Consider the following 72089-nt stretch of genomic DNA (forward strand, 5'->3'; position numbering starts at 1 on the left):
TAAACAGCTATGAAACAATTCCCGTTTCTTTTGGGTACCCCCTCGTATCTTCACCCTTGCAGCTACAACTTTATCTATTGACGTCTTCTATTCAATCAGTCCGCATTTAAAAATCGTCGGTCAAAGCCATCCGTTGAAATTGGTAAAACCGCACATTACTTTAGCGGTGGGCTGTACCTACTGGCTAGAACATCTCGCCACCCACTACTCGTTGCAGGAGGAGGGGGGAGAGGGGATGGCGACTGACATCAAAGGCCTCAGTCAATAAATTCCGGACCACTAGTCTCAGCGAGGCGCGAGACATGTCACATTTCAATCCTTGGACTATGCTGGCTAATGTAATGGACCGCCGTCCACGAACGCTCTGCTACTTACCCCTACATGTATTGTACAGGGTGTCCACGTCAAAAGTGTACCCACACTTTTCTCCGTATTTTACCTTAAAAACATCACACTCACAAACAATTGCCGTCATTTGAGAGTCTAGACAATGGCAAAACATTTGCTATGCTTTTTAACTGTGCTTGGAACTCTGCTGACCACTGCGTGCCGTCTAGAGCAACTGCTCTTTATGAGCCCCTTTGCGTTGTATGTACATGTTACGATTCACCCTACTCTCCCCTACCTTTAGTTCACTTCAAATGTTGAGACACTATCCTAAAAAAATATGTACCCACCTATGCCGGCAGGAGTCCAGGATTACCCATTTCGAAGATCGCGGCTTCAAGATGGAGGAGGCACAGTGCTGCCGCCAGGCGGCCAATTGCACAACTGATAACTCCACCTGCCTGCCGACGGTGGCGTTGCCGGCGCTCTGCGAGACTGTGACATGTCTCGGGGCGACGGCCGAACCCATCGCCATGGCTTGGCTTCCGTGGCTGGTGTGGACTGTGGCTTTCTGTCTCATGTTGGCTGTCGCCATCGGCGGCAACAGTGTCGTCTGCTGGATCATTCTAGGTGAGAACCCGACGCGGATGTGGTGTCTTAGGACTTAGGTGTCGCCCAAATAAGGCAATCGAACTGTTGGAGGTCAATGATATTCGAGGCAGCCGTATGAGAACTGCTGTTTCAATTAAAAATGTAAGGCAATGGCCGGAGTTTATAAGGTATCCGAACCGGATGAAGCCAAACATTCGTCTGACTGAGCTGCTGTTTCACCTAGAAATGTAATAACAACGGACGTCTAGGCATAACATTGGTTCAACAGTCACAAGCACTACAGACTACTGTGTAGTCCAGGAAGCAAATTTTATATGCATTTATATTTAGTTGAACGTTGGAACCAATCATGGGAAACCTCAAACTCCATTGCGTCAGCCAGCTTCAATTTGATTCAGCAACAAAAGCCCGCATAGAGTAAGCAAGGCAATTTTAAATCGAAATCAGGATCAATCGGTTTCACATCACCCAAGCGTGTGTTGTCGGCTACATGCTCTTTTCAGGTTTCTTATTTGAGGTATGCCAGAGCTGGGCCTTTTCGACTGAGCTGCAGTTAGCTACGACACGAAAGGCAATATTGTTCAGTCTATTGTTAGACGGCAGGAGTTGACTTACGTCCTCTCTCCTCTCTCTCTCTCCCTCCCTCTCTCTCTCTCTCTCTCTCTCTCTCTCTCTCTCTCTCTCTCTCTCTCTCTCTCTCTCTCTCTCTCTCTCCGCAGCCCACCGGCACATGCGAACCGTGACCAACTACTTCTTAGTCAACCTGAGCGTGGCAAATCTGCTCATGTCCTGTCTCAACTGCTCCTTCAACTTCATCTACATGCTGAACACGGACTGGCCATTCGGCAACACCTATTGCATCATCAGCAACTTCATGGCCAACCTGACGGTGGCGGCCAGCGTCCTGACACTGATGGCTATCGCCCTGGAAAGGTGAGGAGAGAGAGAGAGAGAGAGAGAGAGAGAGAGAGAGAGAGAGAGAGAGAGAGAGAGAGAGAGAGAGAGAGGGAGAGAGAGAGAGGGAGGGAGGGAGGGAGGGAGGGAGGGAGGGAGGGAGGGAGGGAGGGAGGGAGAGAGGGGGAGGGAGGGAGAGAGTGAGGGAGGGTTAAAGGGAGGGAGTGAGGGGGAGGGAAGGAAAGAGGGGAGGGCAAGGAAGGGACGATAGATAATAGCCGTTTTCACGACGGCCATCTGGTACACATTTGGTGCACACCTGGTGCAGACAGGTGCAGATTTGGTCAAATCAGGTTCAGTGTGTCTCTTAGTAACTATCAGCTAGGGTTGCACTATTTGCTTATATGCCTGCTTTGTCATATTATCAGAGAGTATCATCGATTAGAACACTGAAATAAATTAATAAAATGAAGATATTTGCTGTAAAAGAAATTAGGTGCAGATTTGGTCAAATCAGGTGCACTCGCCGGATAGGCCGTCGTGAAAACGGTTAATAAGATAGATAGATTGATAAATTGATAAATAGATGCATTGCATGGATAGATACAAAAAGACAGATGGAAACGAAATACGACCATTTATAATTCAAACCTTTCTAGTTTCTACTAGAGCGTATCGCGTTTAGCCAGTCATTATAATTACAATGGATTCAACAAATGATGAAAACGTGTTCAAATGGTCGCACAGCAAACGTTTAAGTACCTTGCTAATCAGGAAGAATTGAAAAGGCCTTTGTCTGAACCTGTCTTTCATTTTATTTCTATAAAAAGACGGGACATTTTTCATATCCAGGTACGCGAACTTACCTAGTACAATGGTCGTAGAAGAGGTCAGGTATTGTCCTTCTTGATTTCCGGCGGCAGCAATCTGCTATTTTTGCAGCCAACATGGTAAAAAGTTCTCATCGCATCCATCCGGGCTGTTATTGCCGGCATTGTGCGCATATGCAGTCAGCACATCCGAGAACAATTAGTCCAGGATTTCTAGAGAAATTATTATGCTTCAGCTACGCTTATAAGGCGGGTACCTAATCTCTGCATAATAACGGTAGGTTTTTGCCTCTGGTAGCGGCGTGAGTCGTATCAACTGTCATCATCTCCGTGGCCTTTAAGGTGTAATTACGTCGGAAATATCTTTTATCATTCAGCCTGCGCAATATAACGCATTTATACTAAACGCTCTAGCTATTAGATAAATATTTGCAAATAGTCTAAGATAAAGCGATGAAGATGTCAGGTAGAATTGATGCTGGAACTGCACGATGATCATTTCAGGTAGGTGCTAGATTGACATGTTCCAAGCAGAATGCATTGGCAAGGAATACCTATATCCTTGATTTAGGAAAGAGGCATGGGAGGAATATGATAAAAATTAGTTAGAAAAACCCAGCAACGATATTTTTGTACATTGAAGCTATAGTATCCTAAACCAGTTAGTTTCGATATGTCTAAGAATCATTTAACCTTCAGCTAATGAAATGAAGGACGAAAACGCTTTGGCAGTAATTGGGCAATGGGCATATCGCCTGTTGTAGAAATACCTAAATAAATGAATTGAATAAAATAAAATTAGTAAGTGCAGTTGCCGATGTCTATTGACAGAGGTATTAATGATAAAAGTACTCATATCCATCACGTCTAGATAAAGGCGTAAGTTGTGATAGGCAAAACCACCCGTTTGGGGAACTCAGACAACGGCTGCCTGCCTGTATTTTTCACAGAAGCTGTTTTTAAGGAGCTAAACAATGTTCGAACGATGCCTCTTGGCAACATTTCCTCTTTTTTCTCGCGAGTGCACCAGCCAATTTAATAAAAAGGACGTTATCCCCAGCGCCGCCCGCATGTAAACATCGAAGAAGCCGAGACAACTTTACAGGGAGAAGAGAAGAAAGAGGGCTAACATTAGCGTCGACGGGAGCGACGAGTTGTCTCCAGTCTCGGAAAAAATCAACATCCGATGCCTGATTTGGATAGAAGCTTCAGACGAACAGTGACGTCAACTGGCAGTGTCTTCCTGATTTACTTCGACACCTGCTCACTGATCAGGCTGTGTTGTTCGAGTGTGCGCTGTCAAAGGTCCGTAGACAATATGTCGCCTGGGGCACGTACAGCCGTCAGATTCAATGAGACAATGGGCCACGAAGGTCTGTAGCCACGGCTATTTATAATTCCCACCAGGGACCTGCTGTCGCGGGGACCATACAAACATAATCACGAGGTGCAACACAGACAATGTCAACAGCCAACACAGCAGTCGCAGCAAATATAGCGGCATCAGCACCAAACTTGTTTAATATCACGACGCTGCAGACGGCTGACAAATAGAACTCTTGCACAACGCCTTTTTACGGTGTCAGCTTAAACATGCACACGAGAAAAAAAAAAAACGAATAAACCGGTCGTAATCACGGTGCTTGTTTTATCCAAAAAAGTGTTTGTCCGATTCCCGCCGTCAGTCCTTCTTCGCATTGCTATTTCTCATCCATTCTTCGGGCAATACGCCGTGGAATAGCGTTGTTTTATGGATGAAGTAAAAACATTCGCAAAGAGGCATTGCATAAGATATTGAAAACGACATGCTTAGCCCGGCAGTTGCTGGGGTGGCGAGAGGCGCCCAAAAAGGCAATGGGCGCCTCTCGCCATAAACTCTGTCAAAACGGTGCACAATCCATCTTATAAGGCCTACAAGAGTGTCAGCTCCATATAGGGGTCAGTCAAGCATAGGTCAGGGTCAAGGTCAGGTCAACCGGGTAGGCACATATCCCCAAAAATCAAAACTGATATTCGCAGCCTGTGACACATGTTTTATAGGTAATTGGGGGCGTAGAACACGATGGTGACATTCATTTTATCATATATGTACGTGTTTGACTCAAAAAGTTCAATTTAAGAAATTCATGTATGTATCATGGTCGTGAAGTAGTCACGAAAAATTGCCAAGATTCAGTTCAAGATTTTGGAAAATGCGGAACGATAATCAATAATCGAAGATAGCCATTTGATTGATCATGGTATTGGCAGTCTAATGGCGTTTACGGCATGTCTGTATGTCTATTCTGTGATTTTATATGCTTTTTTGAACATATGCCGTTTTTGGTCGAAAACTCAGAAATCATGACGTCCCTAAAACCTCGATATCTCAAAAATTTCCAACCGATTTTTTTTTTTAACTTTGTCACAGTAAACTTCAATCAATTCCCTACAGGTACCCAAAATTTGATGGCCCGGCGAAAAAAGTGGGGGCGTTTAACGCCCCCCCCCCCCCCAGCAACTCGCGGGTTAATTGCGATCAATTTTACATCGATTGGTTGGCATGTCGGTCGTGCACGTCATGCCATCTAAATATACTGCTTTATGATTTAATCTTAGTTTCGCCTTCCGTGTCCGATGGAATTCCGAAAAAAAAACTAGATAGAAAACATCTCAATAGAAGATTAAACAAAAACAAACTTTCGATGTGTTCCAGCCTTGTAGGATCTCGCTTGATGTGAACAGGACCCTTACGTCGAATAACTAGCCTCTTTTCCCAAATAAAGTTAAAATAAGGCGGGAAAACGAAAATGTATGGTCATCTAAGGGTAAACACCACCTTTTGTTCGATATCGACATCTCACATCGGTAGGGCCGCTAGCGACTGCAGCGCGGCGTGTGCCACTACCACCAAACCTGTACTGGTAGACTGTACCGCAGTGTCTGCCGGTGTTGCGGCACAGTCTACCAGGCTGCAGCGCTGCTGCGCGGCGGTGCCGGCGAGGATAATATTGAATGGCAGAGGCTGGCGGGATTGTTTTTGACTGTAGGGATATGGAGAGGGAGGGAGGGAGAGAGGGAGAGAGAAAAAGAAAGAGAAAAAGAAAGAGAGAGAGAGAGAGAGAGAAAGAGAAAGAGAGAGGGAAAGAAAGAGAGGGATGCATGTAGGACGGGTAGAAACAAAGACAGATAGACAGACAGACAGACAGACAGACAGACAGACAGACAGACAGACAGACAGACAAACAAACAGACAGACAGACATAACGCACTACGCAGCTTGATGGAGATGGCAAACAAATCGAGGGGTCCTCTGTAGCATCTTTCCAGTGACTACCACCCATTTATTTCAACTTAAATAATTTCACCGCACCCGTAGACAAAGACTTATCGAATCCAACCCCTCACATAATTCCTCCTGTCAGACAAATACCATGTAATGCCTTAAGCGTATCACCAGCAGGCCTCCCGCAGCCCAAACATGACAGAAAGTAGCAATTATGGGCCGAAACAGCCTTATCACTATACCTGGAAACAGTTCCAGACATCAGACCCGCCGGCCGCCACCATGGCAACCTCATCTCAAACCATCTGCGCAATAAAACTAAAAAATGTAGCAAATGCGGGCTGTCGGGCTGCTGGCTTGTGAATCGCGGCCTGTCACAGCCCACGTAGAGATGGAAATGACATAAAAATGAAAACATGCCCACGTGATTTCTGCTCACGGTCACACCTTCGCGTTCTGGACAAACACGAGATTTAGACAACTACGGGTACACGCCAGGCTTACACAAAGAAGCGTGATCAAAACATTGTTTTCCTGCTCACTGCATTTATCATGCATAAGCTGCAAATGTCACTGAAGACTCTGTGATGGGTCTGATACAACGAAACCATCACCACACTCCCGAATCAATTCATGTTCAAATCTCCCACGGCAATGGCTTCGGAGAAAAGCTCACGGAGAAAATCGAGTTAGAGTGTTGCTAAGGCAGCCGCTCCTCCGTCTCACTTGAAAAGTGCTGCCGCGCCGTCGCTTCGCCCACCTATGGTCGTTCCCCGGTCGCTGATATTCATACGGACTGTACCTGGTCGAAGCCAGGTCACCGGGGACGAGCGAGTCGACCTAAGGAGCCCACGGAACGAGCCCGCCAGAAAACTTGTCCGACATTCACTGCCACGTCGAATGGAACGCTTTGTGAAGTCCCACCGGGACCCGCGGGTCGACAAGTTAGCGGCTGTTGCAGGCAAAGCGCACGTGGCTATGTTGTTGCACCACTTTTTCGTTGGCTTGTGATCATTGATTAACGACGTTGTGGGGTGTCTTATAAAGTTTGATGTAAGCATGGTAGGAGGTAAGTTATTCAACAGGCACTTTGCCATGAAGTTTTCACGCTGGCAAGCGCTGATCCGTGTGCACACTGCACAGTCGCCGAAATTGAGCCGTGAGGTTTGGGACATGAGTTACAGGAACCAATACAGCTGTTGAAAAACACGGAACAAATAGTGCATGGACGCGTTTCGATTATTAAATCTTCATCAGCATGACATAATCACAGAGAAAACAAGATATAGCACACAAACATTCGAGCTCGTCACAGTGCAATCGTCTTGATTTTCTGAAATTTTTGATTTGAAATCAAAATCTTGATTTTTTGAAATCAAGACGATTGCACTGTGACGAGCTCGAATGTTTGTGTGCTATATCTTGTTTTCTCTGTGATTATGTCATGCTGATGAAGATTTAATAATCGAAACGCGTCCATGCACTATTTGTTCCGTGTTTTTCTACTTGTCTCCATCAATATACAAATACAGCTGTTGTTTTATTCAGCTTTGAAGTACCCCTCACCGGAATACCAACCCTAATGTGAAATGCCAACACATCGCGTTAGCATGTATGCCAGGCACGATGTGCGCTTTGTCCTGTCACTTACGTAAGCCTCAAGTTAAGGCCAGCGAAAGATGCCTGATCTTCAGTTTCAGCTACAGCTAATAAACCCATAAACTACCCACTTAGGCCACTTTCGCAATCCGTTATTATGGTTCAATAACACAAGGCAACTTCCTCATAGCTCCCAAACGTCATGCTTACTGCAATTACAATTACTGTAGGCTGTTCAACGTATTTTTGCCGTTGACTCTGTTTGAAACCGATCGAAACTTAGCCGCACATGTTCCCATCGTTCGTAGTGTAAAACATGACAAAAGAAAGGCCCTGCTTGTGGATTTGGCCGCCGCAATCTGGCCAAACAAGCTCAGTCATAACTCATAACCTACCCTGCCTCCCTCAGATACGTCGTGATCCTCCACCCGCTTCGGAGACGTCTGAGCAAACGAGGTGCTGTCGGCGGAATGATTGGAATTTGGACGGCCAGCGCTCTGCTGTCGGCCCCTTGCCTGCTCTACTCACATGTCGTCACGCATGTGTAAGTATCGACGCGGTCGTGCGGTGGAACACGTGTTGGAAACACACACATCAACACGATCGTGGGCTGGGACACGTGAGGAAACACATATATCGACACGATCGTGCGGTGAAACACGTAGGGAAACACATATCGACACGATCTTGCGGTCATACAGTTGGGAAACAGTAAACACACATATTGAAACGATGGTGGGGTGAAACGTAGGGGGAGGGTGGAAGACAAACACGAGCACTCCACACGATCGTGGGACACAGGGATTATCGACAAGCTCTCGTGGGAAAACCGGTGTGTCGGTTCAAGTAAGAAAACCCGCCGGGCATTGATTAGGTGGTCAGTCAGGCACAGGCGTGGGAGCGAGACGGTCAGCTCATCTATGAGTAACTACACTTCCTTGACATCAAGCACGCATGGAGTACCGACCTAAATACCGACCCATGTCGTCAAAAAATGCATAGACAGCTATGCAAGTATGCATATTCCAATACCATCGGACATCAGGGTGTGACGACTGACAAATGGTTTCGCTAAGCACTGATGTGACACTTGTCGTCACTTAGCATTGATGTGACGACTGGCTTCGCTAAGCATACATTGCTCTGACGATTGAAGCCACCAGACATTGACGTGACATCACTGGTCGTTACCGCAGGTTCAGCGGCGGTGAGATCAAGCGGGGCTGTCTGGTGGAGTGGCCCGGCGACCCAGAGGTCAAATCATTCTCCGACTACGTGTGAGTACCTAGTACCTAACAGTAGTACTCGTAGTAGTAGTCCCCGGGGATACCGTAGAGAAGGGGAGAAAATAGAAGCGGGAAGAAGTGTCGCAGGATAGATAGGTGAAATTAGGGTGCGTAGTGCTTTTTGTTACAGGAATAGCGAGGGGTTTATTGAGTTTGAATGTCTGTTTCACTTCATACTGGCCGGTGTTGGGCTGTAATTTAGGCCCCGTAATTTGTTCAGCATTCAAGGGCTGATAAACCGTGGTCATATCGAATTAAATACTAAACATAGGTGGTCTTTTGCTAGTGGCAATCGCCCACCCGAGCTTGCTGACAAATTGATAGCGAACTAGGTTATTTACAGTGCTTTTTTGGAACGGTCTCAAGCGAAAACTCCCACAATGTTACTATGAATCTTCTTCGGTATTCATTTTTATCATGTATCATATAGTGTTTATCTTCTTTCCATGGTCGTTACATTCGTTAGGTACTACTCAAACTTGATTTCATTTTGAGTGTGTAGTTGATAAAACTGTTCTGACTGGATCGGATGTCACGTGCAGGTACAACATGGTATTCCTGATAACCACTTACGTGCTGCCGATGCTGGCCATGGCTGTATCCTACGTCATCATCGGTAAGTGGAAGAACCAGGAGAATGTAGAACCAGTGAACTAGTAGAAAATAGAACCAGTGAAATAGTAGAATAGTAGAACCAGTGAACCAGTAGAATAGGAGCCAGTGGAAGAATCAGTAGACCGTAGAACCAGTAGAACGTACAACCAGTGTGAGTGAGCCATTAGAATAGTAGAAAAGTAGATGGACCAGTATAATGTAGAACCAGTGAACCAGTAGAATAGTAGAACCAGTGGAAGAACCGGTAGAATGGGAAATCCATAAAACCAGTAGAATAGCAGAACAAGTGGAAGAATCGATAGAATGTAGAACCAGTGGAAGAACTAGTAGAATTTAGAACCAGTGAAACAGTATAGTGTAGAATCAGTGAACAAGTAGAATGCTGAAAACGGTTGGAGAACCAATAGAATCAGAAATACACCGAGCCAGTAGAATAGTAGAACCAGTTTAAGAACCAGTACAATCGGAAATCCAGCGAGCCAGTGCCAGCGGAAACCAGTGCAAACTGGTTACCTTGCATGTGATTGAAGAGCACCGAAGGGAGCTCAAAGTTGGAGTGCAGTTCCGTACAAACTTTGAGTGACTGGGATATCGTTTCGGCCCGCCGGTCAGTGCGGTATTTCCCACCGGGCAGCACAGTCCCATGACTAGTCAAGACCCATTCTTGACGTCAAGGTCAAGTCTTTTATACTGCGCACACCGAACAGTCTATATGTAAAATATGCGGCATGTGCAGAGCTTAATAAGTAGCGAACTACGCGGATGAATAACGTTATTTGAGAGAAAAACAGCTGCATGACCAAATAAAAAGTTGAACGCTACACCTGTGCGAGCACGAAAGTCTGTGATGAACGGCTACCGCTCCATCTGGAGTCATCAATATAAAATCTAACCATATGAATTCATTAAGGTAAATAAATCTGAGTTTTTCTCATATAAAGCGCAGGGCGCGCTTGGTAAGTTCAGATTTACATAGGCATGCTGCATATCGTTGCAATTCAGATATAAGATTACCGAATGCTAACGTGCGACAGACTGAATGATGCAAGTTTGTTTTGTATTGAAAGGTATTTAGTAATGATGGACTTGCTTTCTTTGCGTGGAATCGGTGGAAACGACTAAGTTTCTCGTCAATTTCGAACGCCACGAGAGAGTTAACCGGCAACTGCTTCAAACGTTTCCTCTGGATCCGCCGGTGGTGGCAGTTATTTTCACTCTCGAGCACTTCAACTGTAAGCAAAACAGCTATTTTGGGAACAATCTAGCGCCTGATGTGATCCACTAAGCTTAAATTTCAACTTCCAAGGCTAAGAATAGTCACCGTTCACCCCAATTTCGCATAGCAACGTCCAAAGTCAGCACAACTTCACTAATCACCAATATAATTGAGCCCCCAATCAATACCGGCATTTAGCCTGAACACACACAAACAAGGTAGTCCAATTTAATCGCACGCAATGGTAATGAAGGACAATGATAAACGATAGCCACTTTGTGACGCAACCAGCTACATTATTTCTGGCTTTATCGCGGCATTCAAACTTCACAACGCAGCTTCTCTTCAACCTCCCAATCCTCCGCCTCTCATGCTCCAGTGCAGTGTTCGCCATTACATTCCACCCACCTTGCGCATATAAGCATCCCCTGTGCCCCTGTATCCTGTATCCGTCTGGTCTAAAACAGCCCTACCTCGCTCCCTCGGAGCCATCGACACACCCGGTCAGGCCACATTGGTAAACGTTCACCGAATAGCAATGGGGTATTGTGAGCCCGCCGATGCGGTGCATTGCGAGCACGCTGTAGACCGGTCGCTAGGTGGATGAAGACTGAAAAGGCAGTCTCTGGTGGTATGAGGGACTTTGGATGGCCTAGCGAGGGCTTAGTGGGGCTTAGGAGGGCTCACAGGAGCTCAATATGCTGGCTGGGTTTGAAGCTTCGATCATAGCAGCTACAAATCAAAATTGTAAATTGGGTGTTTGCTCTGTTTTAGGGAAATTTAGTCACATACATCTTGCATGCATATATGTAGGTACCTAGACCAGCCATAACTGACATTTATTTAAAATGAAATAAGTAGGTATATAGGAGCATGTCACGCGTTACTTACGTACAAATATATCAAATCACAAACCAATCACAACAGAGCTAAATAAAGATCACTGCTGCCTAATATGCTTGTTACATGATATCAAAAGATCATCAAACATTGATTACATAATCAAGATAGAAAATAACTGAAGATATCAGATGTGGGTATGCAATTTACAAATAATAAATGTGATGATAGTAAAACTGTTGCGTGTCTTATTGCCAATTAGCCATTGTGACTAAGTACCAGTTTTTTAACGCATGCGTTATCTTAATATACCACATACATGTACATGAATGTTAATATGAAATTGAATCCCTCTCCTAAATGTAGGTCCTCATTAGTTGTTAACGAGTTGATGCCGGCAAAACGTGTGGCCTTTGTGATAAGACGGCGATTTGGCCTTAATAAAGTGTAGGAACTAAATAAGTTCCTGCTCAATTAAGTGGCCGCTAAACAAATAGCCAACAGATGAATGAAGCATAGATCACCCTATTACCGCCAGCTGCCAACTACACGTTATCTAGCGGCCTCAGCAACGAGCTGACTTGTCATTTGACGAAGCCTTGGTGGCGCATTTGGCAAGGTGTCAGTTCCAGGGACTGGAGGACCCGGGTTCGATTCCTGGTGCCGCCCATTCCCCTCTCGAGATGCCAGCAAAGCCAAACCTCGCTCCCGTTGTGTGATCTACCGTTATTATGATTGTCTAAATAAGGTCGGCATGGTAAAGAATAGATCTCCAACGCAAATAATGTTGCGTGCAAGTCAAGTAAATTCCACTTGCGGGGCGAGAATGCCATCGCCCCTGGCTGACTGAAGGGTAAATGAATAGTTAACGGTGCCCCTGGGTGTGCCTTAAATCCAACCACCTTGGTTCAGTATCCAGTTAGCGGAAGCGGTTGAGTAGCATTTTACTAAGCAGTTTAAAGTATTTAGATCTGTTTAACGCTAACATTGCATGGCACAATGCTTATGGAATATGTATACACTTGTCCGCAGGTCGGGAGCTGTGGGGCAGCAGAAGTATCGGTATTCAGACAGAGCGACAGCTGGCCTGCGTCAAATCCAAACGGAAGGTGAGCAACGATCGCGGGAAGGTACTCATACGCTAACAAACGATCGCCAGTCGAAGATCGATTCCCCCCACCCCCACCCCAGCCCATTTGGGGCTAAATTAAGTTTAACATACTGCGGCAAGCATGTTCTAGTGAAGTGTGTTTGGCTGCTAAAGAACAACGAACAAATACTCTACCAATGGTCACCAGGTGACCATTCGTAGTGGAAATTCCACACTAATAGAGTCCAGGGCCATTCTTAATTTGACATCATTCCTCAATTTGCCGGTTTTGCATGGCTGGTGGCAGACGATCATGGCAAATACATATAGAGAAACGTTATAATCGTTGCACTCGATTATGCAAAATGGATGTCGTTTCAGCCTCATTATTGTACAATGATCAGTTTCAAACGATCGGTCAATCAAAATTACCGTGCTGTCAGCTGCGCGATTGGTAATGATTAACGATTATGGATTTTTAACTATGCACAAAACGAGGAAGGAAATTGCAATGAGAACACATAGAACAGAGAACACCATTCCAACATAATTTCATTCATATTCTACGAAATATCATATTTTGGTGTGACATAGGTAATATCGTGATTAATAACAGATAAACACGGAATTGAATAATGCATTTTTTATTGTGCGAAAAAATGGTGTTTAACTGTTAAGCAAATAATACCATTTTACTTTTAATTTCACCCCCCCCCCCCCACCACCACCACCACCACTGCTACCGCATGCCAAACATTTTCTCACCCGTAAAATAGATGTTTCCTTGAAGCACAGGAGGCTCATTTCAAACATAATCAAACAACCACAAACACACCATCATACTTCACTGCTAAGTACATGGATCCAATCCTCTTCGAGCTGGTTCCGCAAACTAAGGGCTCTCTTCAGTTCTGCATCGTGTTGTGGGAAGGAGGATCACTTGTATCCGGTACGCGTGGTGCGTAATTGAATTTGTGCAAACAGGTAGAGAGTGAATACATGGAGGATTGAAAGTGAGAGGGAAAGTTGAGAGTGAGAGGAAGAGAGTGAGTGAGTGAGTGAGTGAGTGAGTGAGTGAGTGAGTGAGTGAGTGAGTGAGTGAGTGAGTGAGTGAGTGAGAGAGAGAGAGAGAGAGAGAGAGAGAGAGAGAGAGAGAGAGAGAGAGAGAGAGAGAGAGAGGAGTTGACACTCGTTCCGTATTTTCAGATCGTGAGGATGTTTATGATCGTGGTGGCCACGTTTGCGATATTCTGGCTACCCTACCAAGTCTACTTTGTCTACATCTACCACGACAGCTCGCTGAAGAGCAAGCCCTACGTTCAGGTGAGTCTGGGAAGGAAACACGGTGATATGCATTACCCGTAGTCCTTAGAATTTAGATCCTGTGCATGAATGGTAGTGTCAAATTGTAATTGGGGTGGAATGTAGTTTAGTGATAGTGTGGCATTGCGGATAGTCTGCCGGGGTATAGCCAAGCCCGTCTAGCCTCGCCTGAAATGGGAAGACCGGTAATAAGGCATACATCAAGCTGAAAAAGGCACAAAATAAGAAAAAGCAATAGGTATTTGTGTTATGAGGTTATCGTTGGGTGGAGCCAACAAATACATAAATGAAAATATTTTTATTTTTATTAATAATTTGGCTCCACCGATAACCTCATAACACAACTATGCCCTTTACATAAAAGCAATATTTTTAGTCATGCCAAGTCTCTTGAAGGTGTAGCGGGGTGTCGGGCTGCTACTGGTCAGTGTTTGTGCGAGGCTGGTCATTCACTGGCGGCCACATAGACTGCTACACACAGTACAGCGGCATGGGTCACAGGGTTGGTGGGCATTCACGGTGGGATATTAAAAGGTTGCCTGATGTTTCTCTCTGCCTACGCTCCCTTCTGTTATATTCTAACGAAATCTCAAAAATGTCTATCAATCAATGTTCCAGCGAAATCTCACAATTGTGCGTCTATTGTTCTTAAGTTATCCCCTGAGTTGAGGGTGCCTCCTCCCACTGGATATAACTCATTCACGCTCTCACCATTAATTCTCCATTCACACGGCCACTCATTCATTCTTCCATGCATCGTAAAAATATTTCAGGTGGCAAACCTGTCCCTCCCCCGTTTTCCTACAATCCCCCAGTGGTACCCAGGTTCAGACTAATCACTATACGCGTAATTATAAAAAAAGGTTTGAAGACAGGAACTTCCGTTTACGTATCAGTGCATACAATGGGTTTCAAAATGGGTCATTGTTTTAATTTTGTAAGCTTTGTTCCTTTACTATGCTCCGTAAATCAGCCGAACGCTTCGTTATACTCGTAACACACGAATAGAATATTACGAACCACCTCATGCTTCGGCACTCGAGTTGAGTTGACCATGCCCAATGCCTACACAAAGAAAGGGAAAACGTCTCCGGCCCGCAGCCCCGAGACCAGGGCTCGCAGGAGACTCCTTAGTCCGGCTTTCCACGGGGGACTCATTAAATTTTGAAACCGGGTTGGGTTACTAAGGTCCGTCCGTGATACTAATGACCGCATCTCGCACCAGCCATAGTTCAGGGTTTCCGGGCCAAACCGGCGATCTAAACGGGTTAGCCTACGTCGGCTATCTATCAAGACGACACTCGTCTTCCACGCACGCAGGTCCTCTCGGGGACATCCTGCACTCGGCATCCATCATCGACTACCAGCACATAGGTGCCCAGAGCCCTATCTATCCGTGGCTGGTAGTTAAACTGTCGTCACAGACCTATTCGAAAGGACCAGAGCATGGCCGGAGCTACTCGACTGACTGCGGGTGGCCAGCACCGTCTGACTGCGATCACCCGACTCGAATACTCGGTATCTAATGTTTACCCCCGTCCTGCGGCATTACACGTTTCTTCGCGGGGCATTACTCATCCGGCGGCATACGATCCCTCGCTAGAACGCCTGGGGTCCTAACCACCTCCGAAACTATCTACGTCGCTCTTCAAATGACGTCCTGCGCCGCTCACTTGAGGGACCGATAGCGGACCTACCTAACGTTTTGAAACCGGGCTGGGTAACTAAGGTCCGTCCGTGATACTAATGACCGCATCTCGCTCCAGCCATAGCTCAGGGGTTCCGGGCCAACCCGGCGGCCTAAAATTTGCCCAGCCTCCGAGGCTGTCAATCCGAGACGAAACACCATCATCTCGCGGCGACCAACTCGCCGATACACATTCCAAGCGACGGCTCGCGTGACCTTATCACCACCCAGGGCTAACTCAATCGAGGCCTAACATTTAGTGGGGTCGATCCCTATTGATCATCATTTAGGAAATCAATTTTTCTATTGCATATTTTCCCTCCTCTTTCATCCCCTTCTCATCCCTTCCTTAACCCGCGCTTGGGCATTCGCTAGAGCCATGTACGCCTTCAAGGAACAAACTGATAATAAGGGCAATTATCTCACCTGCCCGTCATTCAATCAAAAACCCACAACTAGCACGACTGACTTCAAATACGGTATCCCAACAAAATAAGGCAAATATTTCAATCAGCAATGTTTCCCTTCCAATAAAAATTATCAGTAGGCAACTGCAACCCATGCCCTGTTCCCAATACCTAAAGTAAGTGCGAGAGTCGCGTTGGCAGGCATATCACTCACAGGGGAGCGACATGCATAGACTTACGGCCTCGCTATCTGAGTCAAAGTCGGGTATTCTAGTCTCAATGGGAAGATGTGGAGTGCTACTATCCTTACGGCTTACAAGCTGAAATCAGGCTAGCATTTGACCTTGAGTACGAAATATAATGAAAATATAAAATGTATGGGTGCAAATTGGTTAATAATTAAGATTTAATTTTCATTTAATATTCACCATCGAACACATGTCGCTGAACATATTAACGCTAAATAATCTATATTATGATTTATAAGTTGTCTGTGCGTGCGTAATCCGTCATGACTTATGTGTCTTATTGCGCCTGAAAGGCGCCGCGTATCGGCGTGAAATTTGGCATGCCAAATCTGTGGGCGTGGGCGGCCTTTGTATTAAAATTTGGGCGTGATCGGACCAGGGGTGCGCCGTCAGCACGCGCTCGCGTGCGCCATAGGGTTAACACGGGAAACGGTCAAATCGAAGATCGGGCGAAAACCGGCCTGCGGCGCCCACTTCCCGGGCCCAAAACTTGGCGACAGATTGCCGTAGCGAGGTGGGGTTGCCACCACTGGATAGAGGAGAGATGGACCTAGCGTATTGACATGGTTTCATAGTATAGCACGCGCCACGTGCAAGACAGCACCCCCGGTTGTGAAAAAATGACCGATTTCGTGCACTGTGACGGGAAAATCGATGCCGCTGGGAAACGGCTTGACATATTGAAATCGGTGTGGTGCCATTTTGCAGGCAAATGTACGTGTAATCAGAGGATAGCAGATAAAAAGTGATGATCCGTACCATTTCCTTAATAATGAAAAATTAATTTGAAAATTTGATTCGCGTGGAGCGCGTCGTCCTTTACAACATCAAAACGTATTGAAAACGATGATCAATCGTTATGGAACCTACATATTCGGAAAGAGCATTCTTTTCTGACCAATATCCACCCAAAATATTATCGAAAAGTCAATAAACTTTTGTGAAAATGACTCAAGCATGTGACCGTGTTTTGTTAACGTTACCAGTATTTTTCGACAAAATCCGATCGATGGCTTATGGCCGTCAGGTCATTTCACTTTTCACAATAGCTATCAAAGCATGGGCTGCAATGCACCGCCCGCAAAGGAGAATTCCAAACACTGCAAATAAGCGCCTACCAGTAAACAGCACATTATTGTACTAGGAATAACTCAGCTGCTACTAGGCCGATTGCGCTGAAACTTGGACTGTGGTTGGAGGGGGCACTAACCTGGTGATGTATGGTCATTTGTGACAGGTAGGGTGGATCGATTGCACGTGCGCACGTGAGGGGTCCGCTTCTGCATATCAAGAAGGGCTGGGCCGATTTCGCTCAAATTTTGTACACTGTTGAGTGTTGGGGACAATTTAGATTTTAGAAAGGTTGCTGGCACAAGTCATCTGGAGTCTCAGCGCGTGCGCACGTGCAGCGGGCCAACTTTATATCTCAAGAACGGCTGGGCCGATTGCGCTCAAATTTGGTATGTTACTTTGATCGAGTATGAGAAGGGTAACTTTGTGTAGGTTATGAGTAAAGTAGGGTATGCGTAGGTTAGGGTAGGGTAGGGTGGGTTTGAGTTCGATAAAGGAAAACCATGAGAAAGGCTCTAACAACCCGCAACCAGCACCAGCATAACATGCCGTTCAAACAAATATCCAACTCCGACAAAATAAGACAAATAAATATCATAAGTTCTCACACCCAAACTAATGCCCCCTCAAACGCATCTATCAAAACGCACAGTTATAGCGCAAAACATGCCATCTAGTTAATTTTAAACTAGCCTTTCTATTTAACTCAGGTGCTAATCATGATCCTCTGTCGGTGGGATAACACCTTCTCGTGTGACGTCATCCACTTTCCACCATAAATTGCCGCACGGTAGCGTTCGGTATAGCATGCGCAGTATTCATAATAATCCAATTCCGGCCTACCGCCGCTCACTCGGAGCCGGAATCAGCCCGACCCCGTCTCTCCCCTTTGTTGACGGCGCGAGGGATACCAGCGGATCATTAGTGAGCCAGGTCCGGCCGCTGCCGGCGGCCTCCGAGACTGTCCACCGGCCCGCGACACTGTCCGCTGACCCCAGTTCATGGGCGCACCTCCGCTTGGTTGCTATAAATATCTTCCTCCGATCGCTCGTTGTTATCGGTGCTGAGAAGCCAAAGAGCGAGAGAGAGGAAGAGAGAGAGAGAGAGAGAGAGAGAGAGAGAGAGAGAGAGAGAGAGAGAGAGAGAGAGAAAGAGAGAAAGAGAGAGAGAGAGAGAGAGAGAGAGAGAGAGAGAGAGAGAGAGAGAGAGAGAGAGAGAGAGAGAGAGAGAGAGAGAGAGAGAGAGAGAGAGAGAGAGAAACTATAGCTAGTAGACCAGCACTCAACAGATCATAAACCAATAGGGCTTCATACCGATTGACCGACGCGACGGACCGGTTTATAAATCGCCGTGTTTTATTTGCAACATGACCAAATGTCACTGATTAACTGCTAACAAATTTAAGAGATGAGATCGTTATTAACATTTCCAACCGAGTTTATAATTTCACTTAAAATTTGATCAAACCTACTCGTACCAATTACCTACCCATGACATTGGATAAAATGGGTTCATTGCGATACTAGAATGAGCTAATTGACCACAAATCTAATATTGTTTTCAATGTGTTGATCGTACATTAAATGCTGCATCGGAACCTGTTTCGCTACTCTGTATCTTACATAAATCCACCCGTAGTTAGGGTGGTGACGTCATCAATCCGGCTCGGTGTCCAGCGGCCCGCACTCCCTTCACACCGCGCCGGCCGCCATTTGCGGGCGCCCCCGCGTCGAGCGGGCCGGCCGGCGACTGTGCGTCGCCGCCTGGCCGGAGCGTCCCCTCCCCCCTGCGTGTCCTTCCCCCACTACGCATTCCGAGGGGTGAATCGGCGCGGCGGCTGGCCGTCGAAACATGGGACCGGCAGCGCGGCCGCCGAGCGAGAGACGGTCACTGGGACGCTGGAGCTCATCACTTGTCAGTGAGAAGCAATATCCTTTGTGTGCTGTCGGTGATCGCATTTACTATCAGTGACCTAATTAAGTAATGCGTCATAATCATTCGTGATATGAAAAGATAATTTAAATCGTACACAGGAACAGCAACACGATGAATATGAATTATACGCTAGCCGAAGTAAATAATTTAACATTTATACTCCTGTAACATTTATACTCCTGTACCGATGTTCATTGTAACAGACAAAGAGTCGTTTCCAATTTAATTAGATTCTACTTATTTCTACATACAAAATTACACCAGCAGTTAACGTGAATATAAAGAAAAAAAAGCATTTATGCTTTCGGAAGCGGAGAATAATCACACTTTGGCGCGTTTAATTATTAAGCAACCCTTCAAGGACAAAATAATGAGTTTATCAGCCTGCGTGCCCAATTCTATGGTCGATTGCTAAGGATAAGAAATAAACAAAGATCTCATGCGTACAAAAAGCCGATGAATTGGTTTCGCTCTCAGTTACATTATCGGGAATAGCTCGACCAAATGCTGAAAATTTCCTACTGAATATCGTCGTAAATGCTTACCAAAACTAGTGGAAACCTTAAATTCCTAACAAATGTTTCTCGATGAAGAAGCATTTAATAAAACAGTGCAAAGATATACCACCTAAATATGCAGTGTCAGATCCTTGTTTCGCTGTCGTACTCGCGGCTTCCCCGTGACATTCCTGGGTTTCCCGTCATATTGATCCGTCATCAACACATCCTCATCAAAAATGTGTTTACATTTTACTACGCTATGTATTTACAATTAAAGGAACCAGACAGATTCAACGTTAAAAAATGTAATTCCTACGCGATAACCAGGACAGCTTGTCGTTAAAAGATATGTTCAGCGCGAAAAGCCAGACAGTTTCGCCGATTAAATTACCAACCTTTCCTTCATGATTCACAATATCCAAACATGGCTAGTGGCTACCCAATTATAAGCATTTATGAAAATTATTGTGGTCGACAATTTACAGAATCAGACAGCAGATAGCGCAGCTTCCGTTGAATACACCCCCCCCCCTTTTTGTTTAACATTTTAAACATCCTAAATAAATCCCCTAACTGTGCCCAGACCAATTATTAGAAGGAACCTTTTTTTTAGAGAGAAACATCAGTGGGTCGGAACTGGGCAAAAGGACAGAAAGGTTAGCAGCCCAGCGCCCGACCAGATCCTGTCCAAACCTTGATCTGATGGTGAGGTTGCAGCTAGCCGGCTGGTGTTGGCTGCTGAAGCTGTTGGTGACTCAAGGTTGCCGGCCATCGGGTCCTGCTGTCGCCGCTCGGTCCTCCTCTAGCCGCTGTTCTGACTCGTCCCCGGGTAGAACTGTGCTGTAGCGCCGTCCGGCCGACGGGCCGTGCGGCCGGTTAGGGCCGCCCGGGCCCAGCCGACGCCTTGCCCGTCTCTGCTGAATCCTCAACCCTGACTGTACTGCAGGGCCGTCCGGCCACACGGGCCGACCGGCCCAGCCGGCCTCCTGCCGTCGATCGTCAACTCTCCGCTCCGACTCTGACTCCCAACTCCCGACTGTCCTCTTCTCTCCCCCTGGCCTCGTTCTCCCTCGGCTCCCCAGTGCAGCTGCTCATGGCTGACAGAGGCGTCTTCAGGTACTGGTGTTCGTCCTGGTCTTCGCGTGGTCTCCTCCTTCTCCTCCTTCCTCCGCCTCTGCGCCCGGGTTGTTTTGACGGCCGGGTCCCCTCTCGCCCCGGCCGTACCCTTTTGGTCCGGCGTGGCCCGGGGGCTGTTTGCCAGCGCGGCGGTACGGTGACGCCAGCGCCGGCGCCCAAACCCCGGTGCACACGCCGTCGTCGTCGTGGGAGGGGTGATAGAAAATATGCTAAAATGTAACGCCTGCGTTACATTTTATTGGCCTCTTTTTTTAGTCGCGCCCCCGCGACTACGAGATGTTGATTCGTCGAGGGGAACGACAGGCCAGTGGTCTTGCAATGCTGGCAGCTGGATGGCACTTGCTGCTGCACTTTGATGACCTGGATGACGCTGGTTCCCTTCTTGTATTGGCTGCTACAGAGATGACGTTGGCTGCTCGGTAAGGTAGACGGTGACTGAAGGTGTACAAAGGTGAAGGATCAAGGAACTTGACGAAAGAAAGGACATTGGTCTGGGCACCTTTCCCTAAAACACTTGATTTCTAATTACCTGCTGTCCTGGATGAACCTAGAGACCTGAAGCTACACAAGATACATACACGTTACACACAAACATTCAAAACGACACACACATTTGCACCCGTAATCATACAATTTGTTCCTGAACATTAAGAATCCGAAGTGTTCAAATGAAACAGTGAAAACTCGCCCACTAGCACTTAACCAGCTCAATGTTTAGCCATTTAGGCACCGCAAAATAATGTTCACGTGAAGTCCGGTTACAAATGAAGTCCACGGTGGAAGTCCCACCGCCGGAACACACCATGGAGCAGTCCTGTTTCACTCCGCCCGACGGAGGGTTTCCCCTCCGGTCATCACGAGAAGTTGTGCCGGGCCACCCTGGCCAGTCCGGCTCCGGCTGCGCCTCGGCGCCTGGTGTTCCTTCGTCTCCAGTTGGCGTCTGGCGAGCGTGCCAACTGAGCGGCTTGCTCGGAGAGAGGGCCCGGCACCGCCGTCAGAGCTGACCGGCACCGGCTTCCTCTTCCTCTCCTTCGGCCGGCACGGCCACCAGCTCCGAATTTCTTCTGATGATGACTGCCCGGTCCGGACCTGGAAACGAATAAACGGGGAGGGGTGTACCGGAACGAAGACTGCCGATGACGGTGCAGCTCTCCGACGTCGCTCTGCTGCGTTTCCTTCCCCCTATTGATCTCGTCTTGTGTTTTCTCCTTCCTCCGACCTCCTTCCAGTATTGGTTTGAGGTGATGTAGTCCGACGGGTCTCCCGTTGTCAGAGCCGAACCATGTCAGCTTCGGCTCCGTGGCCAACGTCAGCGGGCCACTGAATTGACCAGCGACCCGTCTCCGAGAGCCAGAGGTCGTTCCGCGTCTTCAATGCATCTCCGTCACACCCAGGTAGTGGTTTCAACAATTTCTTCCTTCTTCCTCGAGTTCTTGTTTTTCTCTTGCTCTCCTTGGACGTTACATCTAGCCTCTTTCAAAACTTCATTCATTTATAACCAGTAAATTATTATTAGTCCACTCAACAACCTCAGCCGGCCATCAAAAGAATAGAACCGATACTTCAATGACGTAAGCAAAACGACCTCCATTCTCACACCGCTGTAAAACTGACTTTAAACACCTCATGTCAAAGTACCAACATTTTCCTGGACACATGCTCAATCCTTCAACATCTTCAGACGTCAAGTAGCAGTTCATACCAATATCTGTGCACTACATTCACGAGCAAAAGCAGCCACCATCGATTCTCATGCCGTTGCAAAATGTCCCTTTTTCCTATTTTAAGGTTTTCAACATCTTCCTGGACAACAAATGTTCGATCCTTCAACATCTTCAGACCTGAAAGAGCTGTGAGCATCCGCATGCCGCGGGATACACACATGTCATGCCTGAAACTCCTCTGGAACTCTTCTCCAGTGATTTTCTACGACACGACTTCATCGGTTCGGCTATGCATGCCAGCCTGCCAACTTCATGCCCCCAGGATATGGCCATCCCCCACGTTGGGCGCCAAATTGTGTAGCGGGGTGTCGGGCTGCTACTGGTCAGTGTTTGTGCGAGGCTGGTCATTCACTGGCGGCCACATAGACTGCTACACACAGTACAGCGGCATGGGTCACAGGGTTGGTGGGCATTCACGGTGGGATATTAAAAGGTTGCCTGATGTTTCTCTCTGCCTACGCTCCCTTCTGTTATATTCTAACGAAATCTCAAAAATGTCTATCAATCAATGTTCCAGCGAAATCTCACAATTGTGCGTCTATTGTTCTTAAGTTATCCCCTGAGTTGAGGGTGCCTCCTCCCACTGGATATAACTCATTCACGCTCTCACCATTAATTCTCCATTCACACGGCCACTCATTCATTCTTCCATGCATCGTAAAAATATTTCAGGTGGCAAACCTGTCCCTCCCCCGTTTTCCTACAATCCCCCAGTGGTACCCAGGTTCAGACTAATCACTATACGCGTAATTATAAAAAAAAAGTTTGAAGACAGGAACTTCCGTTTACGTATCAGTGCATACAATGGGTTTCAAAATGGGTCATTGTTTTAATTTTGTAAGCTTTGTTCCTTTACTATGCTCCGTAAATCAGCCGAACGCTTCGTTATACTCGTAACACACGAATAGAATATTACGAACCACCTCATGCTTCGGCACTCGAGTTGAGTTGACCATGCCCAATGCCTACACAAAGAAAGGGAAAACGTCTCCGGCCCGCAGCCCCGAGACCAGGGCTCGCAGGAGACTCCTTAGTCCGGCTTTCCACGGGGGACTCATTAAATTTTGAAACCGGGTTGGGTTACTAAGGTCCGTCCGTGATACTAATGACCGCATCTCGCACCAGCCATAGTTCAGGGTTTCCGGGCCAAACCGGCGATCTAAACGGGTTAGCCTACGTCGGCTATCTATCAAGACGACACTCGTCTTCCACGCACGCAGGTCCTCTCGGGGACATCCTGCACTCGGCATCCATAATCGACTACCAGCACATAGGTGCCCAGAGCCCTATCTATCCGTGGCTGGTAGTTAAACTGTCGTCACAGACCTATTCGAAAGGACCAGAGCATGGCCGGAGCTACTCGACTGACTGCGGGTGGCCAGCACCGTCTGACTGCGATCACCCGACTCGAATACTCGGTATCTAATGTTTACCCCCGTCCTGCGGCATTACACGTTTCTTCGCGGGGCATTACTCATCCGGCGGCATACGATCCCTCGCTAGAACGCCTGGGGTCCTAACCACCTCCGAAACTATCTACGTCGCTCTTCAAATGACGTCCTGCGCCGCTCACTTGAGGGACCGATAGCGGACCTACCTAACGTTTTGAAACCGGGCTGGGTAACTAAGGTCCGTCCGTGATACTAATGACCGCATCTCGCTCCAGCCATAGCTCAGGGGTTCCGGGCCAACCCGGCGGCCTAAAATTTGCCCAGCCTCCGAGGCTGTCAATCCGAGACGAAACACCATCATCTCGCGGCGACCAACTCGCCGATACACATTCCAAGCGACGGCTCGCGTGACCTTATCACCACCCAGGGCTAACTCAATCGAGGCCTAACATTTAGTGGGGTCGATCCCTATTGATCATCATTTAGGAAATCAATTTTTCTATTGCATATTTTCCCTCCTCTTTCATCCCCTTCTCATCCCTTCCTTAACCCGCGCTTGGGCATTCGCTAGAGCCATGTACGCCTTCAAGGAACAAACTGATAATAAGGGCAATTATCTCACCTGCCCGTCATTCAATCAAAAACCCACAACTAGCACGACTGACTTCAAATACGGTATCCCAACAAAATAAGGCAAATATTTCAATCAGCAATGTTTCCCTTCCAATAAAAATTATCAGTAGGCAACTGCAACCCATGCCCTGTTCCCAATACCTAAAGTAAGTGCGAGAGTCGCGTTGGCAGGCATATCACTCACAGGGGAGCGACATGCATAGACTTACGGCCTCGCTATCTGAGTCAAAGTCGGGTATTCTAGTCTCAATGGGAAGATGTGGAGTGCTACTATCCTTACGGCTTACAAGCTGAAATCAGGCTAGCATTTGACCTTGAGTACGAAATATAATGAAAATGTAAAATGTATGGGTGCAAATTGGTTAATAATTAAGATTTAATTTTCATTTAATATTCACCATCGAACACATGTCGCTGAACATATTAACGCTAAATAATTAATTTTAAACTAGCCTTTCTATTTAACTCAGGTGCTAATCATGATCCTCTGTCGGTGGGATAACACCTTCTCGTGTGACGTCATCCACTTTCCACCATGAGGTGCCGCACTGTAGCGTTCGGTATAGCATGCGCAGTATTCATAATAATCCAATTCCGGCCTACCGCCGCTCACTCGGAGCCGGAATCAGCCCGACCCCGTCTCTCCCCTTTGTTGACGGCGCGAGGGATACCAGCGGATCATTAGTGAGCCAGGTCCGGCCGCTGCCGGCGGCCTCCGAGACTGTCCACCGGCCCGCGACACTGTCCGCTGACCCCAGTTCATGGGCGCACCTCCGCTTGGTTGCTATAAATATCTTCCTCCGATCGCTCGTTGTTATCGGTGCTGAGAAGCCAAAGAGCGAGAGAGAGGAAGAGAGAGAGAGAGAGAGAGAGAGAGAGAGAGAGAGAGAGAGAGAGAGAGAGAGAGAGAGAGAAAGAGAGAAAGAGAGAGAGAGAGAGAGAGAGAGAGAGAGAGAGAGAGAGAGAGAGAGAGAGAGAGAGAGAGAGAGAGAGAGAGAGAGAGAGAGAAACTATAGCTAGTAGACCAGCACTCAACAGATCATAAACCAATAGGGCTTCATACCGATTGACCGACGCGACGGACCGGTTTATAAATCGCCGTGTTTTATTTGCAACATGACCAAATGTCACTGATTAACTGCTAACAAATTTAAGAGATGAGATCGTTATTAACATTTCCAACCGAGTTTATAATTTCACTTAAAATTTGATCAAACCTACTCGTACCAATTACCTACCCATGACATTGGATAAAATGGGTTCATTGCGATACTAGAATGAGCTAATTGACCACAAATCTAATATTGTTTTCAATGTGTTGATCGTACATTAAATGCTGCATCGGAACCTGTTTCGCTACTCTGTATCTTACATAAATCCACCCGTAGTTAGGGTGGTGACGTCATCAATCCGGCTCGGTGTCCAGCGGCCCGCACTCCCTTCACACCGCGCCGGCCGCCATTTGCGGGCGCCCCCGCGTCGAGCGGGCCGGCCGGCGACTGTGCGTCGCCGCCTGGCCGGAGCGTCCCCTCCCCCCTGCGTGTCCTTCCCCCACTACGCATTCCGAGGGGTGAATCGGCGCGGCGGCTGGCCGTCGAAACATGGGACCGGCAGCGCGGCCGCCGAGCGAGAGACGGTCACTGGGACGCTGGAGCTCATCACTTGTCAGTGAGAAGCAATATCCTTTGTGTGCTGTCGGTGATCGCATTTACTATCAGTGACCTAATTAAGTAATGCGTCATAATCATTCGTGATATGAAAAGATAATTTAAATCGTACACAGGAACAGCAACACGATGAATATGAATTATACGCTAGCCGAAGTAAATAATTTAACATTTATACTCCTGTAACATTTATACTCCTGTACCGATGTTCATTGTAACAGACAAAGAGTCGTTTCCAATTTAATTAGATTCTACTTATTTCTACATACAAAATTACACCAGCAGTTAACGTGAATATAAAGAAAAAAAAGCATTTATGCTTTCGGAAGCGGAGAATAATCACACTTTGGCGCGTTTAATTATTAAGCAACCCTTCAAGGACAAAATAATGAGTTTATCAGCCTGCGTGCCCAATTCTATGGTCGATTGCTAAGGATAAGAAATAAACAAAGATCTCATGCGTACAAAAAGCCGATGAATTGGTTTCGCTCTCAGTTACATTATCGGGAATAGCTCGACCAAATGCTGAAAATTTCCTACTGAATATCGTCGTAAATGCTTACCAAAACTAGTGGAAACCTTAAATTCCTAACAAATGTTTCTCGATGAAGAAGCATTTAATAAAACAGTGCAAAGATATACCACCTAAATATGCAGTGTCAGATCCGTGTTTCGCTGTCGTACTCGCGGCTTCCCCGTGACATTCCTGGGTTTCCCGTCATATTGATCCGTCATCAACACATCCTCATCAAAAATGTGTTTACATTTTACTACGCTATGTATTTACAATTAAAGGAACCAGACAGATTCAACGTTAAAAAATGTAATTCCTACGCGATAACCAGGACAGCTTGTCGTTAAAAGATATGTTCAGCGCGAAAAGCCAGACAGTTTCGCCGATTAAATTACCAACCTTTCCTTCATGATTCACAATATCCAAACATGGCTAGTGGCTACCCAATTATAAGCATTTATGAAAATTATTGTGGTCGACAATTTACAGAATCAGACAGCAGATAGCGCAGCTTCCGTTGAATACACCCCCCCTTTTTGTTTAACATTTTAAACATCCTAAATAAATCCCCTAACTGTGCCCAGACCAATTATTAGAAGGAACCTTTTTTTTAGAGAGAAACATCAGTGGGTCGGAACTGGGCAAAAGGACAGAAAGGTTAGCAGCCCAGCGCCCGACCAGATCCTGTCCAAACCTTGATCTGATGGTGAGGTTGCAGCTAGCCGGCTGGTGTTGGCTGCTGAAGCTGTTGGTGACTCAAGGTTGCCGGCCATCGGGTCCTGCTGTCGCCGCTCGGTCCTCCTCTAGCCGCTGTTCTGACTCGTCCCCGGGTAGAACTGTGCTGTAGCGCCGTCCGGCCGACGGGCCGTGCGGCCGGTTAGGGCCGCCCGGGCCCAGCCGACGCCTTGCCCGTCTCTGCTGAATCCTCAACCCTGACTGTACTGCAGGGCCGTCCGGCCACACGGGCCGACCGGCCCAGCCGGCCTCCTGCCGTCGATCGTCAACTCTCCGCTCCGACTCTGACTCCCAACTCCCGACTGTCCTCTTCTCTCCCCCTGGCCTCGTTCTCCCTCGGCTCCCCAGTGCAGCTGCTCATGGCTGACAGAGGCGTCTTCAGGTACTGGTGTTCGTCCTGGTCTTCGCGTGGTCTCCTCCTTCTCCTCCTTCCTCCGCCTCTGCGCCCGGGTTGTTTTGACGGCCGGGTCCCCTCTCGCCCCGGCCGTACCCTTTTGGTCCGGCGTGGCCCGGGGGCTGTTTGCCAGCGCGGCGGTACGGTGACGCCAGCGCCGGCGCCCAAACCCCGGTGCACACGCCGTCGTCGTCGTGGGAGGGGTGATAGAAAATATGCTAAAATGTAACGCCTGCGTTACAAAGGCTCTATGTGAAGATGAAGCGGAGTAAAAGTAAAAAAAAAAAATGGTGCCGTTACCACGCACACAACGCGGGTGTGCGAGGAGTCTGTGCAGCAGAGCTTAGTTCAATGGCCGGGTCTCGCAACTAAATGAAAAATAGCGACACCAGCAACAGTACAAAACAAAGCAATGTACACGTGCGCCTATCTCCAATATCCTAGCAAGCCTGTTTGTGAACTGTCTCAGAATGGTAACCAAGGCTGGCCGACCAAAATGAGAAAACGCAGCGTGTGGCCAATTCACATGTGGTCAACTGTAAAACTTAGCTCTGACCTAGCCGACCCGAATGAACACTGAGACGGCAGCAGCTGAAGAGGAGGAGCGGATAGACGATATGTGGTCCATCCCCCTTCAGCCTACAACGGGACGAGTGATGGTTGACCTGATCTGACCCGAAAAGTACCCCCAAATATAAAAATGCATCATTTTTTATAACAAAACAAAATGCGAAATTTGAAGTATGGATCTCGAAATACCACAGAAAACCCTCACTTCATGAAGTGCTAGTAAATCCCGAAGTTCCCAGCATTTGGTTCATTGATCTGACTTAGAAGGTCAACGGGTAAGATCACTTGGCCCTGCAGAGCAACGTCACTTCCACAGCGACACAGCAACACCGCTTTGCTCCGCACGGCAACATCATTTGGCGTCTGTGGCTTTGACTGGCACGGCCATTAATAAAATCCCGAGAGCAGAGGCGTGATCAAAGAAGGCAGCTCAGCAACTGCCGATTGAGTGGTTCGGAAAATAGGGCAATCAACTCATTTCAAAGCAGCTCTATACGGCGTGAGGACCATATCATTTGAGGGTTAAATGCCACAATCCACATGTTATTTAATTGTCATGCACCTTGCACATTTGCGAGTTGGGTTCATATGTGGACCTATCATTAACACCACTGTATAGATCAGCTCAACCGAAAGGTCAAGATGCATTGATTTTGCAACGAGCAGCTAAGGGCTGTGCACCGAATTTCAAATCACATCGGCATTTTCCAGAGAATCTGCGGCCCTCACGCTGCAAAACAAGATTGTCGTTTATTCTTTGACCATTTATTCGATTTGACGAAATTCAAGCAAACAGCTAGCTCACTGTACTCAACTAGCAGCCAGTAAAGTTATGGCACGAGAGTGGACCAGTTGGATTAACTAATAAAGTCAAGAGCAGGACCAACAGGGCTTATTAGTCCTCTTTACCTGCACATCAAGTACATCAAGTACATACATGATGTAGATATTTTGTCGCATCGTCGTTTTCTGTTCACAACATCTGTTCACTGTTCATGGTGTTCTGACGTTAACATGCTGACGGTATTTATTTAGTTCCCTGTTCACTACGGTGTTCACTGTGTTCTGCCGTTCACACGCTGACTGCATTTCGTTTCTTTTCCGCAGCACCTGTTTATGGTTTTCTACTGGCTGGCAATGTCGTATGCCATGGTCAACCCTCTCATCTACTTCTGGATGAACAAACGGTGAGGACTCCAATCCCTTTCAGATATACATAAACGGTGATGTATCTGCCTATATCGTCCTCATTCCTAACACACACACGATAACATCAAATGAGTCATTAGCACGTGTTATCAAACGGTTTGGGAGTTGTGGGGATCCAGGAAAACCGGTCCAACGCTTCAAACCATCAGCCGGGAAGGGTATCTGGGCACGTGTTACTACGTGTAGATCACCATCCGCTAATGCAGTTAGCGATTAGTTGGAAATGACATTAATGTTCAGCTAGATCACACACGGTCTGCCTGGAATTTCAGCAAACGCATTTCACCGTGGCTCCTAAAATAGGCGGACATAATGTTACAATTTAAGTAAGGAATAACTTAAACCGGAATCTCATCCAGAATTACGATGGTACAATTTTCCCAATTTTCCTCTAACGCTATGCAGTTAACACACTATTTTAGGTTGCAGTCATCGCACAGAACCACAACTGTGGAATTTCCGGATGCAAAAGCATGCTATCGCATGCTTTTGATCCTCCAATTCTGGATTATCACTCACCCTCACTGCACTAATGTTTCTCGAGCTCAGACCCACAATTTCACTCTCCCTTCTCTGCTATTTCGACAGGTTCCGGGCCTACCTGTGTCGCCTGTTTCGCTGCTGCGTGCCCCAGAACACACTCGAGTGTTTTGTTCCAGAGCCACAACAGTACTACGGCAACGGACTCAGAAGTGAGTACAGAGATGCCGGCAGGTCGTATGGTAAACACTTTCAAGAACACCTGGGAATTCAGGTGTGGGGGCATTTGAGACATTTTTACCCCTCTCGCAGCATTCGAGACTGACGAAATTTCGCTTTTTTATCGTATGGAAAGACAACTGAACAACTTTTGCCAGGAAAAGTTTGCTATAAACTGCACAGCGAGGCAACAGGAAGAGAAATTCGAGAAGCTGTCGAAAACTTGAGAGCATTTTTTGAGTGCGTAGCCCTCGCAACGTCTAAAACTTTTTTTCTAGAACCGCCAACCTGAGTGCTCACCGTTTCTTGTAGCACAGCTGTCAATTGTCATCTCAAACTCAATCACAGCGAATTCACGCACTTAACTTAGTCAGTACTAGGCTTTACCACCAGAGGGGGAGGGGCGATCGCGGTTTTCGAATGTGATTTCACACCACTTTTCGAATGTATTTTCACCTACCTCTCTTATCTACTCTCAACTTTACCGCAGTCTTGCGGATGCGGATGCGGAGCACATGCGGATGCTGGAGTTTTTATTGCCCACATGCACTGCCGCACATTGCGTAACACTAGGCCAAATACTCATAATCTCCTGATCATATCACGCCTCCACTCACAGCCGAGGTACTTTCTGCCTAATTAGCCGAGCATGATGAGCTCATCTGCGTCGCTTGGAAACAGCTGAGCCTGAGGGAGCCCAGCTGCCGTACCGTAAAAGCTCGCTAAGTAAAAGCTAGCTTTCATTATTGCTTCTTGCGTAACGATGATGTAACATGCCCTTTTACGTAGGATTTTTTTTTTAGACTCGGGAGGAAACGCATGCCACCTAACCACTTACATGTTGAATACATAGGACGTGAAATATGACTAAGGTATGTACTGCTGATATGAGATTTGTACCAAATCTACCATAGCAGTCAATAGTAAACTGATCGCATCACAGTGGCTCAGAAAATTCTCCCAAAATTGATCAAAACTGATCTTCTATTACAAAAAAAAATCCTGATACCGTCTTGGTCTATTGCTACCAACGAGGGATCGGGTGCATGTTCTATACAAAGAATTTCTGAATGAGTTTCGACGCTCTAGTGAGCTTCATTTATTGGATACTCGGCTCAACGAACAGACATGTGTAACCGCTCCCGTCGTATCCAGAGCATGTTCAGGATCGGTCAGATCACATCTCACCGAAATGATCGGTATTCAGTGAGTCGATTAGGCAGATGCTTTCTAAGAGCTACATATACGGGCTTGAGGGTCCGCCCACACAAAATTGTGTTCGGCAAGGTCCGAGCTGATTTGTACGGGTTACTCCCATAACTGGGCGCTAAGCTAACATCGGAGGCATATTTATCAGCTCAATCGCCCTAGCAATTGAGACATGTAGAGACGGTCTCCAATAGCATTCAACTTGATACATCAAACTGCATTTTCCGATCATTGTGCAACGATATAGTTTCAGCGTAATCGACGAACAGCCTTAATCGCAATCATTCATTACAGATATCGCCGCAAACTACGGAAGACTAATATCGTGGTTCACGCTAGCTCGTAGCAAATCATTAATCGTGTCCTGGAATTGTTACCTACCGAGAACAGTTAAAACATCATTACCGAACCAATGGCGCTTATTTGATGAAGCTGATTTGTTAATGAACTTTGCTCGAATTCGAGTCACTCCGATAGGCATTCGATATGCGACCCCGGCTGGAATGGTCTGCGGTTGGTGAGAGCAGCCGCAGCCAGCTAGTCAGTTGAGTGAGACAGGCCGTGTCCGGCTTTGACGGGCGCGCCAAACTAGTTCACGTTTTACTGAAACGCATTGTGCATACCTAGGCTATAGAGTGACATTTGGGTAGCATTACCTTTGTTAACTAAGTTAGACTGAGTGCCAATCTATCTTCCATTGGGGGTTACGTTTCACTGAATAGCTTAATATCCCAGTGGGGCTCGTGTTACGACCGGCGCAATATTGCATTGTAAATCCTTTTATGACCCGACTATAATTCGCAGCTTCAATCCAAGTCTGTCTTCATCCACATTTCATTTGATACAATATCATTAAAACCAGTAAGCTGAGCCTGATTACGCTTCCGAAATTGGTCCGCCAAATCAGTGTAAATGACACGATAGGGAATATTTATAGACTGTGGACTAAATAGGATAACTGTAACTTGAGCACGGATTATCAGGCAACAGCAACGGGTGATGACATATTTCACGGATGCCATTATCATAGTGAAATGGAGCCTATAGGCTGCTTGTGTTAGATACAGCCACGTATAATATACCTAACTGTGTTCTTCCATGATTGACACCGAAACCAGATTGATACCCAAACCAGACACCCAGCAGAGTCCATTTCGTGAGGACCAATTCTATTGAACACGGAGCGATACACAATCACCTATTGGATATTGGCTGTCTACGGACGTTAGCGAGACACAGAAATACGTTGTCCTGCGGTGTGATGCAGTGTTCTGGGTGTGTCTGTTACCTTCATTGCTTCATTGTCTTAACCCGCGCCCCGTAGGACTATCGGCGGACCCTACCACCCGTAGGGATGGGGGGGGGCGTTTCGGCCCCCTAATATCTCGGAAATTTACCGGCCGATTTTCAAAATTCAAACGGCGTTCGATAGCCCCACCCGGGAACTACCTTGTGACCAAATTTCATTGACCTAGGTCAAACCGATGACGTCACAGGTCAGGTCAAAGGTCAGATTTTCACCGTTCACAGGCATTTATTTCAAGAATTGTGTTGTGAAATCGAGTAAATTGGTAATTTATTGAAAACCATCGATGGTACATTGTTCGTCAAACACATATTTTGCTATCTGAGGTCACTGATATCAGGTCAGGTCACAGCGAGGTCAGGTCACCGGGGGTCACAATATGAAAGTGTCGTGTGATACATGTTTTATGGTCCATTTTACAAGACAAATGCGATTATGTGGGTTAGGCAGCCTTTGGGGCCAGCCTAGGTCACGTTTTGGTGAAGGTCAGGTCAAGGTCAGGTCAAATTAGGTCAAATTTCAAAGTTGATATTTTTGCATAAAATGGGTATCGATTCGATGCAGCTCGTCCGTCACGGGGAGTCTAATGGTGGTCTTTGTTTTGCTCTACGAGGTCTAGAATTGCCAAAAATTGGGTTTGAAAATTTGACGTCATCATTTTTGAACAGTTTTTTCGCTATAACTTGGCCAAAAAACGAGGTATCGATCTGAAATTTGGTATATGTAGATAGAAGACGGTAGGTACTATTACATATATTCCGGTTTTTTCGAAACTTAAAAAACTTTTTGAATTTTTTGGCTATTATATAAAAAAAATGCTTTTTTGATTTTTGGGGGTCAAAACTCAAAAATTTCACAAATCCGAGATAGCAGTTTTGTAGCCCTGTCAATTCTACACCTTTTATGTCTGATCATTTTTCTGTATCTTCAAAGCTGTAGGCCTGACAGGTCTTCTCGCGAAGGTCTTTTTTCGGTCGAAAATGACAGAACATGACGTCATTCTGACGTCATTTGTGGCCAACCTATCATAGCTCTGGAAAAATGTTTGGTCATAATGTGTAATATTGATGCCCGGAGGGCTCCTCAAAGTTTGGTGGCGATATCTCCAGCTGTTAAGGAGATATCGACTGAAAAGGACAGGGGGGACCGTTTCGGTCCCCCCCCCCCTACGGGGCGCGGGTAACTCACATCATGCTCCTGCTTCAATGTCAACCTATCTGAAACACAAAAATGTACAAACAATTGCAATATTGCTTTTCACAAAGAGGGCACGAAACCCATTGAGATTACCAAGCAATCGATTTTATATCAGTTCGAAGAACACTTCACATACTTTGTTACTAACAGTGCTCCACATTCAATAAACTCAAATCACTACATTAGATTCTATTTTGAACATTATCACCTATTCTGTGAGCTGGCACAAACGTGTACTTTATTGTCGGTCGACCAAGCTCATCGATCTTACGGAGCTTACAGCCCACCTACAATTCAACAAGCTCTTTTTAGGCCCAGTTTGAGTTTGACCTTAGTTACACGGATATTGCGCGTTTCATATGTCGTTCTAAAACTAGACCCGACGACTGAGTAGCTTTTAAGTCGTCAATTCAGCTTAGCCGGGGAAAATAACTTGAATGGTCACATTGTAGTTCTGGAAATGAAACATTCTTTGTTCAGGAGACTCCTAAACACGGCTCTCTTTTACGCTATTGTCAAGTCAAACAACAGATGGATCCTCGGGGAACGTAGATACAGGAGTGTGCCCGTGTCTGCACGCACACAAAACGCACACAGTTTTTAACTCATCAGATAAAAACTGCCTCTGCAAGTGCTGACGAGGTAGTAGTCGCACCGGCAGTCACTGACGAATCCAGACAAGTGGTTTGAGACGCTGCGGGGGAGAAGGTGGCTGGCATACTCCTCAAAAGGCCACCCATTTAACAAAAAATCATCTTCTAAATTTGTTTTCTCATGCCTTGCTAAGCAGTCATGTCCCACGTGCCTCCCACGAATCGGATCCGGCAGTGACAGCAGCTGTAGCCTGTAGGCTGTAACATATGGCGGTTGGCACTCGCTACGATGGTACGTTAGGTTAGGTACTAGTGATGTCAATCACGGAAAATCGGAATACCGATACCAAACCAAATACCAACTAAAACCACGGGAGAATACCGAAACCAAACCAACTTGGGAAACTGAGGGAAATACCAACTTTTTACCGATTTCTTAGCCTCTAATACATTAGTGAGGGCTTATGATACCAACAAAATACCAAACACATTACGATTGAAATACCAAATACCAAGTTGGTATCGGTTTGGTATCGGTATACCAAAAAGTTGGTATCCGATTGACATCTCTATTAGGTACAGTCCACAGCAGAGGTAATGTGGGGTTTCAGTCATGGGTATGTTCTGCTTCTGAAGCTTAGGAACGATTAGCCAGACTACAATGAAACTTTGAATGTAGCTTATATGTATGTATCGTCACCCTTGCAGCTGCAACTTTAGCTATTGACATCTTCTTTTCGACTTAGAGACATGTTAGTGCGGAGAGCAAATAGATATTATAGGATTAAATTGGACTTACTCCACAAGAGAATCGTTTTCGGTCGGAGCTTTCGACATGTATGTATTACATGTCCTCTTCAGCGAAGGTCGGTAATCGGGGCGAAAATAAAACGTTCGGGTCGAATCGAATCGCACAAGATGTCGGTGAGCTGCGCAGAGTTATTTCAGGCCGCTTGAATTATAAAATAAGCAAGCCTGAAACACGTGACGACAATAAGAGTACACTCAATGAGAAAGTCTACCAAAAAACACGAACGCATACCACACTAATAAAATCCTAAAAAATATAGAAATCAATACATACTATCTCGGTACAGAAATATAAAACGTTATACTTTTATAGTATTTTTTTTATAGTATGGTATTTATAGGTATGTATAACGTTTTATATTTCTGTACCGAGATAGTATGTATTGATTTCTATATTTTTTAGGATTTTATTAGTGTGGTATGCGTTCGTGTTTTTTGGTAGACTTTCTCATTGAGTGTACTCTTATTGTCGTCACGTGTTTCAGGCTTGCTTATTTTATAATTCAAGCGGCCTGAAATAACTCTGCGCAGCTCACCGACATCTTGTGCGATTCGATTCGACCCGAACGTTTTATTTTCGCCCCGATTACCGACCTTCGCTGAAGAGGACATGTAATACATGTCGATTGTCGAAAGCTCCGACCGAAAACGATTCTCTTGTGGTGTAAGTCCAATTTAATCCTATAATATCTTCTTTTCGATCACTCCGCATTAAACAATCGCCAGTCAAAGCCAACCGTTGAGATTGGTAAAACCCTACATTACTTTAGCGGTGGGCTGTACGTACGTACAGCTCCTGTCAAGGTGTGAAGAACATAGCCAGACAGCTACTGTTCTTCGCTCTTGGCACTCATGATGCACCGTCCCTCACCATGGCAAAACTGCCCACAGCTGGCTCAGAAAGAAACTGCTGCCTTTTAGTTTTCCGAGGTATTTAACTTGGCATGTCTTGTAAAGTGACTTTTTCCGAAGGACATACTCCAGTCCACGCCGCCACCCTCCCTGACTGCTAGTCCTGTCTCACGTTCAGGCTTCATCTAACCTCCATCTTATTCCGACAGGCGGTCTGAGTCGACGTTCTCATCCAGCCTCGGAGCGAGTCAAGTTGGAGCCCACTTCTTCCACTGTTCTACCATCAGGCGCATCACCGATACTGCTTCATTCCTCCAACATGACCACAGACGGCTGGCCTCCGCGTTCTGACACCTCCGGAGGAACACGACGACTGCTGACCCTCCCAACTCCCCGCGTGGGAGGAGGAAGACGTACGACAGGCCAGTCCTTCCATCAGCCGATGGTCAATGAGTCAGCCCCTAGCGCGCACTGGAGGAGGAGAGACTCGGAGGTTAGCGACGCTTTCATGACTCCTGAGACGTCTCCTCCGTCAGCACGACCGCTGACTCAGGTCAGGCTGCTGATGAGGCTGGCTCCTGCGCCAAGTCCTGCGCTGACCTTAGCGTTGGGATCGCTGGGAACTGCACCGGCGCCTACTTCTGAGAGTGGTGGTGGGGAGGGAGGAGACGTGGTGGGAAAAGGCGAGGAAGACGAAGGCGAAGATGGAGGAAAAGGTGAAGCCATGCATCTGCTTGCGTCGGACTCATGTAATAGTCTTGACGAACAGTTCTATGATGCCAGCTCGTGAGTGAGGCAGGGGAACCGGGAAAACGAAAGAACTTAGCTACATCGGACTGCTAATGATAAAAGAAAAATCGATCGGTACAGGTTTGGATGACCTTGGAGAAGCGCCCCGGTAGCTGAAAGGAGGCTTCGCGATCTCGCTGCGGAGACGATGTCTCGTGTTCCCGAGTCACGGGAATTCTTGTCGCTAGTTGTGCTGTGCTGTCTGCTGTGCTGTTCGTTGTGCTGTAATGGTTGTTGTGCTACGCTTTACTGCGCTTGTTGAGTCGTCAAATAGGTACCTTTTGGAATCGTTGCGTGTCCGTCTTTATGGCTTACTGTTTCCAGAACCAATAATTCACCCTATTTTCTGATGTGTGTCTCACAGCCATATATACCTGTGATTGTGTCGTGCCCATAACTGCGTCATCATTTCACAAAATGTGCCACCAATGAGTCCTTCTTAAGGTGGTGAAGATCTCAATGCCTATGTAAACCCGTGTTTACTGAAGGTGAATCGACATAATCAAAAGTGAAGAACATTACATTGTATTTAGCTTAGGTTACATTATAACAGAGCCAGGAGCGCAACCTCACTCCTTCAGCTCTCGATCCAGACTCCCCGCCCAAGTCAGCCGAACACCTCCGTGATCAGCTGAATGGGCGAAAACATAGTGCACATGAGATGCTCCGATCGCGGCATCCGCTATATAAAACATTATACTAATTGGTCAGTAAAACCTCTAAGCATGAATAAGAGTGTTTACCATTCTAATAATATGCCGCACATAAATAAACACATTTAATTGCAGTATCTAGGACAGCTTCGAGTTCATACCTGTAGCAACAATTGAATGGCAGACGATCACGCGCAAAACCGTTGAATTAAATTCCTGTCCAGACATCATATGGTCACCGGGCTCCTCTCGCCGGTGAAACAGATAAACTTTAATCGGCGCAAAGCTTGCCGATTACACTTCTCCCTCCTTTGAATGAAAGGCGTGCACTTACATCTAGAAACACTCATACTCATGTGATAACATCAGCAGTTGCAGCACGCGCCACGCGACACCATAACACCGTGGTCGCTAGATGATGCCTGGCAGCATCCGGCTGACTTTGACTGGCAGTCAGCAACAACGAAAAACACAAACACGTCATCTCGCACAGCATCGCTCACTTATCAACTAGCTAGCTGAACAGGTATGGCTAACCGTCAATGATGGCAATGGGTACGCTGGGTCCCATCCCAAACACAGGTTAACCCGACCATGCTATTTACATCCCATGCCATGATGCTCTGAACAGGCTGCTAGAGGGCTCCTACTCAAACTGAGTTTAATGACATTGACATGTCAATCAGAAACGTCCCCAGGGATTGACCGAATCTAGCTCGACGCGCACACTCTCTTTCCATAAAGAGTTAAACAAATCTGTCGCACTCCGGCGCCAGGAGCCAACCGAATGTCTGCTGAGCTAGTTAAAAGGAAAATCAGGGCGACTGATTTTACGTTAATTTGAGCGCACCTCTTACCTCTTGCCTTTTGAAGCATTCATGTTAATCAGGCTACCTACAAGCCTGGAACAAAGCGATCAGGCGGTCGAGTCCGTCGCTCGGACCGTCTGGCTGGCACCGGCGGCGGTACCTCAGACCGCGGGGGTACCGGCGGACACTCGGGTGTCGGCACCGCCATCTGAACTGTGCCGGACGATTGCTCCTCAATCGCTGGCTCCTTACCTTGCACAGCTGTGCCGATGATGGGCAATCGTGCCCAGGCTGTGACACCAGCCGGGTCATCCGCTGACCCACAGTCCACGGAGACCGACTCTGTCTCTGCTGGCGGCGTGGTCTGAGCGCGTGTCACCGGTGACGCAGCATCAGCACCAGCCCCATCCTGACTCTCAGTGACCTCTGGCACAGGTGGGGTAACTATCGGCTCAGTTCGCGGCTTCAAACGATTATGGTGAACCAGTAATGTTTTCCTGGAGCCCGTGACCTTGATACGATAGTTCAAGTCCCCTACCTTTGCTACAATCACCGCAGCCTTCCACGGTCTCACAAACTTATAATATTGTCCCTTAGGAACTACAGCTTTGTGCAAAAATACCAAATCTCCCTCTTTGTATTCAAACTCATTCATTCGTTTTTCGTAGAATCGTTTGTTTTTCCCATGTGAAGCGTCAGATACATGTAGCGCATGCTTGTGTGCAATTCTCAAAGACTCGCGTAGCTTATCTACATATTCAGTGACGGTCTGAGATTTGCTCGCGACTGGAACCTGGAGCTCAGCCTCCACAGGCAGGCGCGGCTCTTTACCGAACATGAGAAAATACGGACTGTAGCCCAGCGCACTGTGCTCGAGCGATCTGTACCCCAGCATCAACAATGGGAGGTGCTCGTCCCACTGATCATGATTGGCGTCGAGATACTTTGAAAGCATGTCGAGCAGAGTCCTCATCATCCTCTCGACCTTACCGTCACCCTCTGGATGATAGGCACTTATCTTTGTCTTCTCGATGCCGAAAAGACGACACATCTCGGCAATCACCTGACCCGTGAAATTGGCGGCACAATCCGAATGGAGCTTTCTCGGGCACCCGTACCTGGAAAAGAATTCACTTACCAGAGTGGACGCTACTGTGGTGGCCGTCATATCCTTCAGCGGGAACACCTCACACCAGCGAGTGAAGTGATCGATCACCACCAACAAATGCTTATGACCACTCGGCGTCACTGGTAGGTTAGTCAGAAAATCGATCGCTACCGTCTCGAACGGCTCGGAAGCATGCAGTTCACCCAGCGCGGCTCTCGGTCTCGGCACCGGCTGACTTCTGGATGAACACCGCTCACAGCGCTTGCAGAACTCCTTGACGTCTGACAACATCCCTACCCAGAAAAAGCGTCGGGTCACTGCTGCGTGTAACCTGTCCGGTCCGGGGTGACCGGCGGTCGGGCCGCTGTGCAGTGACGTCAGCACACCGGTCACGAGAGATCGCGGAATCACCAGCTGCAGCTGAAACTCATCTCTCGCCCTCCTGCGGTACTTTCGGTACAGGACACCGTCAAGAAGGGTCAGTCGGGACCACTGCCTCAGCAGGGGACGCAAGGACCTGTCGACACTGCGGCGATGTGGACGCTGTCCCGAGGAAAGATGCTTCACGATCTCTGAAATTGTTGCGTCCTTACCTTGCTCTTCTTTCATGAAACTGGTGGACCACAGACTCGCATTGATCTGATGGCACTGCGCTTCCTCAGTCTGCACACCTGCGTCAGCTGTGCTCTCGGGGCGCCGGCTCAGACCATCAGCTGCTGTATTAGTGGCCCCCGGGCGATAAGAAATGTCAAATTGATAATTTCCCAAAACTTCAAACCACCTGGCTAGCATGCCGGTTGGGTTCTTAAAGTTCAATAACCACTGCAGGCTACTGTGATCAGTACGTAATTGAAATCTCGCTCCCTGAAGATAGTGGTTAAAATGCTGCACAAAATGTACACACGCTAATAGCTCACGCTTCGTGGTAGAGTAATTTCTCTGTGACTTTGACAGCGTCTGGCTGCCGTAAGCGACTGGACGCTCGACACCATCCTGCACCTGTAGCAAAACGGCTCCCATACACTCACCACTGGCATCCGTCTCCAAAATGAATGGACCTGCCTCTGAATCAAAACGCGGAAACGCAAGCACTGGTGACTCGCATAAGGCCTTTTTCAATGAATCAAAAGCAATTTGAGCGCTGTCCGACCATTCGAACTTCTGATCTTTAATCGTGAGGCGGAACAGCGGCGCTGCAATATCCGCAAAGTTCTTAATGTACCTTCTAAAGTACGAAGCTAGCCCAAGAAAACTGGACATCTCCTTGGCTGATCTGGGCACAGGCCAGTCACGCACCTTCTCCACCTTGACAGGATCGGCCTTGATACCCTCCCCTGACACTTCATGTCCCAGATAGGTGACCTTTTTCCGGAAAAACTGACACTTTTTCAAGTTCAAAGTCAACCCTGCATCCATGAGACGACTCAAAACACAATCCAGTGACTCCAGAACACTCTGAAAGGTTGACCCGTGCACAATGATGTCATCAAAGTAACTGACACATTTTTCCGGTGCAATATCTCCTAGTACTATGTTCAGCAGACGAGCACAGCTCGCTGGCGCCCCTGCGAGACCAAAACAAACCCGTGTGTACTGCAGACACGAGAAAGGTGTCACGATCGTTGCCTTTTCTCTATCCTCCGGTGCAATTGACATCTGATGGTAAGCCGAGTTCATATCAAGAGTACAAAATAGCGACGATCCCGACAGCGCGTCTAGCGTATCATCTATTCTGGCTATCGGATAAGCGGGGACTCGAGACACTGAGTTCAATCGGCGTAAGTCGGCTACTATCCTCGCCGACCCGTCCTTCTTGCGAACCACGCATATGGGCGACGCCCACGTGCCCTCTGACTCCTCTAGGATCCCCTGACTGACTAACTCGTCTAACTGAGCCTTCACCTCCTCCTTGAGGTGCGGCGGAATTCTACGTGGGGCCTGTCTGATCGGAGGGCTGTCACCCGTATCGATACGGTGCTCCACCAGAGTGGTGTGGCCCACGTGACCATCGAACATTGACTTGTACTTTTTAAGGACTCGAAAAAGGGCAGCTCTCTGTGATGACGTTATATCTACTCCCTCTAAGTTCACTAATTCTTCCAAGTTCACAGACTCTTTAAGCTCAGACTCTTTTACTTTAGGCTCCTCTGAAAATCCTACCTCCAACTGAGCCAGCTCAGCGTGCTTGGGTACAGTAACAAAACGATCAGAGTTGTTTCGCAATACTAATGGAACGCTCGTGCCTGACACTTCCACTATGCTTCTCACAACCTCTAATCCCGGTTTTTCCCAAGAAGGTTCAATCAGAGCAGAGCCCCTGTAGTCGCAATTATGAGAAAACCCACGAACCACCGTCTCACTACCGGGTGGAACGGTAATATCTTTGCCCAGAACCACGGTTCCTACAGTCACTGCCTCCGCTGTAACAGATCGAACTGCCTCCGACGGCACAAAGCTCAGGCATTTCCGCTGCAGATCTATTACACAGGGTTGCACGTGCTGAAGGAAATCAATGCCAAACAGGCAGGGCACATCAATCACATCTGACACATAAAAGGGAACAGTCTTTTGTACGCGACCTATCTGAACTGAAAGGACAGTTCTCCCTAGGAGAGGCAACTGTTCCTGCGCGGCCGTCCGCGCCCGTGTCGCTGTCATACTCAAAGTGGCGTTCGGTAAAGCATCAAACACTGCCTTATTAATGATACTTATCGTTGAACCCGTATCCAACAAACAGTTACACTCAACCCCACAGATCCTAGCCGGGAAGGTCATATCTGGGTTGAGCTGTACGCTGTCACCAGCATCACTTACTGTTCGGGTGTTGCCGCGGGACCCGGCCTCGGGCTTTGACCTGGGCCCCGGTCGGCGTTTCCCGGCGGATCTTGGCACACGGCTGCCAGGTGTCCCTTCTTACCACACGAGTGGCAGGTGCTATCACGAAAACGGCATCGGGACCGCACGTGATCAGCACCACCACAGGCCCAGCAGGCGCGCGCCGGCGCCTCGTTTGCCCGGGACGGCTGCGACCCGCGGCGCCGTCCGGTCCGCTCGGGGCGTCCGGGGCCGTCCAGACGCCGCTCGAGCTGCTCGATGCGATCGAGTATCAGGCGCAACATCGGCGCCTGCACCTCTACCTGACGCACTGACGCGCTTCGCAGCACCTCAGCGCTGCGGATATTGCTCACCTTTTGCACGGCGGCTGGGAAATCAGTAATTCCCGCCATCACAATCTCTGAGCGATATTTCTCGGGGACGGCTGACAGAAAGTAGTTAAAAAGTAGACCATCGGTCGGCTGATCTGGGAAGGAGCGCCTTACCAGAGACTTAAACCGCACAAGGAACTCGTCCAGAGACTCGGCGGGGTCATACTTTAACTCGGTCAGACGAATGTGCGCGTCGATTGTGGTCCCCACTGTGAACGTTTCCCGCAAACCATTGAAAACGCTGTCCAGGGATCCCTTCTGACTCGAGCTCAGAGCATCATAAGCATCCCGTGCAATGCCTTCTAGGGTCAGTGGCAGAAAAGAAAGCTGCTGTCCCTCATCCCAGCCCTGAAGCCGACCAAACGTTTGAAAGTCCTCACGGAAACGGGACAATGAGCCCTTCCCACCGAAACGGGGTGCCGGTACAGTAAAAGAACTCATTTTAAATTCCTGCTTAGGTACCACATTAACTGGTTAGCCAAACCTGACCTAGCTTTACAGTGAACTCTAATATCATTTCCTTTGCGTACCTATTCACTTTGATTTTTCGCACATTGCTCTGACACCACTGCTGAATTGTTCATTGTCAAACACTCAAATCACAGTTCACCGACCCCAAAATCCCAGTTCCCCAGGCACAGTACCGTGAGTGCAGTGACGGCCAGTCCTCTCCATCCGGCGCCTTGCCTGCTGCTCCTCGAATCAGCTGACGGCTGACGCGGTCCAGTGCAGCGCCAACGGGCCGCAGAGCTGGGCAGAGCTCCGAGCCGAGTCGCGGTGGGCGATACGGCCGGCTGGTGCCGATCACCAGCAGCGAGGAGGTCGGACGCCAATCGCTATGGCGGTGCCGACTCGTCACTCGCTCACCACTCGCGCACCAAATCACTGAACACTGCACACTGAGCTCGCAGGCCGCAGCAGCGCGACGGCTGGGCCGAGATCACCGCAGGCCACTGCGCACTGATCGCTGTCTCTCAGCCTCCTCACGGACGTCACCTCCATCACAGCTGAGACGGCAGGTAGCCGGTACCACGAAGATTGAAGAAGCAGGGAAAACGGCGCAGCCCCAAACTAGGCTCCTCTTGCTTCGATAGCCCTTGGCTGACCAATCTCCATGACGGCTCGTAACTGGTCCATCTTGCGATCAACTTGCTGAATAAACGTGTTGCAGCAACGGCGCTCAGTCGACACTTCCAAAGCCAAGTGGACCGAGGGTCGACCGTAGCACAGCTCAAGAAGCGGAGCTCAGTGCTAGCGGGAACAGACGACACTGCTGGACAGTCGCCGTGCAGCGGCCAACATGTCGCAGTCTTCAGTCGGGACAAAAGGTGAAGTCGACCGACCTTACCGGCTAACTGACAACTCGTCAGAGTGTTGCAGAGCCGGAAAACCAACAGCAGACATCTTGCACTGGCGATAGCTTCTCCGAAGAGTTCAAACAGTCAGTTGAATTCTTGAATTCTTCATCTTGAGGCCGCGAAAGCCGAGGACGTCGGTTCGGGCTCCAAACTTCATTTCGACTAAGTCGATCCCACCGCTGCCACCAAATGTAAACCCGTGTTTACTGAAGGTGAATCGACATAATCAAAAGTGAAGAACATTACATTGTATTTAGCTTAGGTTACATTATAACAGAGCCAGGAGCGCAACCTCACTCCTTCAGCTCTCGATCCAGACTCCCCGCCCAAGTCAGCCGAACACCTCCGTGATCAGCTGAATGGGCGAAAACATAGTGCACATGAGATGCTCCGATCGCGGCATCCGCTATATAAAACATTATACTAATTGGTCAGTAAAACCTCTAAGCATGAATAAGAGTGTTTACCATTCTAATAATATGCCGCACATAAATAAACACATTTAATTGCAGTATCTAGGACAGCTTCGAGTTCATACCTGTAGCAACAATTGAATGGCAGACGATCACGCGCAAAACCGTTGAATTAAATTCCTGTCCAGACATCATATGGTCACCGGGCTCCTCTCGCCGGTGAAACAGATAAACTTTAATCGGCGCAAAGCTTGCCGATTACACCTACATACCGGTGGAGATGTTGGAAGTTTCCAAACTTACCGCTCAGCTCAGGATCTCCATCTTACCAAATTCATACGCGCATATCTAACATAGTTTCACCCGAGATAGGAGCTTCAGTTTTAAGTACTTGTGTGACTTAACCAGTCTCCATATTAGTATTTTTCCTTCCAGACCGGCGTAATAGCGCTTTGCTGGTCGTGACAGCGTAATAGGTGCTGCCTCATAACTCCATACTCGGACAATGCAACGCTGGAAAATGCGCCCACCAACTACCAAGCAACAGACCCATCCTGGGCTTGTCCAGTGCAAGATTGTCCGGTGTCCCCCAGTATTTTATTCCCTCGGGGCGCATATCACAACCAAAAGAGCACAAAAAGTTTATTTTTAGCAGTTAGGTACAGCGGCGCGGGACATTGTTCATTGTTAAGTGTAGTGTCGATTGGAGAGGAAAAGATATTTTTGTTGTGAAATTTTATGTCAGTGTACTGGACACTGTTGATGGACTATTTGTTGGTGAATTCAAGAGTTCGGGGCAAACCAATGGAAGGTTTCAATCTCGGAGGAACCGGTGGCGTCATAAGGATGTCGAACCGTTATTTTGAATGTGAAAAAAACGTTCGGAGTGTGGGGTATCTTATGCGTTGGTGACCGAATGTCAAAACGCTGTGTCTTCTTTCGTTGAGAGATGATACGTAAACATTTAAGCCAGTTTATTCATCAACATATTTTAGAAGACATGTGCATCATTTTGTAAATGTGTCGCAACATCCAAATACTGAAACGTTTTGCGCCCAATATACACATCACCTCATTTTGTAAATGTGTCGCAACATCCCAATACTGAAACGTTTTGCGCCCAATATGCACATCACCTACACATCACCTCTGTTACTACACTGGAAAAATGCAGGATACCAAACAAACCACTCATCGCTTGAACGTCTTGAGTCAACGTGATTTTCTTAATGTTCACGTCAAAGTGTGGTGTCGTATCTTAGCCGTGTCGCGTGCCCGGCTGTTGCTTTACATGTTCCAAGTGTCAACTTCACCGATTTCGTTCTAAACAGACGTTTCTGTCTCGATCCTTGATGAGTTCTGGTGACACTTCTCGAGCTGCTGACACACCAGGGGAGGTGTCAGCTTCTCGCAGAAGAAGCTCGCGTTGCCACGGCAATCTGTTCATGTATGTATACCTTTAGTCGTATGACAATTAAGTCCTAATCCAGATATCCCAGCTTTTGTGACCATAATCATAAGTCATCCATCGGTACATAACCAGGCGCGGAGTGTCAGCATGGGCCATGGCACCAGTACATCGCAGCGCAATAGATGCTGACTTGGTCTAGAAGTTTTTTTTTTGCAGGTACCCAGCACACATCGTTCTATCATCATAACCAATAACCATGCATCACATTGCATAAGACTATCGGTTATAATACCCTCATTTAGGAACATCTGCTATACCACCGCTGTACCTGAAAAACTGTGACGTAATCGGATGGCTGAATGCGATTGACAGTTATGTTTTATGTCGAGGTGTTAAATATACTTACGATAAATCCAACAGGATCAACTGTTGTTTTGCTGACGCGACTAATGGATGGAGTTCGGCGCCCACACAAGTGTTATCCACGTGAATCAAAAAACACCTTTCAAGATGTATATGTGCCGACGCACTGACAGCGAAGGACTACCGCTATTCCGGACATTTCCCCTAGCGTAATTAATAAAATCGTCGAAACTCTCAGAGATGAGTTCAGCGAATGAGTGGCTACAACCGAGCACAACCAGTGGTATATAGGCGACCAGATTTTCCTCAATATCTGACCTAGGGTCAGCTCAACTTCCATATCGTCAGGCATGAGTGCTAGCACAAATGTCGCCACTTGATATTGTTGAAAGGCCCAAGCGCATCCCCAAATCGCAGCCTCCATCAAACGGCATTCAGCATAACGCAACTCAATAACGTTTCCGCTCTGAACGACCGGAATCTGGAGAATTTTCATTCCCTCGTATCTGAGCGTTTCCAACTACCTCTACTAGGAAACCCGAACCACCACATAAAGATGTTATCTGAAGAGAGCAGTAGAAAACTCTCTCTCCTCTCTCTCTCTCTCTCTCTCTCTCTCTCTCTCTCTCTCTCTCTCTCTCTCTCTCTCTCTCTCTCTCTCTCTCTCTCTCTCTCTCTCTTCCCTCCCCTTCACCAGTTCGGCCATCACAGATGGATGGAATGTGTGAACGAGGACGGAAGCGGTCCCGTCAGAGCCACAGGATCAGGCAGGGGAGGGGGAGAGGGAGAGGGAGACAGGGAGAGATGGAGAGCGAGAGAGAGAGAGAGGAGAGAGAGAGAGAGAGAGAGAGAGAGAGAGAGAGAGAGAGAGAGAGAGAGAGAGAGAGAGAGAGAGAGAGAGAGAGAGAGAGAGAGAGAGAGAGAGAGAGAGAAACTGACATGAAAAATGCAAGCAGACACTTCGATCGACCTTCAAAGACAAAGACAAGAGTGGCGAAGTCATCTATAGGCAACTACCACCAGGGGTGGAATAAGCAGGGCCGATGGTACCAGACTGGTTCGTAGCCCGACATTATCTCGCGAGAGGTTAGTATGGAAATCGGCACCACTGGGGTCGTCTGGTGGTCGCACTCGGCCGATGAAAAGTCAATGGGGGATGAGACGCGGAAATTTCTGCTTCTCTTTGTCTGGTTCGGTTTTTTGTCAAAAGGAAGTTGCTGTGTACGTGCGGCCATTCGAGAAAAGAAAGGTACATCATTCGTTGCTAATTATCAGGATCTTTCTTATGCCGTTTCCCGCTATATCAATTTACCTAGGAGCAGCTCGGTTTGCCTGCAAACCGTCAGAACATATCGAAAGCAAAAGTCCGAGCGAAAATGATACTGAAAAAGATCTCACATCCGTCTTAAAAATGAAATAAAACCATGATGCTGGACTATGAGCAATGGGCATCCCAAATTATCCTTCATATGCTCGTATTTCATGCTTTTCACTGACGACTGACGTCAAATGACGGGCTAAAAAAGCGATAAACTACGCAATATCCCGCATCACAAATAATATAATGTATTGTTCACGTGCATTGACAATGTGACAACACCCCAGCCGGAATGAACAAAGCTTACTTTCGTCAATATCAAACATAACAGAAACACAAAAATGGCACCAGGAATACAATACCACGCGACGAACATCCAAGCAAGGTTATACAATCGTATACCATACAATAGCCCAATCGATTTTGACACGAACAGAGCCAAACCTATGCCGACCGCCTAATCACAAAGACTGTGACGTCAGCGTTCATTTGTCGAGCCAGTATATCAGTTACCATCCGGTCTGCACCGACTAATGGCTTTCCAAGGGTAACCCCCTGTATACTTTCCCACAAAGGTGGAGATTTCGGGGGGGTCGGGGGGTCAGGACCCCCCTGAAAGCGAATTACTGCTACCAGCATCTGCGATGCTGGGCTCCGCATCGCGGGACCGCAGGTTGTTTGAGCAAGCACCTTTGTAAACGCAGCAAAAACGCCCGCCGCCAAACGAGAGGATGAGCCTTGCACGTGCAGACCGGAGTCGGTGTGATACGGACTGACGTGCACGGCACCCTATTCGTCGGTCTATAGCGGTGTGCCAAATTTGAGTGCAATCGGCACGGCCATTTTCGAGATCCGGAAGCGACACCCTGCACGTGCGCACGTGCAGCCTGGGTCCCAATTGACTTGTGCACGGCACTCTATTCGCCGGTCTCTAGCGGTGTACCGAATTAAATCTGAATCGGCCCAGCCGTTTCCAAGATCTGGAAGCGACCCCTACACGTGCGCACGTGCAGCTGCACCCCAACCGTGGCACATGAAAATATCTATTCGCCGGTTTCTAGCGATGTACCAACTTTGAACTCAATCAGCCCATTCAATTTCAAGATCTGGGAGCGACCCCTGCACGTGCGCACGTGCAGCTGCAATCCAACCGTGACACATGCAAATACATACTCACTGACTTGTGCACGGCAACCTTCTAATCGGTCTCTAGAAGTGTACCGAATTTGAGTGCAATCGGCCCAGCCGTTCTTGAGATCTGGAAGCGTCAGCCTGCACGTGCGCACGTGCCAAATGGGTCCCATCTGAGTTGTGCACGGCACCCTACTCGCCGATCCCTAACGGTGTGCCAACTTTGATCACAATCGGCCCAGCCGTTCTCGAGATCTGGAAGCGTCACCCTGCCCGTGCGCACGTGCAGCTGCACCCCAACCGTGACACACGGAAATGTATTGCCCGGCGGTTGCCTACATCCATGCCAAGGATCAGCGCAATCGGCAAAATAACTACAGAGTTATTACACTTGCTACCGAACTGACACCTCTTCGCTTTGCACGTGGCACGTGCATTAGGGGTCACCCATACGCATCGAGAATAGCACACTACGTGTAAGAATGGAAGAGGCTATCCCACACAAAAGACGGCGAGTGAATCGGTCAAGCAGTTGTGGAGATATAAGCTTAGCAAAGGCGCACCCACAACGGCCGACTGCCAATAATAAGCAATAATCAGTGCCGCGTCCGCACATGGGAGGTGTCCCCTTCACCTGTTCGTATACTCAATGTGGTTGGGTTCAAGTCACAGTCGAGCCCTGCTTTTTTACAACTTTTCTTGAAAACGGCACACCGTGCAGTGACGTGCTATACATCGTTGGAAAGAGCATCGAAAGTCGTATATTATATCAACTTTTCACCTATATATATTACTAACGATAAAAGTTATAGAGGAATAAAGACGCACCCATTGACTTTCCATGTTAAAAATTTTCATTTTCAAACGAACTTTATTAGAAAAAACGATTTCTGCCAGCTTAACGAAGCATACCAGCATGTACTATGCTCCTTTCTCTACAAGATATAAGAGTTTGGGCGAAATCTATCTCTAAAATTTTGTACAAAGATCGAATGAAAATGTCTCTGCAAAGTCTCGACATCGCCGTCCATTGACTTAACATGGGACACAGCAAAATTCCAACTTTGACCTCGTGCAAAGACACGTTCCGAGATTCTGAGGGGTATACAGCGCACACTGGCGTGTACCCAAACGTGTTTGCCATAAAATGCTGGGAAGAAAACCACCTCTTCCTTGGCTCGTTTTTCCGCTATTGGCGATCGCGCAAAAAGTGTCCAAAACCCCGTTCACTTAACATGGGGAAAATGGAATCGCACGTGCCACGCGCAAAAGACTTCTTAGCGAGTAGCGACCGGTGCCATCAGGTAGATCGCCTCCGGGAGCCCATACCATGAACTTTTTACGAAGATTGTACATTTCGTCTAGGCCCCACCCAAAATGTCTCGATTCGCTGCCAGACTTGCAAAACATAGCCCGGAGAACGACCGCTCCGGTTGTTTTTCAATAGAAAAACACAATTCTAAAGAATAGTGTTTGTCTTTTCAAACAACCTGCGGTTACCAGCATCTGCGATGCTGGGCTCCGCATCGCGGGACCGCAGGTTGTTTGAGCAAGCACCTTTGTAAACGCAGCAAAAACGCCCGCGGCCAAACGAGAGGATGAGCCTTGCACGTGCAGACCGGAGTCGGTGTGCTACGGACTGACGTGCACGGCACCCTATTCGCTGGTCTATAGCGGTGTGCCAAATTTGAGTGCAATCGGCCCGGCCGTTTTCGAGATCTCGAAGCGGCACCCTGCACGTGCGCACGTGCAGCCTGGGCCCCAATTGACTTGTGCACGGCACTCTATTCGCCGGTTTCTAGCCATGTACCAAATTTAATCTGAATCGGCCCAGCCGTTTCCAAGATCGGGAAACGACCCCTACACGTGCGCACGTGCAGCTGCACCCCAACCGCGGCACATGAAAATACATACTTACTGACCTGTGCATGGCATCCTACTAACCAGTCTCTAATGGTATGCCAAATTTGAGCACAGTCGGTCCAGCCGTTCTTGAGATATGAAAGCGTCAGCCTGCACGTGCGCACGTGCAAACTGGGTCCCATCTGACTTGTGCACGGCACCCTACTCGCCAAGCCCTAACGGTGTGCCAACTTTGATCACAATCGGCCCAGCCGTTCTCGAGATCTGGAAGCGTCACCCTGCCCGTGCGCACGTGCAGCGGCACCCCAACCGTGACACATGGAAATGCATTGCACGGCGGGTGCCTACATCCATGCCAAGTATCAGTGCAATCGGCAAAGTAACTACAGAGTTATTAGACTTGTAACCGAACTGACACATCTTCGTTTTGCACGTGGCACGTGCATTAGGGGTCACCCATACGTATCGAGGGTAGCACACTACGTGTGAGAAAGGAAGAAGCCATCCCACACAAAAGACCGCAAGTGAATCGGTCAAGCGGTTGTGGAGATATAAGCTTTGCAATGGCGCCCCCAGGGCGGCCTACTGCCAATAATTAGCAATAATCAGCGTCGCGTCCGCACATGGGAGGTGTCCCCTTCACCTGTTCGTATACTCTAATGTGGTTGGGTTCAAGTCACAGTCGAGCCCTGATTTTTTACAGCTTTTCTTAAAAACGGCACATCGTGCAGTGACGTTCTATACATTGTTGGAAAGAGCATCGAAAGTTGTATATTTTATTAACTTTTCACTTTGGTATATCTGCAACGTAAAAAGTTATTAAGCAACAAAGACGCTCCCATTGACTTTCCATGTTAAAAATTTTAATTTTCAAATGAACTTTATAAGAAAAAATGAGTTTTGCCAGCTTAACGAAGCATAACGGCATGTACTATGCTCTTTCCTCTACAAGATATAAGAGTTTGGGCGAAATCTATCTCTAAATTTTTTTACAAAGATCGAATGAAAATGTCTCTGCAAAGTCTCGGCATCGCCGTCCATTGACTTAACATGGGACACAGCAAAATTCCAACTTTGACCTCGTGCAAAGACACGTTCCGAGATTCTGAGGGTTATACAGCGCACACTGGCGTGTACCCAAACGTGTTTGCCATAAAATGCTGGGAAGAAAACCACCTCTTCCTTGGCTCGTTTTTCCGCTATTGGCGATCGCGCAAAAAGTGTCCAAAACCCCATTGACTTAACACGGGGAAAATGGAATCGCACGTGCCACGTGCCACGAGGTTTTAAGCGAGTAGCGACCGGTGCCATCAGGTAGATCGCCTCCGGGAGCCCATACACTGAACTTTTTACGACGATTGTACATTTCGTCTAGGCCCCACCCAAGTTGCCCCAATTCGCGGCCAGACTTGCAAAACATAGCCCGGACAACGACCGCTCCGGTTGTTTTTCAATAGAAAAACACAATTCTACCAGCATCTGCGATGCTGGGCTCCGCATCGCGGGACCGCAGGTTGTTTGAGCAAGCACCTCTGTAACGCCGCAAAAACGCCCGCCGCCAAACGAGAGGATGAGCCTTGTGCGTGCAGCCCGGAGCGGGTGTGTCACGAGCTGACGTGCACTGCACTCTACTAACCGGTCTCTAGCGGTTTGCCAAATTTGAGTGCAATCGACCCGGCAGTTTTCGAGATCTGGAAGTGACACCATGCACGTGCGCACGTGCAACCTGGGTCCCAATTGACTTGTGCACGGCACTCTATTCGCCGGTTTCTAGCGATGTACCAAATTTAACCTGAATCGGCCCAGCCGTTTCCAAGATCGGGAAACGACCCCTACCCGTGCGCACGTGCAGCTGCACCCCAACCGTGGCACATGGAAATACATACTAACTGACTTGTGCACGGCACACTACTAACCAGTCTCTAGCGGTATGCCAATTTTGAGCACAGTCGGCCCAGCCGTTCTTGAGATCTGGAAGCGTCAGCCTGCACGTGCGCACGTGCATAACGGGTCCCATCTGACTTGTGCACGGCACCCTACTAACCAGCCTCTAGCGGTGTGCCAAGTTTGATCACAATCAGCCCAGCCGTTCTCGAGATCTGGAAGCGTCACCCTGCCCGTGCGCACGTGCAGCGGCACCCCAACCGTGACACATGGAAATGCATTGCCGGGTGCGTGCCAACATTCATGCAAAGTACCAGCGCAATCGGCAAACTAACTACAGAGTTATTAGACTTGTTACTGAACTGACTTCTCATCGTTTTGCACGTGGCACGTGCATTAGGGGTCACCCATACGCATCGAGAATAGCACACTACGTGTAAGAAAGGAAGAAGCTATCCCACACAAAAGACCGCGAGTGAATTGGTCAAGTAGTTGTGGAGATAGAAGCTTTGCAAGGCGCCCCCAAGGCGGCCGAATGCTAATATTTAGCAATAATCAGTGTCGCATCCGCACACGGGAGGTATCCCCGTCACCTGTTCGTATACTCTAATGTGGTTGGGTTCAAGTCACAGTCGAGCCCTGATTTTTTACAGCTTTTCTTAAAAACGGCACATCGTGCGGTGACGTCCAATGCATCAGTGGAAAGAGCATCAAAAGTTGTATATTATATTAACTTTTCACCTATATATCTTACTAAAGATAAAAGTTATAGAGGAATAAAGACGCTCCCATTGACTTTCCATGTTAAAAATTTTAATTTTCAAATGAACTTTATAAGAAAAAATGAGTTTTGCCAGCTTAACGAAGCATAACGGCATGTACTATGCTCTATCCTCTACAAGATATAAGAGTTTGGGCAAAATCTATCTCTAAAATTTTGTACAAAGATCGAATGAAAATGTCTCTGCAAAGTCTCGGCATCGCCGTCCATTGACTTAACATGGAACACAGCAAAATTCCAACTTTGACCTCGTGCAAAGCACCGTTCCAAGATTCTGAGGGGTATACAGCGCACACTGGCGTGTACCCAAACGTGTTTGCCATAAAATGCTGGGAAGAAAACCACCTCCTTCTTGGCTCGTTTTCCCGCCATTCGCGATCGCGCAAAAAGTGTCCAAAACCCCGTTGACTTAACATGGGGAAAATGGAATCGCACGTGCCACGCGCAAAAGACTTCTTAGCGAGTAGCGACCGGTGTCATCAGGTAGATCGCCTGCGGGAGCCCATACCCTGAACTTTTTACGAAGATTGTACATTTCGTCTAGGCCCCCGTCAAGTTGTACTGATTCGCGGCCAGACTTGCAAAACATACCCCGGACAACGACCGCTCCGGTTGTTTTTCAATAGAAAAACACAATTCTAACGAATAGTGTTTGTCTTTTCAAACAACCTGCGGTTAACGAATAGTGTTTGTCTTTTCAAACAACCTGCGGTTACCAGCATCTGCGATGCTGGGCTCCGCATCGCGGGACCGCAGGTTGTTTGAGCAAGCACCTCTGTAACGCCGCTAAAGGTGTGCCGAATTTGAATGCAATCAGCCCAGCCGTTTCTGAGATCTGAAAGCCTCACCCTGCACGTGCGCACGTGCAAGCTGGGTCCCAAATGACTTGTGGACGGCACCCTAGTTGCCGGTCTCTAGCGGTGTACCGAATTTAAGCTCAATCGGCCCAGCCGTTTTCAAGATCTGGAAGCGACCCATACACGTGCGCACGTGCAGTTGCACCCCAACCGAGACACATGAGTATACATACTAACTGACTTGTGCACAGCACCCTACTAACCGGTCTCTAAAGGTGTGCCGAATTTGAATGCAATCGGCCCAGCCGTTCCTGAGATCTGGAAGCGTCACCCTGCACGTGCGCACGTGCAACCTGGGGCCCAGCAGACCTGTGCAAGACACCCTACTACGCGATCTCTAGCGGTGTGCCAAATCTGAGCACAATTGGCCCGGCCGTTCTCGAGATCTGGAAGCGTCACCCTGCACGTGCGCACGTGCAGTTGCACCCCAATCGTGGCACATGGAAATACATACTAAATGACTGCAACCTACTGATCGGTATCAAGCGTTATGCCAAATTTGAACACAATCGGTCCAGCCGTTCTCGAGATCTGGAAGCGTCACCCTGCACGTGCGCACGTGCAGTTGCACCCCTACCAAGACACATGGAAATGCATCGCCTGGAAAGTGTCTACCTCCATGCCAAGTTTTAGCGCAATCGGCCCAGTAATTACCGCGAGCTATTGCGCTTATTACAAAACAGGCACCTCTTGGCTTTGCACGTGGAACGTGCGTTAGGGGTCACCCATATGCATCGAGAGTAGCACACTATGTGAAAGAAGGGAAAAAGCTACCCCACACCATAAACCGCACGTGTATCAGCCCAGTGGTTGCCGAGATATAAGTCGTACAAAAACGTCCCCACGGCGGCCGGCCGCTATTTAGCAGTAAAATCGTGTCGCATCCTTCTATGGGAGGTATCCCCGTCACCTGTTCGTATACTGTCTGAGCAAAGGCCATACGTTACGGTCCAAACTCCATAGGTGAGGCGGACATACGAATTTACGAGAGTTTAGCGACGAAATGATTCACTTAATTGTTAAGTAATGGGTACCATTAGGTAGACCATAAATTTTATCTAGCATCTCACCGTAGATGCAGTAAAAAGTGCTTTACTTTTCAATGTATATAAAGACTTGCTCAGCTCAATCAGTTCACTCTGTATTGGCTCAAGCCGTATCATGCGAACGCAATACAAACTAGAGCACCGACAGCGCAGCGCTCCCCAACTCACTGCTCGCCCAGTCCACCCGGGCCGCCGCCACGACGGCCCCCCGCAAGTAGGCATCCCGCACTGCACCGACAGCCGCGGGCGACCAGCTGACCGGCCAGCTGACCGGCCAGCAGCCGGCGGGCGGCAAGCCGCGGATGGCCGACCCGCCGGCGCGGCGAGGGAGGGGAGGGACGCAGCTGAAAGACCCGACTACATATATATCAAAGAAACATTATATGTAATCATCGATGACGCGACATAAATCTGCTTTATTGGGGTTAGCGGTGTAGTCTGTGATGCCATCACAATGAAAATAGCCTAGTTTTGTAGAGCATCAAATTCTGATTCCATAACGACTCTCGCTAGTCCATTTTCAATTGTAAATAAGCCTTTTATTGCGATGCAAAGTCCCGAAATGGTGCCGACGGCGGCCGGTCCCCCGATGGTACCATACCATAGATGGTAAACAGGTTAGTTCACATTCCCGCCGCTATGCGGGCGGCGGCGGCGCCACCTGTCCTCGTGTCCGCCTGACACCGTAACGATATAGGTCTGAGCTCAAATCTCGGTAATGTCGTGCTTTTTTGCTATATTTCTCAAAAACGGCACCACGTGCAATAAAGTTGTATATATCATTGGAAAGAGCATCAAAAGTTGTATAAAATATCAACTTTTGACTTAAACATATCTTTAACGTAAAAAGTTATAAAGCAGCAAAGACGCTCCCATTGACTTTGCATGTTAAAAAATTTCTTCTTTAAACGAGCTCAAAAAGAACAAACGAATTCTGACAGCTTAACGAAGCATAACAACATATTCTATGGTCTTTTCTCAACAAGTCCTGAAAGTTTAAACAAAATCGTATCATATAATTTTGTACAATGAGCGAATGAAAATGCCTCTGCAAAAACGCCCATTGACTTAACATGGGGAGCGAAAAAAGTTCAACTTCAAAGTCGTACTACAAAAAGTATCGACTTCTTACGGGTATACGACGCACAGGGGCGTGTACCTGAACGTGTCGGCCATAAAATGGTGTGCAGCAAACCATACCTTGACCTGCGATTTTTCCCGCTATTCGCGATCGCGCAAAAAGTGTCCAAAACCCCGTTGACTTAACATGGGGAAAATGGAATCGCACGTGCCACGTGCCACGAGGTTTTAAGCGAGTAGCGACCGGTGCCATCAGGTAGATCGCCCCCGAGAGCCCATACGCTGAACTTTTTACGAAAATCGCAATGCACGTTTAGGCCCCACCCAAAATGTCTCGATTCGCTGCCAGACTTGCAAAACATAGCCCGGAGAACGACCGCTCCGGTTGTTTTTCAATAGAAAAACACAATTCTAACGAATAGTGTTTGTCTTTTCAAACAACCTGCGGTTACCAGCATCTGCGATGCTGGGCTCCGCATCGCGGGACCGCAGGTTGTTTGAGCAAGCACCTTTGTAAACGCAGCAAAAACGCCCGCCGCCAAACGAGAGGATGAGCCTTGCACGTGCAGACCGGAGTCGGTGTGCTACGGACTGACGTGCACGGCACCCTATTCGCCGGTCTATAGCGGTGTGCCAAATTTGAGTGCAATCGACCCGGCCGTTTTCGAGATCTGGAAGCGACACCCTGCACGTGCGCACGTGCAGCCTGGGCCCCAATTGACTTGTGCACGGCACTCTATTCGCCGGTTTCTAGCGATGTACCAAATTTAATCTGAATCGGCCCAGCCGTTTCCAAGATCTGGAAGCGACCCCTACAGGTGCGCACGTGCAGCTGCACCCCAACCGCGGCACATGAAAATACATACTTACTGACTTGTGCACGGCACCCTACTAACCAGTCTCTAGTGGTATGCTAAATTTGAGCACATTCGGTCCAGCCGTTCTTGAGATATGGAAGCGTCAGTCTTCACGTGCGCACGTGCAAACTGGGTCCCATCTGACTTGTGCACGGCACCCTACTCGCCGAGCCCTAACGGTGTGCCAACTTTGATCACAATCGGCCCAGCTGTTCTCGAGATCTGGAATCGTCACCCTGCCCGTGCGCACGTGCAGCGGCACCCCAACCGTGACACATGGAAATGCATCGCCTGGAAAGTGTCTACCTCCATGCCAAGTTTTAGCGCAATCGGCCCAGTAATTACCGAGCTATTGCGCTTATTACAAAACAGGCACCTCTTGGCTTTGCACGTGGAACGTGCGTTAGGGGTCACCCATATGCATCGAGAGTAGCACACTATATGAAAGAAGGGAAAAAGCTACCCCACACAAAAAACCGTAAGTGTATCAGCCCAGTGGTTGCCGAGATATAAGTCGTACAAAAACGTCCCCAGACTCCCCACGGCGGCCGGCCGCTATTTAGCAGTAAAATCGTGTCGCATCCTTCTATGGGAGGTATCCCCGTCACCTGTTCGTATACTGTCTGAGCAAAGGCCATACGTTACGGTCCAAACGCCATAGTGAGGCGGACATACGAATTTACGAGAGTTTAGCGACGAAATGATTCACTTAATTGTTAAGTAATGGGTACCATTAGGTAGGCCATAAATTTTCTCTAGCATCTCACCGTAGATGCAGTAAAAAGTGCTTTACTTTTCAATGTATATAAAGACTTGCTCAGCTCAATCAGTTCACTCTGTATTGGCTCAAGCCGTATCATGCGAGCGCAATACAAACTAGAGCACCAGACAGCGCAGCGCTCCCCAACTCACTGCTCGCCCAGTCCACCCGGGCCGCCGCCACGACGGCCCCCCGCAAGTAGGCATCCCGCACTGCACCGACAGCCGCGGGCGACCAGCTGACCGGCCAGCTGACCGGCCAGCAGCCGGCGGGCGGCAAGCCGCGGATGGCCGACCCGCCGGCGCGGCGAGGGAGGAGAGGGAGGCAGCTGAAAGACCCGACTACAAACATATATACCAAAGAAACATTACATGTAATCATCGATGACGCGACATAAATCTGCTTTATTGGGGTTAGCGGTGTAGTCTGTGATGCCATCACAATGAAAATAGCCTAGTTTTGTAGAGCATCAAATTCTGATTCCATAACGACTCTCGCTAGTCCATTTTCAATTGTAAATAAGCCTTTTATTGCGATGCAAAGTCAAAACTAAGCCCGAAATGGTGCCGACGGCGGCCGGTCCCCCGATGGTCCCCCATACCATGGATGAAAGAACCATACCATAGATGGTAAACAGGTTAGTTCACATTCCCGCCGCTATGCTGGCGGCGGCGGCGCCACCTGTCCTCGTGTCCGCCTGGCACCGTAACGATATAGGTCTGAGCTCAAATCTCGGTAATGTCGTGCTTTTTTACGAAATTTCTCAAAAACGGCAGCACGTGCAATAACGTTGTATATATCATTGGAAAGAGCATCAAAAGTTGTATAAAATATCAACTTTTGACTTAAACATATCTTAAACGTAAAAACTTATTAAGCAGCAAAGACGCTCCCATTGACTTTCCATGTTAAAATTTTTCATTTTTAAACGAGCTTCAAAAGAGCAAACGAATTCTGACAGCTTAACGAAGCATAACAACATGTTCTATGGTCGTTTCTCAACAAGTCCTGAAAGTTTAAACAAAATCGTATCATATAATTTTGTACAATGAGCGAATGAAAATGCCTCTGCAAAAACGCCCATTGACTTAACATGGGGAGCGAAAAAAGTTCAACTTCAAACTCGTGCAACTCAAGTTAACGAATTCTGACGGGAATACGGCGCACACTGGCGTGTACCAGAACGTGTTTGCCATAAAATGCTGGGAAGAAAACCACCTCCTTCTTGGCTCGTTTTCCCGCTATTGGCGATCGCGCAAAAAATGTCCAAAAGCCCATTGACTTAACATGGGGAAAATGCAATTGCACGTGGCACGCGCAATGATTTTTGTTGCGAGTAGCGACCGGTACCATCAGGTAGATCACCTGCAAAAGTCTATATCCTGAAGTTTTTACGATCCTAGACGCAAAACTGTAGGCTGCGACCAAGTTGCCCCAATTCGCGGCCAGACTTGCAAAACATAGCCCGGAGAAGGACCGCTCCGGTTGTTTTTCAATAGAAAAACACAATTCTAACGAATAGTGTTTGTCTTTTCAAACAACCTGCGGTTATGTTTGAGCAAGCACCTTTGTAAACGCAGCAAAAACGCCCGCCGCCAAACGAAAGGATGAGCCTTGCACGTGCAGACCGGAGTCGGTGTGCTACGGACTGACGTGCACGGCACCCTATTCGCGCCGGTCTATAGCGGTGTGCCAAATTTGAGTGCGATCGGCCCGGCCGTTTTCGAGATCTCGAAGCGGCACCCTGCACGTGCACACGTGCAAGCTGGGTCCCAATTGACTTTTGCACGGCACCCTTTTCGCCGGTCTCTAGCGGTGTACCGAATTTAATCTGAATCGGCCCAGCCGTTTCCAAGATCTGGAAGCGACCCCTACACGTGCGCACGTGCAGCTGCACCCCAACCGTGGCACATGAAAATACATACTTACTGACTTGTGCACGGCACCCTACTAACCAGTCTCTAGTGGTATGCCAAATTTGAGCACAGTCGGTCCAGCCGTTCTCGAGATCTGGAAGCGTCAGCCTACACGTGCGCACGTGCAAAATGACTCCCATCTGACTTGTGCACGGCACCCTACTCGCCGATCCCTAACGGTGTGCCAAGTTTGATCACAATCGGCCCAGCCGTTCTCGAGATCTGGAAGCGTCACCCTGCCCGTGCGCACGTGCAGCTGCACCCCAACCGTGACACATGGAAATGCATTGCGTGGCAAGTGCCTACAACCATGCCAAGTATCAGCGCAATCGGCAAACTAACTACAGAGTTATTAGACTTGTTACCGAACTGACACCTCTTCGTTTTGCACGTGGCACGTGCATTAGGGGTCACCCATACGCATCGAGAACAGCACACTACGTGTAATAAAGGAAGAAGCTATCCCAAACAAAAGACCGCGAGTGAATCGTTCCAGTGGTTGCAGAGATATAAGGTTTGTAAAGGCACCCCACAGGCGGCCTACTGCTAATATTTAGCAATAATCAATGTCGCATCCGCACACGGGAGGTATCGCCGTCACCTGTTCGTATACTCTAATGTGGTTGGGTTCAAGTCACAGTCGAGCCCTGATTTTTTACAGCTTTTCTTAAAAACGGCACATCGTGTGGTGACGTTCTATACATTGTTGGATAGAGCATCGAAAGTTGTATATTTTATTACCTTTTCACTTTGATACATAAGCAATGTAAAAAGTTATTAAGCAACAAAGACGCTCCCATTGACTTTCCATGTTAAAAATTTTAAATTTCAAATTAACTTTATAAGAAAAAATGAGTTATGCCAGCTTAACGAAGCATAACGGCATGTACAATACTCTTTCCTCTACAAGATATAAGAATATGGGCGAAATCTATCTCTAAAATTTTGTACAAAGATCGAATGAAAATGTCTCTGCAAAGTCTCGACATCGCCGTCCATTGACTTAACATGGGACACAGCAAAATTCCAACTTTGACCTCGCGCAAAGACACGTTCCGAGATTCTGAGGGGTATACGGCGCACACGGGCGTGTACCTGAACGTGTTTGCCATAAAATGCTGGGATGAAAACCACCCCTTTCTTGGCTCGTTTTTCCGCCATTCGCGATCGCGCAAAAAGTGTCCAAAACCCCGTTGACTTAACATGGGGAAAATGGAATCGCACGTGCCACGCGCAAAAGACTTCTTAGCGAGTAGCGACCGGTGCCATCAGGTAGATCGCCTGCGGGAGCCCATACCCTGAACTTTTTACGAAGATTGTACATTTCGTCTAGGCCCCCGTCAAGTTGTACTGATTCGCGGCCAGACTTGCAAAACATAGCCCGGACAACGACCGCTCCGGTTGTTTTTCAATAGAAAAACACAATTCTAACGAATAGTGTTTGTCTTTTCAAACAACCTGCGGTTACCCGGCATCTGCGATGCCGGGCTCCGCATCGCGGGACCGCAGGTTGTTTGAGCAAGCACCTTTGTAAACGCAGCAAAAACGCCCGCCACCAAACGAGAGAATGAGCCTTGCACGTGCAGACCGGAGTCGGTGTGCTACGGACTGACGTGCACTGCACCCTATTCGCCGGTCTATAGCGGTGTGCCAAATTTGAGTGCAATCGACCCGGCCGTTTTCGAGATCTGGAAGCGACACCCTGCACGTGCGCACGTGCAGCCTAGGCCCCAATTGACTTGTGCACGGCACTCTATTCGCCGGTTTCTAGCGGTGTACCAAATTGGAGCTCAATCAGCCCCGTCAATTTCAAGATCTGGAAGCGACCCCTACACGTGCGCTGGTGCAACTGCACCCCAACCGTGGCACATGAAAATACATACTAACTGACTTGTGCACGGCACCCTACTAACCAGTCTCTAGCGGTATGCCAAATTTCAGCAGAGTCGGCCCAGCCGTTCTTGAGATCTGGAAGCGTCAGCCTGCACGTGCGCACGTGCATAGCGGGTCCCATCTGACTTGTGCACGGCACCCTACTTACCAGCCTCTAGCGGTGTGCCAAGTTTGATCACAATCGGCCCAGCCGTTCTCGACATCTGGAAGCGTCACCCTGCCCGTGCGCACGTGCAGTTGCACCCCTACCAAGACACGTGGAAATGCATCGCCTGGAATGTGTCTACCTCCATGCCAAGTTTTAGCGCAATCGGCCCAGTAATTACCGCGAGCTATTGCACTTATTACAAAACAGGCACCTCTTGGCTTTGCACGTGGAACGTGCGTTAGGGGTCACCCATATGCATCGAGAGTAGCACACTATGTGAAAGAAGGAAAAAAGCTACCCAACACAAAAAACCGCACGTGTATCAGCCCAGTGGTTGCCGAGATATAAGTCGTACAAAAACGTCCCCACGGCGGCCGGCCGCTATTTAGCAGTAAAATCGTGTCGCATCCTTCTATGGGAGGTATCCCCGTCACCTGTTCGTATACTGTCTGAGCAAAGGCCATACTTTACGGTCCAAACTCCATAGTGAGGCGGACATACGAATTTACGAGAGTTTAGCGACGAAATGATTCACTTAATTGTTAAGTAATGGGTACCATTAGGTAGGCCATAAATTTTCTCTAGCATCTCACCGTAGATGCAGTAAAAAGTGCTTTACTTTTCAATGTATATAAAGACTTGCTTAGCTCAATCAGTTCACTCTGTATTGGCTCAAGCCGTATCATGCGAGTGCAATACAAACTAGAGCACCAGACAGCGCAGCGCTCCCCAACTCACTGCTCGCCCAGTCCACCCGGGCCGCCGCCACGACGGCCCCCCGCAAGTAGGCATCCCGCACTGCACCGACAGCCGCGGGCGACCAGCTGACCGGCCAGCTGACCGGCCAGCAGCCGGCGGGCGGCAAGCCGCGGATGGCCGACCCGCCGGCGCGGCGAGGGAGGAGAGGGAGGCAGCTGAAAGACCCGACTACAAACATATATACCAAAAAAACATTACATGTAATCATTGATGACGCGACATAAATCTGCTTTATTGGGGTTAGCGGTGTAGTCTGTGATGCCATCACAATGAAAATAGCCTAGTTTTGTAGAGCATCAAATTCTGATTCCATAACGACTCTCGCTAGTCCATTTTCAATTGTAAATAAGCCTTTTATTGCGATGCAAAGTCAAAACTAAGCCCGAAATGGTGCCAACGGCGGCCGGTCCCCCGATGGTCCCCCATACCATAGATTGTAAACAGGTTAGTTCACATTCCCGCCGCTATGCTGGCGGCGGCGGCGCCACCTGTCCTCGTGTCCGCCTGGCACCGTAACGATATAGGTCTGAGCTCAAATCTCGGCAATGTCGTGCTTTTTTACGAAATTTCTCAAAAACGGCAGCACGTGCAATAACGTTGTATATATCATTGGAAAGAGCATCAAAAGTTGTATAAAATATCAACTTTTGACTTAAACATATCTTAAACGTAAAAAGTTATTAAGCAGCAAAGACGCTCCCATTGACTTTCCATGTTAAAATTTTTCATTTTTAAACGAGCTTCAAAAGAGCAAACGATTTCTGACAGCTTAACGAAGCATAACAACATATTCTATGGTCTTTTCTCAACAAGTCCTGAAAGTTTAAACAAAATCGTATCATATAATTTTGTACAATGAGCGAATGAAAATGCCTCTGCAAAAACGTCCATTGACTTAACATGGGGAGCGAAAAAAGTTCAACTTTAAACTCGTGCAACTCAAGTTAACGAATTCTGACGGGTATACGGCGCACACTGGCGTGTACCAGAACGTGTTTGCCATAAAATGCTGGGAAGAAAACCACCTCCTTCTTGGCTCGTTTTCCCGCCATTGGCGATCGCGCAAAAAGTGTCCAAAACCCCGTTGACTTAACATGGGGAAAATGCAATTGCACGTGGCACGCGCAATGATTTTTGTTGCGAGTAGCGACTGGTACCATCAGGTAGATCACCTGCAAAAGTCTATACCCTGAAATTTTTACGATCCTAAACGCAAAACTCTAGGCTGCGACCAAGTTGCCCCAATCTCAGGCCAACTTTGCAAACATAGCCCGGAGAAGGACCGCTCCGGTTGTTTTTCAATAGAAAAACACAATTCTAACGAATAGTGTTTGTCTTTTCAAACAACCTGCGGTTACAGCTGCACCCCAACCGCGGCACATGAAAATACATACCAGCATCTGCGATGCTGGGCTCCGCATCGCGGGACCGCAGGTTGTTTGAGCAAGCACCTCTGTAACGCCGCAAAAACGCCCGCCGCCAAACGAGAGGATGAGCCTTGTGCGTGCAGCCCGGAGCGGGTGTGTCACGAGCTGACGTGCACTGCACTCTACTAACCGGTCTCTAGCGGTTTGCCAAATTTGAGTGCAATCGACCCGGCAGTTTTCGAGATCTCGAAGTGACACCATGCACGTGCGCACGTGCAACCTGGGTCCCAATTGACTTGTGCACGGCACTCTATTCGCCGGTTTCTAGCGATGTACCAAATTTAACCTGAATCGGCCCAGCCGTTTCCAAGATCGGGAAACGACCCCTACCCGTGCGCACGTGCAGCTGCACCCCAACCGTGGCACATGGAAATACATACTAACTGACTTGTGCACGGCACACTACTAACCAGTCTCTAGCGGTATGCCAATTTTGAGCACAGTCGGCCCAGCCGTTCTTGAGATCTGGAAGCGTCAGCCTGCACGTGCGCACGTGCATAACGGGTCCCATCTGACTTGTGCACGGCACCCTACTAACCAGCCTCTAGCGGTGTGCCAAGTTTGATCACAATCAGCCCAGCCGTTCTCGAGATCTGGAAGCGTCACCCTGCCCGTGCGCACGTGCAGCGGCACCCCAACCGTGACACATGGAAATGCATTGCCGGGTGCGTGCCAACATTCATGCAAAGTACCAGCGCAATCGGCAAACTAACTACAGAGTTATTAGACTTGTTACTGAACTGACTTCTCATCGTTTTGCACGTGGCACGTGCATTAGGGGTCACCCATACGCATCGAGAATAGCACACTACGTGTAAGAAAGGAAGAAGCTATCCCACACAAAAGACCGCGAGTGAATTGGTCAAGTAGTTGTGGAGATAGAAGCTTTGCAAGGCGCCCCCAAGGCGGCCGAATGCTAATATTTAGCAATAATCAGTGTCGCATCCGCACACGGGAGGTATCCCCGTCACCTGTTCGTATACTCTAATGTGGTTGGGTTCAAGTCACAGTCGAGCCCTGATTTTTTACAGCTTTTCTTAAAAACGGCACATCGTGCGGTGACGTCCAATGCATCAGTGGAAAGAGCATCAAAAGTTGTATATTATATTAACTTTTCACCTATATATCTTACTAAAGATAAAAGTTATAGAGGAATAAAGACGCTCCCATTGACTTTCCATGTTAAAAATTTTAATTTTCAAATGAACTTTATAAGAAAAAATGAGTTTTGCCAGCTTAACGAAGCATAACGGCATGTACTATGCTCTATCCTCTACAAGATATAAGAGTTTGGGCAAAATCTATCTCTAAAATTTTGTACAAAGATCGAATGAAAATGTCTCTGCAAAGTCTCGGCATCGCCGTCCATTGACTTAACATGGAACACAGCAAAATTCCAACTTTGACCTCGTGCAAAGCACCGTTCCAAGATTCTGAGGGGTATACAGCGCACACTGGCGTGTACCCAAACGTGTTTGCCATAAAATGCTGGGAAGAAAACCACCTCCTTCTTGGCTCGTTTTCCCGCCATTCGCGATCGCGCAAAAAGTGTCCAAAACCCCGTTGACTTAACATGGGGAAAATGGAATCGCACGTGCCACGCGCAAAAGACTTCTTAGCGAGTAGCGACCGGTGTCATCAGGTAGATCGCCTCCGGGAGCCCATACACTGAACTTTTTACGAAGATTGTACATTTCGTCTAGGCCCCTACCAAGTTGCCCCAATTCGCTGCCAGACTTGCAAAACATAGCCCGGAGAACGACCGCTCCGGTTGTTTTTCAATAGAAAAACACAATTCTAACGAATAGTGTTTGTCTTTTCAAACAACCTGCGGTTACAATTCGCGGCCAGACTTGCAAAACATAGCCCGGACAACGACCGCTCCGGTTGTTTTTCAATAGTCAATAGAAAAACACAATTCTAACGAATAGTGTTTGTCTTTTCAAACAACCTGCGGTTACTTACTGACTTGTGCACGGCACCCTACTAACCAGTCTCTAGTGGTATTCCAAATTTGAGCACAGTCGGCCAGGCCGTTCTGGAGATCTGGAAGCGTCGTCTTGCACGTGCGCACGTGCAAAATGAGTCCCATCTGATTTGTGCACGGCACCCTACTCGCCGATCCCTAACGGTGTGCCAACTTTGATCACAATCGGCCCAGCCGTTCTCGAGATCTGGAAGCGTCACCCTGCACGTGTGCACGTGCAGCGGCTCCCCAACCGTGACACACAGAAATGCATTACCCGGCGGGTGCCTACATCCATGCCAAGGATCAGCGCAATCGGCAAAATAACTACAGAGTTATTAGACTTGCTGCCGAACTGACACCTCTTCGTTTTGCACGTGGCACGTGCATTAGGTGTCACCCATACGCATCGAGATCAGCACACTACGTGTAAGAATGGAAGAGGCTATCCCACACAAAAGACCGCGAGTGAATCGGTCCAGTGGTTGCAGAGATATAAAGTTTGTAAAGGCGCCCCCACGGCGGCCGACTGCTAATATTTAGCAATAATCAGTGTCGCATCCGCACACGGGAGGTATCGCCGTCACCTGTTCGTATACTCTAATGTGGTTGGGTTCAAGTCACAGTCGAGCGCTGCTTTTTTACAACTTTTCTTCGAAACGGCACACCGTGCAGTGACGTTCTATACATCAGTGGAAAGAGCATCAAAAGTTGTATATTATATTAACTTTTCACCTATATATATTACTAACGATAAAAGTTATAGAGGAATAAAGACGCTCCCATTGACTTTCCATGTTAAAAATTTTAATTTTCAAATTAACTTTAAAAGAAAAAATGAGTTATGCCAGCTTAACGAAGCATAACGGCATGTACTATGCTCTTTCCTCTACAAGATATAAGAGTTTGGGCGAAATCTATCTCTAAAATTTTGTACAAAGATCGAATGAAAATGTCTCTGCAAAGTCTCGGCATCGCCGTCCATTGACTTAACATGGGACACAGCAAAATTCCAACTTTGACCTCGTGCAAAGACACGTTCCGAGATTCTGAGGGGTATACAGCGCACACTGGCGTGTACCCAAACGTGTTTGCCATAAAATGCTGGGAAGAAAACCACCTCTTCCTTGGCTCGTTTTCCCGCCATTCGCGATCGCGCAAAAAGTGTCCAAAACCCCGTTCACTTAACATGGGGAAAATGGAATCGCACGTGCCACGTGCCACGAGGTTTTAAGCGAGTAGCGACCGGTGCCATAAGGTAGATCGCCTCCAGGAGCCCATACCCTGAACTTTTTACGAAGATTGTACATTTCGTCTAGGCCCCACCCAAGTTGCCCCAATTCGCGGCCAGACTTGCAAAACATACCCCGGACAACGACCGCTCCGGTTGTTTTTCAATAGAAAAACACAATTCTAACGAATAGTGTTTGTCTTTTCAAACAACCTGCGGTTACCAGCATCTGCGATGCTGGGCTCCGCATCGCGGGACCGCAGGTTGTTTGAGCAAGCACCTTTGTAAACGCAGCAAAAACGCCCGCCGCCAAACGAGAGGATGAGCCTTGCACGTGCAGACCGGAGTCGGTGTGCTACGGACTGACGTGCACGGCACCCTATTTGCCGGTCTATAGCGGTGTGCCAAATTTGAGTGCAATCGACCCGGCCGTTTTCGAGATCTGGAAGCGACACCCTGCTCGTGCGCACGTGCAGCCTGGGCCCCAATTGACTTGTGCACGGCACTCTATTCGCCGGTTTCTAGCGATGTACCAAATTTAATCTGAATCGGTCCAGCCGTTTCCAAGATCGGAAAACGACCCCTACACGTGCGCACGTGCAGCTGCACCCCAACCGCCGCACATGAAAATACATACTTACTAACTTGTGCACGGCACCCTACTAACCAGTCTCTAGTGGTATGCCAAATTTGAGCACAGTCGGTCCAGCCGTTCTTGAGATATGGAAGCGTCAGCCTGCACGTGCGCACGTGCAAACTGGGTCCCATCTGACTTGTGCACGGCACCCTACTCGCCGAGCCCTAACGGTGTGCCAACTTTGAATCACAATCGGCCCAGCCGTTCTCGAGATCTGGAAGCGTCACCCTGCCCGTGCGCACGTGCAGCGGCACCCCAACCGTGACACATGGAAATGCATTGCGGGGCGGGTGCCTACATCCCTGCCAAGGATCAGCGCAATCGGCAAAATAACTACAGAGTTATTACACTTGCTACCGAACTGACACCTCTTCGTTTTGCACGTGGCACGTGCACTAGGGGTCACCCATACGCATCGAGAATAGCACACTACGTGTAAGAAGGGAAGAAGCTATCCCACACAAAAGACCGCGAGTGAATCGGTCCAGTGGTTGCAGAGATAAAAGGTTTGTAAAGGCGCCCCCACGGCGATCGACTGCTAATATTTAGCAATAATCAGTGTCGCATCCGCACACGGGAGGTATCCCCGTCACCTGTTCGTATAGTCTAATGTGGTTGGGTTCAAGTCACAGTCGAGCCCTGCTTTTTTACAACTTTTCTTGAAAACGGCATATCGTGCAGTGACGCTCCATACATCAGTGGAAAGAGCATCAAAAGTTGTATATTATATTAACTTTTCACCTATGTATATTACTAACAATAAAAGTTATAGAGGAATAAAGACGCACCCATTGACTTTCCATGTTAAAAAATTTCATTTTCAAACGAACTTTATTAGAAAAAACGATTTCTGCCAGCTTAACGAAGCATACCAACATGTACTATGCTCCTTTCTCTACAAGATATAAGAGTTTGGGCGAAATCTATCTCTAAAATTTTGTACAAAGATCGAATGAAAATGTCTCTGCAAAGTCTCGACATCGCCGTCCATTGACTTAACATGGGACACAGCAAAATTCCAACTTTAATCGCGTGCAAAGACACGTTCCGAGATTCTGAGGGGTATACAGCGCACACTGGCGTGTACCCAAACGTGTTTGACATAAAATGCTGGGATGAAAACCACCCCTTTCTTGGCTCGTTTTTCCGCCATTCCCGATGGCGCAAAAAGTGTCCAAAACCCCGTTGACTTAACATGGGGAAAATGGAATCGCACGTGCCACGTGCCACGAGGTTTTAAGCGAGTAGCGACCGGTGCCATCAGGTAGATCGCCTCCGGGAGCCCATACACTGAACTTTTTACGAAGATTGTACATTTCGTCTAGGCTGCGACCAAGTTGCCCCAATTCGCGGCCAGACTTGCAAAACATAGCCCGGACAACGACCGCTCCGGTTGTTTTTCAATAGAAAAACACAATTCTAACGAATAGTGTTTGTCTTTTCAAACAACCTGCGGTTACCGGCATCTGCGATGCCGGGCTCCGCATCGCGGGACCGCAGGTTGTTTGAGCAAGCACCTTTGTAAACGCAGCAAAAACGCCCGCCACCAAACGAGAGGATGAGCCTTGCACGTGCAGACCGCAGTCGGTGTGCTACGGACTGACGTGCACGGCACCCTATCGCCGGTCTATAGCGGTGTGCCAAATTTGAGTGCAATCGGCCCGGCCATTTTCGAGATCTGGAACAGTCACCCTGCACGTGCGCACGCGCAACCTGGGCCCCAATTGACTTGTGCACGGCACTCTATTCGCCGGTCTCTAGCGGTGTACCAAATTGGAGCTCAATCGGCCCGTCAATTTCAAGATCTGGAAGCGACCCCTACACGTGCGCACGTGCAGCTGCACCCCAACCGTGGCACATGAAAATACATACTAACTGAATTGTGCAAGGCACCCTACTAACCAGTCTCTAGTGGTATGCCAAATTTCAGCACAGTCGGTCCAGCCGTTCTCGAGATCTGGAAGCGTCAGCCTGCACGTGCGCACGTGCAAACTGGGTCCCATCTGACTTGTGCACGGCACCCTACTCGCCGAGCCCTAACGGTGTGCCAAGTTTCATCACAATCGGCCCGGCCGTTCTCGAGATCTGGAAGCGTCACCCTGCACGTGTGCACGTGCAATAGCACCCCAACCGTGACACATGGAAATGCATTGCCCGGTGGGTGTCTACATCCATGCCAAGTCTCAGTGCAATCGGCAAAGTAACTACAGAGTTATTAGAATTGTAACCGAACTGACACCTCTTCGTTTTGCACGTGGCACGTGCATTAGGGGTCACCCATACGCATCGAGAACAGCACACTACGTGTAAGAAAGGAAGAAGCTATCCCACACAAAAGACCGCGAGTGAATCGGTCCAGTGGTTGCAGAGATATAAGGTTTGTAAAGGTACCCCACAGGCGGCCTACTGCTAATATTTAGCAATAATCAGTGTCGCATCCGCACACGGGAGGTATCGCCGTCACCTGTTCGTATACTCTAACGTGGTTGGGTTCAAGTCACAGTCGAGCCCTGCTTTTTTACAGCTTTTCTTAAAAACGCCACATCGTGCAGTGACGTCCTATGCATCAGTGGAAAGAGCATCAAAAGTTGTATATTATATTAACTTTTCACCTATATATCTTACTAAAGATAAAAGTTATAGAGGAATAAAGACGCTCCCATTGACTTTCCATGTTAAAAATTTTAAATTTCAAATTAACTTTAAAAGAAAAAATGAGTTTTGCCACCTTAACGAAGCATACCAGCAAGTACTATGCTCTTTCCTCTACAAGATATGAGAGTTTGGGCGAAATCTATCTCTAAAATTTTGTACAAAGATCGAATGAAAATGTCTCTGCAAAGTCTCGACATCGCCGTCCATTGACTTAACATGGGACACAGCAAGATTCCAACTTTGACCTCGAGCAAAGACACGTTACGAACTTCTGAAGGGTATACGGCGCACACTGGCGTGTACCGGAACGTGTTTGCCATAAAATGCTGGGAAGAAAACCACCTCTTTCTTGGCTCGTTTTTCCGCCATTCCCGATGGCGCAAAAAGTGTCCAAAACCCCGTTGACTTAACATGGGGAAAATGGAATCGCACGTGCCACGTGCCACGAGGTTTTAAGCGAGTAGCGACCGGTGCCATAAGGTAGATCGCCTCCGGGAGCCCATACACTGAACTTTTTACGAAGATTGTACATTTCGTCTAGGCCCCGCTCAAGTTGCCCCAATCTCAGGCCAACCATGCAAAACATAGCCCGGTGAACGACTGCTCCGGTTGTTTTTCAATAGAAAAACACAATTCTAACGAATAGTGTTTGTCTTTTCAAACAACCTGCGGTTACCACGCGCAAAAGACTTCTTAGCGAGTAGCGACCGGTGCCATCAGGTAGATCGCCTGCGGGAGCCCATACCCTGAACTTTTTACGAAGATTGTACATTTCGTCTAGGCCCCCGTCAAGTTGTACTGATTCGCGGCCAGACTTGCAAAACATACCCCGGACAACGACCGCTCCGGTTGTTTTTCAATAGAAAAACACAATTCTAACGAATAGTGTTTGTCTTTTCAAACAACCTGCGGTTACTGCACGTGCGCACGTGCAAAATGAGTCCCATCTGATTTGTGCACGGCACCCTACTCGCCGATCCCTAACGGTGTGCCAACTTTGATCACAATCGGCCCAGCCGTTCTCGAGATCTGGAAGCGTCACCCTGCACGTGTGCACGTGCAGCGGCACCCCAACCGTGACACATGGAAATGCATTGCGCGTCGGGTGCCTACAACCATGCCAAGTATCAGCGCAATCGGCAAACTAACTACAGAGTTATTAGACTTGTTACCGAACTGACACCTCTTCGTTTTGCACGTGGCACGTGCATTAGGGGTCACCCATACGCATCGAGAACAGCACACTACGTGTAAGAAAGGAAGAAGCTATCCCACACAAAAGACCGCGAGTGAATCGGTCCAGTGGTTGCAGAGATATAAGGTTTGTAAAGGCACCCCACAGGCGGCCTACTGCTAATATTTAGCAATAATCAGTGTCACATCCG

At 48.0% G+C, this 72089-nt stretch overlaps 1 protein-coding gene across 1 annotated transcript; it reads left to right on the plus strand.

Annotated features, from left to right (window-relative positions):
- Nucleotides 1–728: 728 nt before the first annotated feature.
- On the plus strand, nt 729–37568 carry LOC122392640 (tachykinin-like peptides receptor 86C). Its single transcript, XM_043387727.1, has 10 exons — nt 729–957; nt 1659–1872; nt 7937–8071; nt 8724–8804; nt 9356–9429; nt 12517–12593; nt 13781–13897; nt 29618–29697; nt 30308–30411; nt 36595–37568. The coding sequence occupies exons 1-10, from the start codon at nt 729–731 to the stop codon at nt 37173–37175; spliced, it is 1692 nt and encodes a 563-aa protein (XP_043243662.1). The 3' UTR covers nt 37176–37568.
- Nucleotides 37569–72089: the final 34521 nt, after the last annotated feature.

The sequence above is a fragment of the Amphibalanus amphitrite genome, unplaced genomic scaffold (genome assembly GCF_019059575.1).
Source record: "Amphibalanus amphitrite isolate SeventyFive unplaced genomic scaffold, NRLGWU_Aamphi_draft 000494F_arrow, whole genome shotgun sequence".
Taxonomy (NCBI): Eukaryota; Metazoa; Arthropoda; class Thecostraca; order Balanomorpha; family Balanidae; genus Amphibalanus; species Amphibalanus amphitrite.

Excerpts from the sequence above, each read along its gene's own strand:
- LOC122392640 (XM_043387727.1), top strand. The coding sequence starts at position 729 with ATGGAGGAGGCACAGTGCTGCCGCCAGGCGGCCAATTGCACAACTGAT. Across the intron at positions 8,805-9,355 it reads AAATCATTCTCCGACTACGT|GTACAACATGGTATTCCTGA; the intron begins GTGAGTACCTAG and ends TGTCACGTGCAG. Across the intron at positions 12,594-13,780 it reads GCGTCAAATCCAAACGGAAG|ATCGTGAGGATGTTTATGAT; the intron begins GTGAGCAACGAT and ends CCGTATTTTCAG.